The sequence below is a fragment of the Marmota flaviventris genome, chromosome 1, assembly GCF_047511675.1.
Source record: "Marmota flaviventris isolate mMarFla1 chromosome 1, mMarFla1.hap1, whole genome shotgun sequence".
Taxonomy (NCBI): domain Eukaryota; kingdom Metazoa; phylum Chordata; class Mammalia; order Rodentia; family Sciuridae; genus Marmota; species Marmota flaviventris.
The window spans coordinates 118,030,516-118,095,616 of record NC_092498.1 but is presented as its reverse complement, the minus strand read 5'-3'; the positions used below and the strand labels follow the sequence as shown (position 1 = coordinate 118,095,616).

The following is a 65,101-nucleotide window of genomic DNA, read 5'->3' as shown; positions in this document are numbered from 1 at the left end:
CTGAGTAACTGGAATTGCAGGTGCCACTGCACTTGGGACTCTCATTCATTTATTCAGCCCTCCCCCTTCCTGCTCACTCCAACCTAACCACATCATCTTATGAACCTCCTTCTTCAAGGAGAAGCTTTGTACCTGCTGCTCTGCTTCTTGTATACTGTTCTCCCAGTTCCCACAGAAAGGCTCCCTCACTTCCATCCACCTCCCACTCCCATCACTGTCCCAGTATTCTCTGTGTCTCACCCAGCTTTCTTTTCTTCATACTGACAAATGTTCTATGCTTATTCACGTTCTCCCTCTTCCAGTGGACCATAAGTTCATTTAGGGCCAGGACTTTCATACCTCTCTCTCTGTCCCTCTCCCTCACCCCCATCTCTTTAATGGTGCTAAAGATCAAACCCTAGGCCTCACATATGCTAGGCAAGTGCTCTACCATTGAGCTCCTCTCCCAGTGCTTTATCTCTTGTTCACTAGAGTAATGCCTGGCCCATAATATATACCTATATAAAGAACTCTAGAATTTAAAGGAAGTAAAAGAACTAATATATCCTCAAGACTTCAGAAACAGTCCATGACACACAAAGTAATTCCTATTTTTCAGAAAAGGAAAATGAAATTCTGAAAAGCAATTTTATATAAAAACACCCAGTATTGGGGCTGGGGCTGTAGCTCAGTGGTAAAGCACTTGCTTCACATGTGTGAGGTGCTGGGTTCAATCCTTATCACCACGTGAAAATAAAGATACTGTGTGTTCATCTACAACTAAATAAATGTTTAAAAAAAAAAACCCAACACCCAATTTTGAGGGGTACAGCCATAAAGCAGCATTCTAATATGCCATTGATTAGATTTGAGTTAACTTCCATACCATGGCCACAGGCTGTGGTGGGAAATAAGACAATTATGAATTTGCAAGTGCTTTGCAAACTACAAATGCTGTTATTCCTGTTTGCTATTTACTGGGCAACTCCATGTGCCAGATGCTTAGATTATATTGTCACACTGAGGTTTCAGAATGACTCCTCCAAAGGGGTATTTTTTCAGTAATTCATTTTACAAGTGAGAAAATGGCCTCAGAGAAGCCAGATATGATAGTGTGTGCTTGTAGTCCCAGCTACTTAGGAGACATGCAAGAGAATTGCTAGAGCCTAGGAATTTAAGGCCAGTCTGAGCAACAGTGAGATCCTCTATCCCCTCCCCACCCTTCACCCGCCCCCTCCAAAAAAAAAGAAGGAAGAGAAAAAAAAAATGGCCTCAGAGAGAAGTGATATGCTCAAGGACACAGCAGAAATTTGAATCCTGAGTGGGCTGATTTAAGATAATTAGAAGATGGGGCATCAAGATTTTAACTGAAATAAGGTGTAAATAGTCTCTCAAAGATAGACACCTGGTGTCTTTAACCTGCTTCTACCCACATTCCAAGTATTGTTAGGAAAATGTCTCCTTATGGGCTCAATAAAATATGTTTGAGGTGTGACCCTAAGACCAAAGTTATGAAGCCAAGGACTGTAGATTTTTTGCTGTGTTTGGGGTTTCACATCTGCTCCCAAGTATATTTGGTTCCTTTCTCTCCCTTTTCTGGAATAGGCCTATGCCCCCATGCAAGGCCTACTCTGCCTGTCCTGGAAACTGGGACCTAGAGCCCACCACTCCCTCTAGAACCTTTAGAAGATACATCCTTCCAGACTGAGGGTTTAAGATGAAAACAGCCTAGGCCCATTCCCATGTTTGCCATTGTCCTATTGAGTGTTGAAAGCACTTGAAAAATAGTGTATATCTTTTTTGTTTATGGAAAACCAGAAGCCCATGGAATGTGAAAACTGCACAGTAAAGACTTTAGGAATATCTGGGCCATGTGGTGTCAAGGAAACATCTGTCAAAATCAAGGTTTAAGACCTCTTGGAGTTTGCTTTGTGGCCTTTTGCTTCCTACCTTGGTCCCTGCCCCTCAGAGCTAACTTTTCTAATTTCTTCCCCTTTCTGGGCCTGTCTACCCCTCTGGTCTATAGGGGAGAGTCATATCATACCACAGTTGTAAGTTTTAAACCATAGAGTACTAGACTTAGGTGAGGAAATATCATTAACAATCTCTGGGGTCAGAAGTTGGCTACTTGCGGAGTGGGTAAGACCATATAGATATTATTGGTCTTTTACTGGGCATGGTGGCACATGCCTGTATCCCAGCCACTCCAGAGACTGAGGCAGGAGGATTGTGAATTCAAAGCCAGCCTCAATGGAATGTGACAGACATCATTATCCAAAGTACACGTATGAAGACATGAATTGGTGTGAACATACTTTATATACAACAAGAGATATGAAAAATTGTGCTCTATATGTGTAACAGGAATTGTAATGCATTCTGCTGTCATTTATTTTAAAACATCAATTGAAAAAAAAAAAAAAAAAGCCAGCCTCAGCAATTTAGGGAGGCCCTAAGCAACTCTGTAAGACCCTGTCTCTAAATAAAATACAAAAAGGGCTGAGGGTGTGGTTCAGTGGTTAAGTGCCCCTGGGTTCAATCCCTGGTACCAAAACAAAAAATTGGTGTGTCTCTCCCAATAAAAGCAGTAAGAGCTGGGTTCAAATCTTGTCTCTACCATAAATTAATCCTGAGACCTTAGGCGACTGACTACTTTTTTTGGTACTGGGGATTGAACCTGGTGCTTCACTGAACTGTATCTCCAGTCCTTTTTATTTTTTATTTTGAGACAGGGTCTCTAAGTGGCTGAGGCTGGCCTCCAATTTGCTGTTCTCCTGCTAGGATTTTAGGCATGTACCACAACACCTAGCTCAATGGACTACTTCTGAGAAATTTAGTTCCTTTTCTTGTGAAATGGGATTAATAATAGTATATATCTTTTTTTGTCTGATACTGGGGATTGAACCTAGAAGCACTTATTACTGAACTACATCCCCAGAGCTTTCTATTTTTTATTTTGAGACAGGATTTCTCTATGTTGCTGAGGGTCTTGCTAAGATGCTGAGCTGGCCTCAAACTTTTGATTCTCCTGCCTCAGCTTCCTGTGTCAGTGGGATTAAGGTATAGACCAACAATAGTATATATCTTATTGCTAAAAGATTACAAGAGATGGTGCAACCAATTTGGAAAACAGTTTTCCAGTTCCTCAATGGTTAAACAGAGTTAATGTTATAACCCAGAAATGCCTCTCTTAGGAATTTCCACCCAATAGAAATGAAAATGTATGTCCACAGAAAAGCTTGTACCTAAATGCTCAAAGCAGCATTATTTCTAGTAACCAAAAAATGGAAATATCTAAATGATCATCACTGAGGAATTGATAAACAAAATGTACTATATCCATACAATAATATTATTAGCCATAAAAAGGAATGAAATACTTCTGGGTATGGTGGCACTCACCTGTAATCCCAGAGACTAGGGATGCTGAGGCATCACGATTGCAAGTTCAAGGCCAACCTCAGCAATTTATTGAGGCCCTAAGCAATTTAGCAAGACCCTATCTCAAAACAAAAAAATAAAAATATGCTGGGTGCAGTGGTGCACACCTGTAATCCCAGCAGCTCAGTAGGCTGAGACAGGAGGACTGCAGGTTCAAAGCCAGCCTCAGCGACTGTGAGGTGCTAAGCAACTCAGTGAGACCCTGTCTCTAATAAAATACAAAATTGGGGTAGGGATATGGCTCAGTGGTTGAGTGCCCCTGAGTTCAATCCCTGGTACACCAAATAAATAAATAAATAGGCTGGGAATGTAGCTCAGTGGTAAAGCACCTTTGGGTTTTATTCCCAGTACCAAATAAATAAAATAAAAATAAATGAAGTACTGATAAGTGCTACATGTGAACAGACCTTGGAAACATTAAACAAAGAATCTAAACACAAAATCCACATATGAGCCAAGTGTGGTAGCATAGCACACGTCTGTAATCCCAGCAGCTCTGGAGACTGAGACAGGAGGATGGCAGGTTCGAAACCAGCCTCAGCAACCTAGTGAGACCCTGTCTCAAAATAAAAAAAGAGCTGGGAATGTGGTTCAGTGGTTAAGTATTCTTGGGTTTAATCCCTGGTACAAAAATCCACACAGGGTTGTTTATATGAAATGTTAAAAGAAGGCAAATATATAGAGAGAAAGTAGATTAATGGTTGCCAGGGACTGGGGAAGGAAGTTAATGGGTAGGAGTATGTTTTGGGGATGATAACATTTTTATGTTCTAAAAATAAAGTGATGGTTGCACAACTTTGTAAATATGTTAAAATCATAGAATTTTACGCTGTAAACAGGTGAATTTATGGTATGATAATTATATCTCAATAAAGGTGCTGAAAAAAAAAAAAGTTTATCAGAGCTGGGCATGGAAGTGCATGTCTGTTATCCCAATCCCTAGGGAAGCTGAGGCAGGAGGATACCAAGTTAGAGGTGAGTCTGAGCAACTTATACCCTGTCTCAAAAAGCGGGGGCGGGGAGCTCAGTAGTAAAGCATCTCTGGGATTAAACACCAGTCCCACCCACCAAAAAAATTAATGCGTAGCTCAATAAATGTGGCCTCCCCTCACTCCCCCCACATCCCACGGGGATTGACTGCCACCGATCTACATTCCTCCTTTTTATTTTTTTAAAATTTGAGACAAGAGTTCACTAAGTAAAAACAATCCCCACCCATGCTCCTAAAGTCTCTCAAGGAGCAGGCCCCAAGATGCAGATGCGGAATCCCTGGGGAAATACCTAGGCCTTCAGCCTGCAAGGTCTGGAGGGGACAGGCCCAGCGCGCGTCAACCGGAAAAGCCAGAGGAACTCCTCCAGGTGAGTTCTCATGATTGGCAGCCTGGCGGGGGAGAACTCCGGGTGACGGCTGCTCCGCCCCCTCACGTTGGGCCTGTTGGCGCCAGCCTGGGGGAGGTGGGCGGGGCCCGGGGTCCGCGGCGCCCATCGGGCCTGGGGGGAGCTCTCCGGAGGGCTTGTAGCCCCGCCCCGGGCCTTGCGGTGGCCAATGGACGCGGGGCGTGGGCGGGGCGTCGGCGGCGTCGGCAGAGGCCAGGCGGCTGAGGCGGCTGAGGTGGCCGCTGGGGCTCAGGCGGCGGGCGCGGCCGGGATGGCGAAGAGCAGCGGAGAGAATGGGCCGCGCGCGCCCGCGGCCGGTGGGAGCCTGTCCGGGACTCGGGAGAACCTGGCCCAGGGCCCCGACTCCGCAACAACTGATGAGCTCAGCTCTCTCGGCTCGGACTCGGAGGCCAACGGCTTCGCCGAGCGCCGCATCGACAAGTTCGGCTTCATCGTGGGCTCACAGGGCGCCGAGAGCGCGTGAGTAGCGCCGGGGGTCTGAGCCAAGGGTTGGGACTAGGCGCAGGACTCACGCGGGGATGGGCCTGGACGCGGGCAGAGCTGCCCTCACGACCGATCGACTTGCACCCTAGACAACCGACCCCTTTTTTCCCTGCCCCACCCCACTTCGTCCCTTCCCCCCAGACCCACCCCCTCGGCAATTCTACTTCCGACCTAGGAGCAAACAAGCCCACCTATCCTCCTCTTTCCCTATTCTTATCCCCTAGACAAACTGATCCGTCCCACAGGAAGGACCCACAGTGCCCTCCCAAATAAGGAACAACAACTAGCACCTGCTTTAAATCCACCTCTGCCACTATGACCTTAAAGCTGATTGACTTTGCCAACTCTGGGCAGGCTCACAGATTTGGGACCCCTCAAAACACAGATGTTCTCCATTTCTCCCCTCCCTCACAGAACCACAGAGCCCCTGTCTCACAGGTTGAAAAGGACCCATTGCCTTGCTCTTGTCCCATTCCAAGACAGACTGATCCTTACTTTAAGACACAGACTTCTGGATGGACTGACACTGGTCAGCTCCTTCACAGACAATCCCATCCTGAGACAGTTGGTTCTTTCCCCTCATGGAAGGTTCAGAGGGTGTTCCCCTACCCCATCAAAGGCAGCTTTCCCATTGTCACTGGCAACAGGTGGGCAGACACTCCTCCATTTTCCAGTACCTATAGGGTAGCAGAACCTTACCTTATTGGGCAGACACTCAACTACAGGAGCTAGCAGCAGGCAGACTCCATGGATGCTGTGGGAATGTACACACCCTCTCTGAGGGTAGGCAGGGAGAAAGCAAGGTACCTGCTCATGTTGTAGCACATCAAGGTGCCCCATCCTAGAACACTCAAAGCATCCAGCTGGCAGGCAGAGAAAGCTGAAGCAGTGTAGCACCATCTTCCCTCCAACCTGGGTAGGCTGGGCAGCCCCAAAGAACCAGTCTTCCCAGAGAGCATATGTGTATGATGGTGGTCTGTAGGGAAGATAGACTCCAGACCCCACTCTCATCCCACATGTTGTGTCATACAAGACTAGTGCCATGTACAGAACTGACAAGCCTCCTTCCTGATGTGCCTTCCATTCAACAGAGAGCCCTTTGGTCACCAGTGGAGACCCTACTCCAGCAATGACCCTATTCTAGAAGGTCTTCTTTCTTTCTCTGACCAGTTAGGACTGCCCAATGCTCCCTTCCTCTTATGACTTCTGTTAGTGCTTTGACTATCTAAGAACCCAACTCCACACAAGCAGCCCTGAAAAAGTCACTTCCGGGATTTTCTCCAGCCCCAAAGCCTCTTATTCACCAGGCCTCCTTCTCTCTAGGAGAAATCTAGGCCCCTCCCATAAGGGGAGTTTCCTCCTTCCCCTCTGGATCTGTCTCCTTCAGCTTCTCCCCAGTTGTTCAAAGCAGCTGGTTCAGTCCGGGACTCAGAGAGTGCCCCTCATTTCCATCTCTCACCCTGACTTGATGTTTTGTCCCAGTTTCCCAGGGATTCGCTGTGAGAACCTAAAGGGAACTTAGGTGTGAATTTGAATTGGGGTGCAGTCACCAGGGACCAGGGTACAGGGAAGGGTGGGATCTTGAGAACTAGGAAAGGAGTTTGCAGTTTCATTGTGATGTCTTGAAAGGAAGACCTAATATTTGTTGGTGAGTTATAGAACATGAGAATTCCTACTACATGCTTACCAGGCTGTTAACCAGATCTCAGAATGCAGAGTAGTGTAATGTAGTGGGAAAAGACTGGACTTAGGAATCTTATATGTTGGCTTTGAGACCTTGGGCAAGATCTGAGCATGTTTACTCATTGTAAAGGGCAGTCATAACATCTGCTTCCAACATTACTGAGGGAATTAAATGAGAATTTGATATACAAAGTTGCCTAGCACAGTGCCTGGCACAAGTGGTGGCCCAGAAAATGTTAATTTCCTTTCTTTTCCTTCTAAGGGTCTGAGAAATGAGGAGAAAAATGAGGGCGTACCTCTGGTATTTGTGGGCAGAGAGAGGCCCAGTGGGAGTACCTCCCTTTGGCTGTAGTCACCAACCAGGCAGCCAGACATCTGTATTCCCCACCCCACTAACCACAAACCCGGGATGTGGCTCTGCAAACGCCCTCTGCATCTCTGGTTCTGTAGGACTGGGGCTGAAGTGGGATCCCAGGTCTGCTCCTTTCTCTCTGCTTTGCTTGCTTGAGCTTTTGGGTCAATAAAATCTGTGTATCAGAAAGCTTGGGTGTTCCTTGTTTAGTTTGAATTGTGGTTCCAAAAAAGCCAAGAGTAATTCCCTGCCCAAGGCCAAAGAGGGGAAGTTATGGGAAGTTTCAGGGTGACTGCCTTGAACCCAGTCTTGTGGTTGAGGGCTAGGAGTTCATGTGCTGTCTCAGAGAAGTGAAACATTAGCACTGATGGCTATGGTGGAGATGGTGGAGACTCTGGCTTCAGAGTAAAGGTCCATTTCAGCCACCCTGGACCAAAGGTTGTCTCAAGAAAAGTCAAGTTTTGGTAATTGCCAGGGCCTGGAGGAACGGGGAAGAAAATAGATCAGTCTTCTTGCTCAAGTAGCTGTTAGGTACCAGACCTGAGTAGATCATAAAATCATAGACTGAGCTGGAAAGAATCTTTTTTTTTTTTTAAATATTTTTTAGTCATTGATAGACCTTTATTTTATTTTTTTATATGTGGTGCTGAGAATCGAACCCAGTGCCTCACACATGCCAGGCAAGTGTTCTACTGCTGAGCCCCAGCCCCAGCCCCTGAAAAGAATCTTAAGAAATCAATCAGCTTAACCTTTACCTAAACTTTACTTAGAAGAGAAAATTGAAGCCTAGAGAGGAGAATAACTTGTTTAAGATCACAAGCATATGCCAGACACAGTGGTGTACATCTGTAATTTCAGCAAGTAGGAGGCTGAGGCAAGAGGATCACAAGCTTGAATCCAGTCTTAGCAAGCTTTGAGGCCTGTCTCAAAAATTAAAAGGGCTGGTAATGTAGCTCAGTGGTTGAATACACCAAGTCCAACTTCCAGTACTGAAGAAGAATTAGAAAAATCACAAGTGTATTCGTGACACAACTGGGACTTAAACCTAGGGTTTCAGACTCCCAGGACAGGATACATTCCACAACCTTCACCAGATCAGATGAAGATACCTAGCACAAACCTGCCTGCCTTCTCCTTCCGTAGCTTAGTTCAGCACTTTTTACTATATCAGCACTGTATAAGGCTAACAGGAAGGGTAAAAGTGTGTTGTCATTACTAGTACATTAGCATGATAGGTTTGGACTAGGATCAGGCTTTTTCACCTTTTTCTCCCTCAGGCCTGCAGTAGAATAAATGCACAATATTTATTACTTATAGACATTCCAAGTCAGAAAGCTAAAGTGACCCTAGAGATGGCCATTGTCATATAGATAGGTAAACTGAAGTCTAAGAGAAGTGATTAGCCTCTACTCTTATCTGTCATATGAGCCTATTGTGCAGGGAAGGTTTAGTGAGACAGAGGGATTCCTGCCTGCTCTTGTGCAGTAGTCAGAGGCAAGAAGGCAGCCAGCCAGTGAGTGACCCTGTGGGTGGCATAGGCACAGACAGAGATGCTGGCAACATTAGTTCTTGTGGTTTGACTGGAGGCTGAGGTGGGCATTGAAGGCTGGGTGGGCCCAGGTAAGGGGAAAGAAGTGTTCTCAGCAGGGAAGGGTGGGAGGAGTGCTGTTACCCTTCCTATCATTTGGTGGGTAGGAAGAGCAAACTTGTTAAGTGTCCCTTCTGCAGCCTAGAGGAGGTGATCAGGAAGGGAAAGAAGTATACAAGTTGAATGCCAGGTCTTTTGGCCTGAAGGAGATGATGAAAGGTGGATCCCTTACTTTCTCTCTTTTTCTCATGTGGTTGTTAAGACTGGCCTCCTGAGGCTAGAGCTTCCCACCCAGACCATGCTCAGTCTGCAGGCCAGATGAGGTGAGGAGCTATGCTCTCTGACATCCCGTGGGCGTTGGCTTCCTGTTAGGGGAGCAAGGGATCTAAACTGGGCTCAGGGAGAAACATCTGGAACAGCAATGTTGCATTCTTCAATTCCTCTGTCCCCTGGGTCCTCTGCTTACAGCCAACTGTGGCAGCTCTATGACTTTGGAAATCAGAACTGGCTTAATTGGCATCCCTTATAGATTGTGCCAGTTTTGGTTGAGGTGAGGCCAGGGCCCTCTTGGCAAGCCAGAACTTGACTTCTTGCCCTCCCACTACCTTCTCTCGTTTTTAAGCTCAGAGAATCCACTTTTCTTGAGCTATTGCAGGTCCTGGGAGAGCATGGAGCTGGCAATAAGTGGTCGCTGGGTGGCCCATCTGGAAGGAGGCAGTTATACATGTGGGGCCCTGGTCTGTGACTCTAGACCACAGGCCCTCCCATTTTCTCTCCTCCTTCCCTTCTCTCAGCCTCAAAAGAAAATCCGGTTTGGTGGCCCTGTGGGTGTTCTAGGGCCTCAGACAAGACCTGACTTGGTAAAGGCGGGGGCAGGCACCAGCTGCTGCCCTGGGAAGGTGCCTGTGTGTCCGCCTGTTAGGAAACCTTAAGCTGTGGGAAAGAGATAAAGTGGTGGGACCTGCTTGATGTTTGGTCCTCCCAGCATCTGTCCTGAAACAGGACCTTCAGGGGACAGTGAGACCTGGTTTTGTTCCAAGCATCCAGTCTATTTACACTGAGCAGGGAGAAAGAAGATGTTCCCTCCTCACATGAGCTCTTGAGTCTGTCTGTCTGTCTGTCTGTGTGACCATGGATGTGTTGCTTCACTTCTGAGCCTCAGTTTCTCACCTGCAAAGTAGTTACAATAATACTGGCTTTGCAGGATTGTTGTGAAGTTTAAATGCACTAATGACAAAAGCCTGGCACAGAGTAGGTGATCAGTGAATGTTTTTCCCCCTCTTAAACCCTGGAGTAATTAATTAGTGGTCTGTCTTTCCATTTTCTACTTCCTATCTCTGGCCATGATGATGAATGAGGCCCGCCCTATGGACAGGGATAAACACTAACCCAGTTAACCCCTCACTTCCCAAAGAAGGGGTGATTAACCATTTCTATGGATGAGCACACTGAAGACCTGAAAAGAAAATGCCCAAAGTTTGCCAGCTGATAAATAGCAGAACTAGGACCAGAACTTGCTTCTTGACACTGAATCCAGTGACTAAATCTTGCTAACTTTGTAGCAGGCAGGGTGCCGGATCCTCATGATCCCTGAGGCCCCACACAAAGGGCAGGAGTTAGCAGAAACCTGGCTACCTCTCCATCCCAGTGTGGAGGGCAAGACAGGTTTTAGTACAGTGAAAGTTCATGGCTCTTCAAGCAGGAGAAAGGCCTGGAGAGAAGGATCCTTAGGGAATCCCTGGAAGTGTGGCTTAGCTCTTCCATAAACCAGAGTCTACATGGTATTGGTGTTGACTCCAGAGTGCTACAAAATGGCAATCTGATTTTGATATCCAATCTGTACCTTTTGGAAGAGGTATTTGTAGTGTTTGTAGGCAAGGCAGGAATTGTGTTCTTGTACCTGTGAGGAATCTGAAGCTGGGAGAACCCTTGCATTAGTTCACAGTGGAGACAGACCAAAGAGGGATCCCAGGTGTTTGACTCTCAGTCCAGTACTTCTCTAGCTATATGGCACTGCCCACTCTTACTGGCCTATTGAGTCTCCAAGCCCAGGATGCATTGTCTACCAGACTAGGACCCTCCACCATTCATCTGCAGTCATGTCCTAGTTGATCACTTTCTTTATGCTCCTGGCAACACACCTGATGTAGAGATGGTCTCCTTTAGCTGATTAATTTGCCCTTGGCAAATCTGCTACTATTCTGGTTCAAGGGACCTTCCCTGGCAGGGAGAAAACTGTCCTGGATGTCCCACTGGCAAACCAATATTCCTGATACTTAGCCTGCTTTTGAAGCCCCCTATCCAGGATTTGGGGGTAGCTGCCCACTTTTGCTTTCTATCTGATCTTCCCCTTCCCCATCTTTCTTACCTCGACCCCAGCCTATTCCATTCTATGCCCTGTCTAGCTTCTCAGAGGCTGTCGCAGCCTAGCTCTTTGCTCCTCTTTAGGTAGGAAAGTAGGTAACAGACACAACAGTCTGAGAAAGCAAGCCAAAGTTTACTTTTGCTGGCTTAGCCATTTCAGCAGTGAGCTTACTTACCAAACATTTTTTGAGCACCTACTTTGTCAGACCCTGTGACTAGAACAAGGAATACAGAACTGAACAAGATGTCTCTATCTTGTTGCCCTCAAGGAGTTCACAGATTGGTTGGAAAACAGAACCACAAACAAATTTTTACAATATTGAGTGATAGAGGCTGTAATTGAAGTGTGTGGTTGTTCTGGGAGTATATAAGAGGAAGCAGCCTGTTCCACCCACAGGAGCCTAGAAAGAAGTAGCATTTGATCCAAGACTCAGAAGGGACAAGCCAGGGCAGTCCATTGGGTGAGAGGGAACGCATGTGCAGCGTTCCCCCTCAAAAGTCAACAGTTTGAGAATTGTAGATACACCAAGAGCAGAGGTGATAAGAACAGGCAGGAGAACAGAAGTAAGGGCTAGGAAAGGAAGATGGGTTGACAAGGCTAGTCTTGGATGTCAGACTGAGGCCTCTTGTTTCAGAAAGGTTAGTCTAGGTCTGGTGTGGAAGATGGCAAAAATCTGCATCACAAGTAGTAAGACCTGTTGGGAGAATCCATGATAGGCCAAGAGCTCTAGTGAGACCTGGAAGAGGTCTGGAGCCATGAGGAGGAAGGGCTGGCAAATCATTAAGGCTTGGTGTTTAACTGGCTGCATGGACTGGAGAGGTGGGAAGTCCTTCCACAGAGCCCATCCTAGCATCTTCTGGCTACAGGGAGGCAAGGCGGGCTGCACCTTACTCTGCAGTGGGCAGTGGGCTGCTGCTGACTTCATTTTGGCATAGCACTGGACTCCCCAAGGTACCTGATCTGGCTGGCATGTCCAGGGCAAATCAAGGGACTCTTTGTCTCCCTTCAAGCAGGAGAGCAGGTTGGCTAACCTGGTTGGAGAGGGAGTTGGGTGAGTACTAACCTTTGTGGTCTCTGCCTGATAAACATATTGGATGGCAAGGAAAGCTCCAAGGAGTGCCAGGCTCCTCTCCAAGGAGAGAGGAATGAGGCCCAAGGACAGGGAAAACAACCTTAGGATGTGTGGCAGTTGGGAAGGGTAGGTTTGGGCCTTTGGACATAGCATAAACTGGTCAATGGGAGGCAGATGATAGCTGAGGCCTGGCTTGAACTCACCTAGTATCTTTTTTTTTTTTTTTTTTAATATTTTTCCCTTAGTTGTTGATAGATCTTTATTTTGTTTATTTATACATGGTGCTGAGAATTGAACCCAGTGCCTCACACATGCAAGGCAAGGGCGCCACTGCTGAGCCACAGTTCCAGGCCAAATCTAGTATCTTTATCTGTTCATGGAGCTGGTGCCTTGATTGAGATAGTGGAAACAAGTCCCACACCTTTGAGAAGGCAAACTCTTTATCATTTAGGGGTACCACCAGAGCTGATGGCCGTATAGCCTTTCTTCCCCTTCCTTGAGCCTTAAGACCTCAGACCAGTTCCAAGCTTATATCTTGGAGATGAGAGATTCTAGCTAGAAATGTCGATTCAGGCTGATGTGTGGGGAAATTCTGTGAATCAGGCATAGGGTTCCAGTCCCAGCTTTCCCACTGACTCTTGTGGTTTGTGACGTATGCTCATCTTCTCATCCAACCCCTTAGCCCTCACTTTGTGTACAGTCCTGTGCCAGGCTCAGGGTAGACATTGGTCCTGCCCTCACAGGACTTACAGCCTAGCAGGGAATTCAGACATTAAATCAGTAATTACAGGTGTGGCTGTGTACAGAGGACTGTGAGGATCAAACACAATAACTGGGTTAGGAACATAGTGTGAACAAAGACTGCTGTACAGGGATCAGGAGACCCAAGTCCTCGGCCTCGCTGACCCCCTAACTAGGTGTGTGACCTTGAGAAGCTTGCTTAATCTTTCTAAATCTCAGTTTCCTTCTCATATAAAATAAGGCCATTCTACTGGCTTGATGTTGAAGAACATTCTGAGACTGACCTCAGAGTATATGAAAAGTGCTTTGAAAGGTTCTTTATGTGGTAGTTTTTCTACTGCAAGGGGTCATTGTGGCACATCATATAGAAGCCAGTGCTTCCAGCATATTGTGTTCCCCTGTGAGTAGACCCCTCTTTTTTTTGCAGGACCAGTGGCCCTCACATTTTGGGAAGTAAAACCAGATTGAAGGATACTTTGATTTGCCTGGCTCTTTAATCCATAATGCACTTTCATTCTCCTATTACTTTGTAGTAACCCTTATAGGAGCAATGGGAAATTGGTAGACTAAGGGTTTTTTGTTTTGTTTTACCTTGTTAACAGGTAAGGAAACCAAGGCTGAAGAAGTAATGAAATGGACTTGGAATCTTGGATTCTTCCAGTTTTCCGTCTCACCAGAGCTGTGGCTGTATAGCCTTTCTTCCCCTTCCTTGAGCCTTAAGACCTCAGACCAGTTCCAAGCTTATATACTTCTTTTTTTTAAAACATTTTTTTATAGCTGTAGATGGACAGCATATCTTTATTTTATTTGTTTATTTTTATGTGGTGCTAAGGCTCGAACCCAGTATCTCATACATGCTAGCAAGTGCTCTGCCACTGAGCTACAGCCCCAGCCCTTGATACTTCTCTTAACAGGCTTCTTGGGTTGTTTCTGTCTTAGTTGTTATTAGAGATGGCACAACTCCTGACCCAGGTCTGCCCACACAGCCCCTCACATGTACTCTAAGGTGAGGTGCGAACAGCTGGGTCATAAGGGGCCCAGTGTGGGAGTGTAAGTGTAGGGAACTCTTGCTCTTCCTCAGTGTACTCTGGGCCCTGGATGCTCTGTGTTTAAAGCAATCCTTCCTGGCCGGCCACTTTAGGAGGATGCTACTTCTTTCCCTACCCTCTCTGTCTTCACTTTATAAGAAAGGGCAACCTAAACTGGCCTGGGAGAGCCTAAGTTCAAGACACCAGCAAATTCCGCTTCAAGTTCTGGCTATGACCCTTCCTAGGCATGTGACTGTTCTGAGTCTGTAAATGGGCCATTGATGGCATTGGTGGAGGGTAGGGGGCTTTAAGAGGATTAAGGGAGATAGTGTTGGAAAAACACCCAGCACATAGTCTGCCATAGTGTAAGTGCTCTGTGTCTGTGGTACATGGTGGCTTTCATACTTCAAGTGTGTATTACCCTCTGAGATTTCACTTCAGGCCTTTGGTGTAATTGTGAGGAAGCAAGGCAGCATGGGAGTGAAGATCTGGCTTCCCCCACATGCTCTGACCACCCATTCTTGGGGTTGAGGCAGGAGCCAGTCCCTCTGTTTGTAGTGAAGACTTGGGCTTGCCAGGGCAGGCTGGGAATTCCCCCATCAGTTCCTCATTGAGACATTTGAAGCAGGGCCCTCAGCCAACCCTGACTCTGAGGGCCTGCTCTTCCCTCTCCTTGACTTGTGATGAGAAAGCAGAAGTGAGACAGAGGTGGGCCTCCTGAGAGCTCCAACCCAGCATATGACCAAAGGACTGCCTGGAGCCTTTGCCCTCCTGGGTTGGGGCAGTCACCTGGGAAAGAGTCCAAGCTTGCTTCATAATTACCACTGCCATCCTCCTGCATGCCTTGTAGACCTTCCTGCTATACTTCTGTCCTGCCTCTGAGTGGCTCCCTCTGGCTTTCCAGCATTGTCCTGGCAATGCCATTTCACAGAGGAACCTGTATGGTGGATCAGGCTTTCAACTACCTCACTTCATTTAATTCTCTGATATGTAGTTGTCATCATAATCCCCATTTTACAGAAGCATAAACCAAGAGGCAATATGACTTGCTAAGCATCACCCAGCTTGTGGCTGTGAGTCCATTGAGCAACAAGCTCTTGGAACAAGGCTTGTGTGCACTGAGCTGAGCAGACAGCATCCAATACTGTAGTTGGGTGACATAGCAGGAGAAGAGGAAGGCCTGGATTCACTTCCCAGTGCCATCCCCTGCTTGCTGTGGACCTTAGATAGTTACTGGCTTACCTGAGTTTTCCCATCTATAAAAGGGGTTTGATAATTAGAGGACCTATCTCATGGGCTTGGTGCCAGGATTGAATGAAATCATGTAAGTTAAGTGCTAAGTAGTGTCTGGTGCATAGCAAGTGTCTGGTGTTGTAACAGACCTTCAGTTAAGTTAATTGACTATTAGAATTGTAATGTTGTAAAAGGCCATCATCAAGCAGATGTGTGCAGCTCTGTGCTGGCTTTAGAGGAAGATCCAGACCTGGTATCAGGCCAGAGAGGGAGTGCTGTTCATCAGGCTCTTACTGTGCTTGTACTACTGGTTTCCAGGTAGAGTGCATTGCTGAGGACCCTAAAATGAATAGGGCCTGAGCTCACAAAGTTAACAAATTGTCAACACACACTTATTGAGCACCAGCTAGTTACCTGTTCTAGCAGATAGCACTGTTCTTGACTTGAGACACACTGCAGAAAATGAGACTGACAAAGCCTCTGCCCTCCAGAATTCCCTGCTTTCTAGGAAGGCACCTCCTTACAGAATGCTTCCTTAGCAAACTGGACAGTTGGTAGGGAAGCTGTGCCTGCTCTACTGGACTGTCCACATTCCCCAAACAAGCCATTCCCTTTCCTATTAACTTGCACTTGCACGTACTGGGCCTACTGCCTGTTGTGTCCTTTTCCCTTTCTTGGCCTGGTCACTTCCTGTCACCCTTCAAACCCCAATTTAAAAGTCAACTCCCCTTTGAAGCATTTCCTAAACATTCCCACCCTCATCCTAGGGACTTCTTGCAGGCTCTTCGTCCCTTTCACTTGCTTCTGTTTTTTTTTTTTTACTGGTACCAGGGATTGATCTCAGGGGTACTTAATTACTGAGCTACATCCCCAGCCCTTTTTAAAATTTTGAGACAGGGCCTCACTAAGTCCTTAGGACCCCTCTAAGTTGCTGAGGTTGGCTTTGAACTTGTGATCCTCCTGCCTTAGCCTCCTGAGCCACTGGGATTACAGGCATATGCCATGGTGCCTGGCCTTTCATTTGCTTCTGGGCTAGCACTTCTGTGCAGACTAGTTATTTACCAATTCATCTAACTCCTTTGCCAGATTGACCTCCTCAAGGGCAGAGACTGCATTTTATTCATCTTTTAGAGATTCAAGGCTTAGAGCACAGCTCTAGAGAGATGTGTATGGAATGTAATGATTGTGCTGTCTCCAGAGCAATTAGGAGAGGCATTGTAGAGATGAGAGGCAGATCTGAATGGGGTCTACTAGGATGAGAGGAACCAAATTAAGAGGCTGGGGGCAGGGAGGCTGAAGAAGGGTGGCTCAAGAGGAGGGCTATGTAGACATGCAAGTAGAGGTGAAAGGAGTGATGTGCAGGAGGGCAGAGAGCCTGGGCCTGAAGCTTTTCTTGGTGAAGGAGGACAGTAGGCAGCCATGAAGAGGTTTAGGCAGAGGTTGGGCTTTGTGCAAGCAGTTGAGACAAGAATAATTTGATAAGATCTGTCAATAAGATCTAGCAGTTTGGAAGGGTGGGTGAAGGGGTCATGTGTGAGTCAGGGTAGCCCCCGGGTGCCTGCAATGAGATTGTGATCCAAGGGCCCAGTTACTGGCAAAGAATTTTATGTATGTATGTATGTATTTACTTACTTACTTATTTATTTTTGCAGTACTGGTGATTGATTTCAAGGGTACTTTATCACTGATATCCCTGGCTCTTCAAATTTTATTTTTGAGACAGGGTCTTGCTAAATTTCCCGGATTGGCTTCAAACTTGAAATCCTCCTGCCTCAGCTTCTTGATTACAGGCATGCACCCAACACTGGCAGGGAATTTAATGCACCACTCTGCTGGCAGAAGTTGAGGTTTGGGGAAGGGATATTTTCTGTGGAGAACAGTCTCTATAGCTTTCTGAGTGTGTCAATGAGGTCTGCTGTAGGGTTTCTGCTGTGGTCTGTTCCCTTCCCTATCTGAGCAAGGCAGAGGAGGAGGGATGCCTTGCTTTTTGGGGCCAACAAACCTGATGACTAAGGAGACCATTTTTTTTGTATCTCACACAGAGCAGGGTGGAGCTGAGCAGAGTGCTGAGGGCACTCTGCCCAGGGCACCAAGGCCAGTGAAGGGTGGAGAAAACCTGTTTACCACTGTGCACTGACCCAGAACCGGAAGGAGCAGAGCCAGGGAATGCCTCATGGGAAAGAGAGGCAGGCCCAGCACTCCTCTGCACTAGGAGCAAGGAAAGAAAAGCAGGTCAGACTCTCACCCAAACAAGGACCTGTTGATGGCCAGCCAGATCCAAGGCAGGTGGTCAGACAGCTACAGACCATCATACTTTCCACACTACTTACAATGTGGTCTTAGGCAAGTCATTTACCCTCTGGGCCACAGGTGCCCCGTCCCCCGCAGCTTTCTAGGGATTGTATAGACTTACTGGGTGATCTCCCAGGCCTGATTGTCAGCTATTTGCACACCAACAGCCTACCCTCTCCTGCAATCAGGTTTTCTATCATCACATCTTTTGGAATTGGGGTAAAAGCTGTTTATAATTTCAGTTGTTACCATCCATCTCTTGGGGTAATGAACTCTAGAGGCTGTTGTCCAGTGTGTAGATCAGTCTTTTTGCTTATCCTTGCTTCTATATCCAATTCTGGGTATGGAAGAAGACGCTCCTTTACCTTCATTGCCTCTGGGTCTGTGATTGGTTGTCTCTGCGCATCCACTTCCCACACTTTGGTGGGACTTCCTCTGGTAGTCTCTTCTTCATCCTGGAGACTCAAACATGAAAGTCTCCTGTTATATCCTTTACTCCTGCCCTTCTCAGTTCCGAGGGTAGAGAAGAAGAGGGAAGCTCTGTTGTGTGCAGGTCACTTAGTATCTATTGGATAGGTTAGTGCTCAGGTAGCAACCTCCACTTCCAGGCTATGTAACCATGGGCAGATTACTCAACCATGCTTAATGTTAGTCTATTGACTGGAGATAAAAAAAAAAAAAAAAAGCTACTTCCTCAGGGAGTTATGTGTCCATGTGGTGCTTGGCAGAGTTAGTACATGGCGAGTGCTCAAATTGTGTCAGTTCTTATTGCCTCATGCCATCTTTACCACTGCTCTCCAAGGAGATGGCATGGCCCATGTGTTATAAATGAGGAACTGAAAGCTCAAAGAATGGAGAAACCCTTCCCCATTTCACATAGCTATACAGTGGCAGAGCTGAGATGACAAGACGGGAATTGTTTTATTTATTTTTTGCATTACAATTCTTATTACATATATATACCACTTTTTTTCATATCTCTGTTTTTATATAAAGTATGTTGACATTCAATTTGTGTCTTCATACATGTACTTTGGATAATGATGTCTATCACATTCCATCATCCTTGCTAATCCCCTGCCTTCTCCCTTTCCCTCCCACCCTGAGAAGACAGGAATTATAGTTTGTATGTAAATTACACAATCTTTTGGAGCCTCAATTGCTTCCTAGGTAAAGTGGGGATAACCCTGCCCTGTCTACCTCCAAGACCTGTGTATGGGGACCAGTCAGATTAGAAAAGGGATGTGAAAGTTCTAGCTAAACTGCATCAGTTGCCTAATAGCTACCACTTACTGGCCACCCAGTAGGCGGGACCAATAATACATTTATTTCTCACTGAAGTTTTATGAATATGTGGAGTGCATTATGGTCCCATTAAAGATGAGGCTTAGGAGGTCAAGTGTTTGTCTGTAGTCTCCTGTTAGTAGATGGAAGAACTGGAATAGGTACCTCTGTCGGTTGACTTTAAAGTCCCTGCTCTGTTTATTCTCCTTCATGTCCCACTTTGTCTTCTTGATAAATGAGATGATAAGATCAACTGTGGTCTGTGACCTCAGGGTTTCTGCTTGGACTGTGTTTCTCTTCTTTTGGGCAGACTCAGGGAGTAAAATGAAGTTTGTTTCTTTTTCTTCTTTCCTTTTTTTTTTTTTTTTAAATACTGAGGATTGAACCCAGGGATGTTTTACCACAGATACACATCCCCAGCTCTTTTTATTTTTTAATTTTGAGATAGAGTCTCACTACATCTCACTAAGATGCTGAGGCTGACCTCAAACTTGCGATCGTCCCGTCCTCCTGCCTCAGCCTCCTGAGTTGCTGGGATTATAGTTCTGTGCTACCATGCCTGGCCAGGAGTGAGGTTTGGAGAAGGGGTTTAGATTAGTTCCTTGGGTTTACCTTTCATCCTAGGATAGAGGGGTCCTGGGCATGGGTACCACTTCTACTGAGTCTGCCAAGCCGGAGGTTGAGAAATGATGTCTAGAAGTACAAATGAAGAAAAAGCCCCAGTTTTGGGAATGAGTCTTGTGCTTCTGAGGTTTTGGAAGCCTTCAGCCTCTGGGTTTTGGGAGAAGGCTAGGGACTTGGAAGCCTGCAGAGAATGAGGTCTGTGAAGTGTTATGACACCTTGGGCTGTTGTATGGCACAGCATGGCTAAGCCTAGCTCAGTCTGGGAGCCTGATGGGATCTGTAGTCAGCTGCCACCTTTGTCTTCTCTGACTGAGCCTTTTCTACTCAGGAGACAGGGCTGCTGACAAATGGCAGATTGCCCAGGCTTACCTTCTCTGAGGTTGGGCTTGTAAAATGCCATCTGGCATATTGGCCTCACTGAGCATTGCTAGACATGGACAGACCACTCACTGGGGCAGTCAGAACTGAAGGAGGGGGTTAAACTGTCTCAAGGAGTAGGGAGCCAGATCCAGTCACACAGCAGCATCTGGAGAGGGCCTAATTGCCTCATAGCCTTCCCAGGGGAATTAGAGGCAACACACAAGTCACTGTGGCAGAGGAGAAGATCTTGTTCTTTCATTTATTAGCTTTGTGACTTTGCCCAAGTCATACAACCTCTCTGATTGAGTCAAGTCTCTCATTGGCCAAACAGAAATGGTCTGTGAGGACTTCTCTTTACATGGCATTAGAGGGATAAATAAAATTGCTGTATGCAGAAATGGTTTGTGGACCTGAATGCAGTACAGGTGGAAGTAATGATGTCATGGAGAAAACCACTTAGGCATCTGTTGAACACCTGTGAGGGGTGTGGTGGGAGTTATTGAAGAAGTTCAAGACCCAGTTGGGGAGAGGCAATGCTGAGCAATGGGCAAATTATAATGAACTGTTCATTTCAGACTTCATGTTTTAATTTATTCATGAACTGGTGCTAAAGTCAGTTTTACAGAATTGTGACCAGCATTTAATAAAAGAAGAAAAAAGAAGTAAAAGCAGAAAAGAATAATATAAAATTGAACTGAAAATATCAGTGTGCATTGGTACATGTAAAGGCAACTTGTTTCATGAAACATATTTAAGTTATATATGTGTGTATACACTCAGTATGAAATGTATTTCAGTTTAAAAAGTACGAGAAATGGTGTTCTAAGCCAGGATAAAGGTCTCCAGATTGGAGGGCAGTTAATGACATCTGGGCTGGCAGGTGTGCTGGCTGTGTAGGGGCTGGGGGTTTGGCTTGTAGGGGTGGAAGAGCATAACAAGGGTCAAAAGCATAGACTGTGGAGTCAGAGAGGCCTGGGTTTGGTTCCAGCTCTTCCCCTTACAGCTACATGGTCTTCAGCAAGGCACTTTGACCTTACTAAGTCTTGGATTCTACTGTGAAATGGGGAGAATATTAAGCTAAGGGTTAATATGAAATGTACATGTGATAAATGTACATAAAGCATTGAGAAAGAAATTAGTAAGTAGTAAATGGTGTATGAATGGTAACTACTATTGCTGATGTTTGTTGTAATTGGGTTTTTTAATGGTACATTGGCCCCTGAAGAAGTACTGTAACTTGGAGAGGGACGAAGAAGAAAGGAATGAGTAGGTGACAAGAGATAAGCATTGTGTGGCCTCAGGAGGGGATGTTGAGATTGTAGGTAGAAAATACCAGCACAATTTTGTCATAACACGGGGGAGAAAGTTTTAGTGTAGAAACTGTTCAACAATTGGGTGGCTTCCTCTGGAGATAATAAGGCCCTATCCCTGCCAGAATTCCAGTAGAGGCTGGGCCCAAGAGACTGTTTCAGTAGGCTCTTTGGTTGCAGAAACTTCCTCAGGCCACCAAGAGGGGTTTGCAGGAGGGTGAGTGAGGTCCTGATCTGAGGCATACCCCATGGACCACTTGGTTTCTTTCTTTTTTGTTTCCATTTTTTGTTTTATTTTTATGTACATCTTAACCACTTGGTTTCTTAATATGAAGTCAACTTTTCTCTCACCAGAAATTGGCTCATGCCCTCTGTCTGCTGTCAGGAGGATGCCACCTCAGGGCCTTTACACCATTAAGCTTTTTGCAGGGATCCCCCCCACCCCCAATCCCACCCAATTGACTCTAGGTTCTCCTCACAGCCCCTTTCTGGGCATTCTTTGAAAGTCAATTCATAATGCAGCCTGTCTAAGCACATAGGGAAAATGAGGCTCAGAGTAAGGAGGAGACTCGATTGTGTAAAAAGTATTCCTGTATCAGACAGCAGTTGTACCAGGTGCTTTCTGGAATCCTGACTTATTTGATAAAAGGATATGTGAACCTTCAGGTTTTTTTTTTTTTTTTTAATGGATAGTCTGCAACTACTCAGGAGCATATCCTGTACAGAAAGAGACATCTGCCTGCCATTAGAGAGTGTGCTGAGTGGCCAGGTGTGGTGGCACATGCTTATAATCCCAGCAACTAAGAAGGCTGAAACAGAAGGATCACAAGTTTAAGGCCAATCTGGCAACTTTTAAACTCTGTCTCAAAAACAAAATAAAAAGAGCTGGAGATATAGCCAATGGTAAAGTGCCTCTGGATTACATTCTTAGTACCACACACGGACACAAAAAGAGAGTGTGCTGAGTGCTGAATACACCCAGACCTCAAGTGTCTTCCTTCTCACGATTCCTAGGTAGATTAAACTCCTCTGTTGTAGAGGCCATTTAAATGACCATATTTCCTCAAATTTAAGGTTTTAAAAATTAAAACATCACCAGGCATGGCTGGGCATGGTTGTGCACGCCTGTAATTCCAGCAGCTCAGGAGGCTGAGGCAGGAGGATTGCAAGTTAAAAGCCAGCCTTAGCAACTTACTGAGGCCCTAAGCAATTTAGGGAGACCTTGTCTCAAAATTTAGAAAAATAAAAAGAGCTGAAAGTGTGGTTCAGTAGTTAAGTGTCACTGTGTTCAATCCTTAGTACCCGCCTCCCTGCCAAAAAAAGAAAAAATTAAAATATCTTTTGATTGATATGTTTATTTGTTTTGGTACTGGGGATTGAACCCAAGGCACTTTACCACTTTCCAGGGTCTTGCTAAGTTGTTGAGGCTGACCTCAAACTTATCATTCTCTGCCTTAGCCTCTCAAATCTCTGGGATTATAGGTGTGTGTCACTTTGCGCAGCTGACGTGTATATTTAAAGCAGTGGAAGTTTTTATTGTTTATCTCTGAGAAGGTCTTAACAAATGATCAGCTAAATCATGTATCTTAAAATCAGAGGTATCTTAGAATCCAGGAAATATGGTCATTTGTTTTGTACCCTTTTGAAATTCCGGTTTGAGGTTTGAAATTGAGGCTTTGAAACTGTCAGAGCTATTATCTGACATCAGTTAAAAGAACTCTTAGTATGTTTCTCTGTGTATCTATAGTTGAGAGAATGGATATCTTGGAGGCCTTGCAATAAGATTTTTGCCACCAAAGTCAGACTCCAGGAATAAGGTATCAAATGGGTATATATTTAATCATATGGGAATTCTTTGAAACTGATACTCTAGGATAAAAGTCTTGCCCTCTCTGAGCCTCAGTTTCCTCATCTGTGCAACAGGGATTCTGGATCTGATGTTATCTATATCCATAATGGCCAGAACTTCCTGTTGACTTTGTGAGTGCTTCTTCAGTTAACTTGCTGGCTTATCTCCTGACTTATTGCATAAGCAAGTGCATTATGGGTGGTGGAAGTCACCGTGGCCTGGGGTATGTAGGCCTTTGGTTTCTGCTCTCTGGGGTTTGGGGGTTGCTGAAGATGGGATGTCCTTTTGTAAAGTACCTGACCAAAAGATTTAAGAAAGGAAAGGAAAGGAAGAATGTCCTTGTGACCTATTTCTATCTCTAGGTAGTGAGCAGGGCAGCATTTCAAGCTGTGTCATTGTATCCAGGGTCCCTGTTTGTCCTAGGCTATAGTCCCTCAGTTGTTCAGCTCCAAGACTGCTCTCAGGCTCCAGCAGTTCCTCAGATGAAGTGCACTGAAGAGGAGGACTTGCCCTTTTGTGTCCCAGAGGCCTCGGCTCTGCCAGGGCCCCTCCCTCTGCTCTTCCAACCAGTAAAAGTCACAGCAGCACATTTCCTTCCGGTAGAGAGAGAAGCAGAGACTCTAAGCCTGGGCCAGGCCCTAGCCCCACCACATCCTGTTCCTGAGAGCTAATCTCCTTTGAGTGCCTCCTACCCTGTGCCCATTTCTGAATAGTCAGGCAAAACTGAGTGCCAGCCATCTCTGGGCTAGGATCTGTCTTCGAAATGAGTCTGTCTTAGAAATGAGTCCCACTTTTCCCACTGGTTTGCTGTTTGGGTTTGAGTAAGTTACCTTCCTGGGTATCTTACCTCTTTGAGCCTCTGTTTCTTATCTCATTAATATTTCATTTTCTTAACATAGTCAAGTACTTTCTTAATTGAAAAATGTTTTAAAAGTACAACAAAGAAATGTAAAATATCTGTAATCCACTACTTAAAAAAAAATAAGAAAACAGTGTGTATGTGTGAGTAAGAGATGCATACATATATTTTGTGTTCTTTGTTTGCTTTCCAACTATTAGTCTCAAGGCTAGATAGGAAATATATGTAGAATACATAGACTACAGATATTAGTTTCCTTTTCTTTGTCCCTCAGAGTTGTGTAAACTCTTTTTTTTGTGGGGGGGGTGAGTACTGGGGATCGAATTACTCAATTCAGGGGCACTCAATTACTGAGCCACATCCCAGTCCTATTGTATTTTATTTAGAGACAGGATCTCACTGAGTTACTTAGTGCCTCACTTTTGCTGAGACTGGCTTTGAACTCATGATTCTCCTATTTCAGCCTCCAGAGCCGCTGGGATTATATGTGTGTGCCACCTTGCCTGGCTTCTGTGAACTCTTGAGTTCCTAGGACTCACTCCTTGGAGGAAGCCAACTCAGTTGATGCACCTCTGGCTAAGCCAGGGATTTCCACCCAGCTTACCTTCATCTGCTTTGGTGCTGTTCTACCTGCCTGGGTGGATCTCAGTGCTCACTAGAGTGTCTCCACAGAGGTCAAGAGTTTGTTCTAGTCATGGGCACACATCTTCTTAGCCTACCCAAGGCCCTGGTCCTAGGTCAGTGCTGACACAGTTGTGATAGCTGCTCAGTTGATACGTGTTGTGCAAATATAAATGATGTTGTTTGAAAGGGCTTTGAAGTATAATATGAAGATTTTAATAGGAGAGACAACTTGGAGAGCATTCCTGCCAAGGGATTAGTAGTATGAGTAAAGGATAAGAGGCAAGGGTGTAAGTGGGGAAACTCTGAGTAACTGGTTCAGGTGAAGAGGTAAGCATATTTCTGTACTTGTTTGACTAGTTTTTGTGTCCAACTCTGCTCCTAGCACACAGGCCTTCTGAAGAGCCTTATTTATATTTACTGAGGCAGGCCCAAGACAGGAATGCTTGGCTTTGATATACAGATGTACATATTTAGCCTCTGCCTCAGAGAGGCTTGGTGACCCCTGGCCCTTTGATACATTTAGGGAGTAGGCATTTGAACCTGGTTTCTCTCTGGCCTCTGCCTTTCACAGAGCGGGGCACCATTCCCTCTCCTGTGCAATAGAGCATTCATGAGTTCACGGTCCTGAAGGGAAGTTCAGGAATGAAGGCCAGGGAGGATTCAGGTCTGGCCAGGCTGGTGTCTGGGGCTGAAGCCAGGGCCTTTGCTTCTCTTGGCACATCTGATGGGTGCTGCCCTCTGCTCCACAGACTGGAGGAAGTCCCCCTGGAGGTGCTGAGGCAGAGGGAGTCTAAGTGGCTGGACATGCTCAACAACTGGGACAAATGGATGGCCAAGAAGCACAAAAAGGTGAGGGGCCTGACCTCGGGCTTTGGGCTGGGAATTGGTAGTCTGAGGAGGAAAAGGAGGAAAAGGGAGGAATATCATCAGCTTAGGAAAGCAGGGGCTCTCCAACTATCAGGCTGCCTTCTTCCATCAGCCAAACAGGGAACATAAGCTGGCTGGCAAACAGAGGGAAGGCTGGGCCCTGGTAGATGATTTCAGAATCAAAGAACTTTGTCCTGGAGTTAAACTTCAAAGTTGCTTGTAGCCAATAGCACTTATGGACAGCTTTGCTCTAAGTGCAGTGAAAAGGCCTAACATGCTTAGCAAATCAGAATTTATAATCCTAATAACAGCTAACTTGTAGGGATTGTTGGCAAAGTGCTGAGCACTTGACCCTACAAATCCTTTCACTACCCCATCAGGTTGGTAATCGTGGCAGGATCTGCACTGATGGATGACCTACAGAATCCAGATTTGAACCAGGAAGTATAACTTTAGCACCTGCCATCTTAACCACTACAGGAAAGGCTTCTTCACACTTTACGTCAACTTGATGATTTCCCTTTTGTCTCCTGGACAAAGCAAAAAGAAAGTACTCAAAATTTACAAAATCTTATAAAAATGAAAACTACTAGGAGTCTTTTTCTAGTCAGGCTATCCTTAGGCACTCTCTCTCACTCTGTGGGAATACACTTGCATTCCACTCTGAAGTCTGTGTGTGTCAGTGTCCTCAGCAGGACCTAGTTATTCCCTGGCCTAAAGGAGACCTGCTGAGACACTTATGGCTACAGTTTCTCTACTTACAAGTTGCCAGTCCACAGTGATCCCTGTGTTGTCTGCTGACACACTGATCTAGTATCACTGGCTCAGTGGACTAGTGGAAAGCTCAGGACTAAGTCAGGGATAGGCTTGGGCCCAGTCTCATGCCTTTCCACTTTTCATGCCCATGCCTAGTTGTATAACTTTGGGTAAGTCCCTTCACTCTTTGAGCCTCAGTTTCCCTGGTCAAGTGAGAGAGAGAATTTTGTTGCGAGGGTCCTATAAGGTGGTGCTTCATAAGACTATAAAGCCCTGAACTGTGGTTTGAGAGGCTGTGTGGACCTGGGTTCTTTACTGCTAATCTACATGGGGCACTCATTTTTGACTTATAAGAACATCTTTCAAATGTCAGTTTCTCTAAAAAAAAATTTTTTTTTCCCAATACTGGAGATTGAACCCGAGACCTCATGCGTGTTCTACCTCTGGGCTCCATTCCCAACCTTATTTTTGAGACAGGGTCTTACTAAATTGTCAACCCCGGCCCTTAAACTTGTGATCCTTCTGCCTCAGGCCCCTAAATAGTTGGGATTACAGACATGCACCTTTTTGCCTAGCTATTAAGATATTTATATTTCCTCAACTGTTTCCTGCCTGACTTTATGATATGTTTTCCTTCCTCATCCTTCCTCAGGCCTTTCCCTGAGCTATAGCTTGTTCTCCAGCTGTCTGTTGTGGTAACAGACTGCTCTTGTGAGCAGCATGACTCCTCTTCCTCACTGCCTGCAGGAATCATGGCTCTGGCTTTCTCTCCCTGGCCTCCTTTGCAAACAGGAAGTCCTGAGGGAACCCTTAGGGAGTTTTCTCAGCAGGACCATTCAGCAGTCTTCCTTTTGCTCTTTGCTTCCCTGGCACTGTGTTTAGAGCCCCAGGGCTGCTCATGCCCAGCAGAAGATTCCGCAGGCCTGCTTTAACCCACCATACCTGGAGGCCATAACCCACTGCTCTGCTTCAGACCAGGACCACTACAGAGTACCCATCTTTCCTCTTTGGCTGTGGTTACCCTAGACAAGCCCCAGGAGCTCTTTCTGCCTGGCTGTGGAGGCTGTGGTCTCCTTTGGTCAAGAAGTCACAGCAAGGAAAAGACTATACCTTTTCTGGGAAGTGTGCTCAGATCCAACACTCCTCCTAAATGACTCCTGCCAGGAGAGGAGGGTGGCTTCCCTCAGCACCCTCAACTGTGTCCAGGACAGAAATCTAGACAGAAAGGGCTATTGCTAGAATACAGTCTTTCCCCATGGGTCCCTGACTTGGGTTTGCTTAAGCAGTGGCCCTGCCCTCCTAGAATTTAGCAGGCAAGGGTGTGGCCTTGCTCAGCTGTCATCAGAGCCCCTCTATCTCAAGGTGTTGCCTAAAAGACTGGTAATCCTTATGCTTTTTGGGAACACTTTCTTGTACTTGTTCCTAACACATCCCTACCATCCTCCCTGAGGCAGGCAGACAGAGTGGATGACCATTTCCTTATCTTTGTGCTGAGGAGAGTAAGAGGCTAGATGGAAAAGTCCTGAACACCATCTCCTTTATCCTAGGTTGCACTCTTGGTTTTCCAGCCTTAGCTCCCTACCCTGGGCCTGTCTAAAAGCAGAGCCTCTTGGGGAACCTCAGTGGACTGAAAATACTCCAAAGCTCCCTTGGAGTAGGGCACATGTAACAGGGATCTGTGATGATGGAGCTGCTTGCCTCAGGCTGGGCTTAATCAATTTGTGTGGAAGCTTGAGGGATCTGTGACTCTGGACTGAACAACAGCCAGTCAGTTGCCAAAGCCTGGCCAAAGTGACTTCCTTAAGGTGACCCTTGTCCCACAGCAGCAGGAAACTTCCCAGTCAGGGGCAGTTCCCCTCCACTCCCTTCCTCTCTCCCTTTTCCAGGCAATTCCAGCAGCTCAGTCTTGGCTCTTATGAGCAGTCTGATTCCTATTCCTCACTGCCTGCAGCCTGTCTCCTTCCTGGTTCTTGACTTTCTTTGACCCTTGGAAAGTTTTCTCTTGTTTGTGCTGATCATCAGGAAGGCCAGGTCTTATGTTCTCCCTCTTCTGAGAGTTTCTAGTGGGACTGTTTGAGGGGTTTTCCAGGTGAGGGAAAGTTAGGTGTGAGCTAAGGCCCCAGAGCTTCTGTGTTAAATATCCTTCTGTGATGTAGGGTCGAGAAGAAGCCATTACTTATTGAACACAGATTGTGCGTCAAGCCCCACACTGAGCACATTTGCCCCCTTCTAGTGGAATCCTTTCAGCAAGTCTGAAGTGGTAGGTGACATCATTCAGATCTTAAAGTTGGTAAGAAATGATTGGCCCAAGGCCAGTACAAGACTCAGACCTACATCAGCTACTCTCATGCCCTGTGTACTCAGCTCCTTTATCTCAGGCCAGACTGCTTAGTGTATGGGGCTGAGGGTGTACCCAGTCTCATGCCAACATCTCATAGTAAGGGCTGCAATCAGAATTTACTCCCAGCCAGCTGCCTCTCTCCTTGTCACTGTCAAGGTCCTCTCCGGAGCTCAGGGTCAAGGAGAGAAGAGAGGGAATTCCTGACCAAAACATTGAGAGAGCCTTCCTTTTGAGTTCTGCTGAGAGTTCTCCAGGCTGTCTGTGTCCTGCTGTACAGCTGCTTAAACCAACACCCTCCATGAAAGTGTTTGGACCACACCTTTGGGTGTATTCTGGTTCATCTTGTGAGCAGCCTTTCCTATGGCTGCAACTGTGCCTTGTGGTGCAACTGTGGTGCAGATCCCTCTCTGGTGACAAGCTATGGGATAACTCAACTTGTATGGTTCCATTTTGATTCAGAAGTACAGTAAGCCCTTAGTATTTGTAGGTTCACACCAGTAGATTCAGCCAACCACAAATGGAAAATATGGTTAGGGTTAAATGGTTATATCTACTGAATATGTAGACTTTATTTCCTGAACAATACAATATACTATTTACTTAGTATTTACATTGCACTAGGTATTATAAATGATCTAGAGATGATTTAAAGTATATGGGAGGATGTGCATAGTTTATATACTCCCTTTATATAGGGTACTTTATATATTCTCCTTTTTATATGGAGGACTTGAATACCAGAAGAATCTGGTGTCCATGGGGGTTCTGGAACCAGTTCCCTGTGGGAGATTGTAGTTATGGGCAACCAGAATTCTGTGACAGACTTCAGGAATACCTTTTTATTTGTTTGTTTGTTTGTTTTGTTTTGCAGTGCTGGGGATTGATCCCAGAGCCTCTGCATGCTAGGCAAGCGCTCTACAGGAGTCACATCCCCAGCCCAGGAATGAATGCCTGTTTTGTCACTGGACCAGGAGATGTGCACTCTGCTATCACCTGGTGGTAGCATGTCTAATTTCAATCCCTCTGTTCCCACTATAGAATCTGCATTATAGTAACAGTAGGAAAGTCCTCCCCTCTACCCCACCCTGCTTTTCTGCGCTTGCTGATATACTGAGTGAGGGTCCCACCAAGCCCTGAAAGACGAGCCTGGCTCAAGGAGCTGCCGGGTGGATGCATGGTCACAGCTATCTTTTTGATTTTCAGATCCGCCTGCGGTGTCAGAAAGGCATCCCACCTTCTCTGCGGGGCCGTGCTTGGCAATACCTGTCAGGAGGCAAGGTGAAACTGCAGCAGAATCCTGGAAAGTTTGACGTGAGTTTGCCTTCCTTCCTTCACCCCACCCTTCCTTCCATGTTTCTGGGCTGGGCGTCCTCCCGTGGCAGCAATTCCCCATACGCTAACCTGGACCTCAGCCGAGGGCCAGGGATGGGGGCAACTGACAGAACCTCCAGTCTTGTGCTTGACAACACAGGACTAGCAGACTGTTTTGGCCCAGTCTTGGGAAACCATGACTCCTGGAGGCTCTGTTCATCTGAGGGTGTAGCCTTGAATAGACCTTAATGGGATGGATAGATTTGCCAAACCCCCAACTCCAGCTCTTTGTCTTCACAATTACTCAGGTTTGTTTTGGGGCACTTATTGTGCTACCTCCCAGTTCTTAGTCATCAGGAGGGATAATCAGAGCATTTCCCTGTTTGGGGCCTGTGCTCTGGGCCTCTATGGGGCTTGCCTAGCAGGACCACAAGACCCTTGACACTGCCTGGCCTTTCATCCTCCTCTCTTCCTCCTACCTCCAAACCAAACCAGACATGCTGCCTGAAGGGGTCATCATTCCTGAAGGTAGCAATGCTAAACTCCCTTCAGGAGTGAGAGGCGACTCTGTGGCCAAAGACGGTGCCCACTGTATCCATGCCTCCCTCTGCCCTACCCCTCTCTTGCTGCTCCCAACTCAGTGACTGGCCAGAGTACACTACCCCTCCATTCACTGACCTGGGCAGTTCCTCCAACCTACTCCCCTGGGGAACTGGGAGGAGGCAGTTGGCTTCGCCAGAATTGCCCCAGCTTACCTGCCAGACCTCATCCCAGGCATCAGGGTTTCTCCCAGGCCACTGGGACTAATGACAGGCAGTGAGACAGAACTGTCAGCCACTAGTTCTTTGTTGACATCCTTCATGCTTTGGTGAACACTCCTGTCTGGCTAGACCTGCTCTCTGAAAAAGGAGGATAGGAGCACAGCAGGGCAGAGTTTCTGTTGTTGCCCTGAAAAGGCTGAGAGCTATTAACTGGCAGCACTTGGCCCCAGGGAAAGAGGTACTGGTGGGACATCTGCTGGGGGAAACTGTGAATCAAGGAAATTGGCTATTCCCATAGAGCACCAATACCAGGCCACACTGGAGTGGCCTTTCAACTCCAGAGTCTTCTTCCCAGTGGCTACGTCTCCATTGCAAGGGGCTACTTTCTGGGCAGGGTGGGGAACTCAGGGATGAGAGCCCTGCCCCAAGTCCATAGCTATGTCTGGCTGCCAGAGCACAGGCCCAAGAACCAAGAACATGGGGACTTGGCCAGCGTCCTGGTTGCACAGTTCAGCAGGTCCTCAGTGGGTGTAGTAGAGCAGAGTTCTGTACATATGTGTAGAGTGGTATGTCCAAAGAGGAACTGGCTACCTGCTGTGACATTTTCAAGGTTGCTTGTGCAAGGAAGTTGATTTGCTGAGAAAAGGCCTTTTTTTTTTTTTTTTTTTGAGGTGATTTTTAATTTGTTTTAATTAGTTATACATGAGAAGTAAAATGCATTTATGCACTTTGATATATCATACATAGATGAGATATAATTTTTCATTTTTCTGAGTGTACATATTGTAGAATCATATTGGTTATGCAGTCACATATATACATAAAGTAATAATGTCTGTTTCGTTCTACTATCTTTCCTATCCCCATATCCTCTCCCCTCCCTTCACTTCCCTCTACCTAATCTAAGGTAATGCTATTCTTCTCTGGTGCACCCCGCCCCACCTTATTGTGAATTAGCATCTGTATATTAGAGAAAACATTCAGCCTTTGGCTTTTGGGGATTGGCTTATTTCACTTAGCATGATATTCTCCAACTCGATCCATTTACTGGCAAATGCCATAATTTCATTCTTCTTTAAAGCTGAGTAATAGTCTATTGAATATATATATATATATATATATATATACCACATTTTCTTTATCCATTCATCTATTGAAGTACACCTAATTTGGTTCCATAGTTTAGCTATTATGAATTGAGCTGATATAAAAATTGACATGACATCTCATTTTAAGCAATCCTAAGTAATCCTGTGAGGCAAACATTATTACTACTATTCTTATTTTATAAATGAATATTGAACTTATCAATTAGTAGATGCCAACTATTTGGAGAAGATTTGGTTATGGAGAATATAGCCAATTAGATAATTGCCAAATATATGCTTTGTTTTCATACCTTTGTGGATGAAATATAGGAGACTCTGCTACTTTGATGCTGGGTTTGAATGTTTGACTTTAGTTATCCAGTGCAATACTGGCAGACAAGAAATGAACAGAGATTTGAAATGTGCTCGTGCAGTCTGACTTCTGCTATCACCATGAGCATAACATGCCCGTGAGGACCCACAGGTATCAGAAACATGGAAGACATGCAGACGAGACTGGACTGACTTGCAGCTTGGTGCCAACACCTGTTGAGCGTAGCCTACAGCTATAAAATGCTTTTAGTTTGACCAAACTCAGGTTTGTGAATAAGAAGAAATGATTGTTGTTTTAAACTGATGAGCTTGGGATGGCTTGTTAATGCAGCATTATTGTTGTAATAGCTAACTGGTGCAGAGAGGAAGAGAAAATGGAGCGTAAACTGCCCATAAAAAAGAATAAAATGAATTCAAATAAAAAAATTGACATGGATGCATTACTGTAGTATGCTGATTTTAAGTCGAGAAAAGACCTTTTTTAAAAAAAAATATTTTTTAGTTGTAGATGGACACAACCTTTATTTATTTTTGTGTGGTGCTGAGGATCAAACCCAATGCCTCATACATGCCAGGCAAGCACTCTACCACTGAGCCACAACCCCAACCCCGAGAAAAGGCCTTCTTGATGCTGTGAATCTGAGCAGTGGGTCCCTGAAGTAGACTTGGGAGCACAGAGATTGGTTTGCTAGCAGATTTTTGGTTTGCTAGGAAGGACTTTTCCTTTAAATGACCCAAAGGAAGCAGACAGGAATGGGAAGCTCTCTCCAATGCCTCACATGCATGAGCCATGGCAGGAGTCTAGGGAGGGGGCTGTGGTATTACTGGGTCCTCCAGTTAACACAGTGCTCTAGATAGCTGGTTCCATCTCAACAGTCAGGACAGATTCTATAGGACTTGGCTACTCCATTTTTTCCTGCACTTGCTATTTCTTGTGTCTTTCTTGGACAAGGAGGACTTTCCTGTTCTTTTTTTACCTGTTTTTCTTCTCCGGTTTCACCTCATGATGGTACCAGCACTGTGTAGGCTCAAGAAGGTCCCAGGCCCAGTGATGGAAATTCTGGCTTCTCTGTGGGTGGCCCCTGCCTGGCTTTGATTCCCAGCACACCCCTTCTCCCAAGAGTGATTGCAGCTATCTCTTTTACCTTTTCATCAGCCTGAGTGTGGTTAGGTAGGTACCTTGGGCTGCTGAGGTACCAGATGAACACATTCTAGGAACTAATTTTAGGGGTTTTTAGGTCCCTATACCTCATGGGAACCACCAGGAGAATTTGTGGGGATCTTCTCCCCTTCTGAAAAAAAAAGAAAAACTGAATTTTGCTAGGAATACACAGCACACACACAGGCCCTGTCTTGAGTGTTCGTGGGGCTCCAGAGGATAACACACCTTCCTTCACTGTGGAAACCCCAACCCCTTCCTCTCCCTCAGCCTTCTGGACTCTTTCACCTTTCCTTTCAGTCCTTACTCTATGGTCAAGTTTCAGGCATCCTAAATTCTTTAGTGTAATACTGGACACCCCTATTAAGGGCATGAAAGGGAGAGGGACTTGTATGAGGTCACCTGGTGGTGCCTTCTTAGGATATTTGCTGAAACCTCCTTTCCTTCCCAGCACCTTCCCTGATGCTGCAGCTTGTACTTGGCTCAGCTTCCCTGCTCAGCCCTTTTAGTTTCCTTCATATTTATTTTTCTTTCTTTTCTAAATATTGAAGCATAACTTTATATAGGGAAAAATGTACAGATCTTGAGTGTGCTGTTCAGTGAGCTTTGACAAATAATACTCATCCTTATAACTGACATGCAATTCAAAAAAAGGAGCATTAAATATTATTCCTGGGACCAGCCAATTCTGCCAGGAATGCTCCCCTCCACTCTCCCTAGCCCCTTATATGTGCCTTTGCCTTTGTTTCTAGGAGCTGGACATGTCTCCTGGGGACCCTAAATGGCTTGATGTGATTGAGCGTGACCTGCACAGACAGTTCCCTTTCCATGAGATGTTTGTGTCCCGTGGAGGTCATGGGTGAGCAGGACTATAGGCTGGAAGAGGGGCTCTAGGGCCTGTCCCTCAATGGGCAGAGTGGGTGCAATGAGATTGGAAGTATCCTTGGGGGCCCAGAAGCCAGGTATCCCAGTATCCCAAATTCTGTCAGTATTTCCCTTCTTTTTTTAGAGAGAGGATTTTTTAAAATATTTTTTTTTTTGAGTTTTCGATAGACACAACATCTTTATTTTATATTTATGTGGTGCTGAGGATCAAACTCAGCGCCCCGCTCATGCCAGGCGAGCGCACTACCGCTTGAGCCACATCCCCAGCCCAGTATTTCCCTTCTTTGATTTATGTTTGATAGAGTTCTTAGCATCTCCTCTGGGCAGCTTTCATCATTTATTCCCCAGACTGCTAGAGCTTGCCCACTCTGGCCTTCTGCAAACAGGTTTTTGTTGTAAAAAAGGGATAGTGAGGATTGGGTAGGAAGAGGGTATGCAGGAAGGGACTGACTGGGACAAAGCTGCCAGTGGAGCTGCCAGTGATGGACTCCAGCCTCCAGCCTGATACCTTACCCTGTACCTCTCTGGCAACCTGTCACAGTCCTTCCCCTTTCCTCACCTGTCATGGGGGAATCTCTTCCTACTTTCCTTCTTAGTCAGGTGAGAATCCATATGCTACAGTGGGAGGCCAGCCCCTTGGTGACCACAAGTAGGTCACCGCCCCTTTCCAGGAAAGTGCAAATTCTGAAGGAGGTCCAGTCCAGTGGTTACAGGTGGGGCAGTGGATGGTAGAATCAATCTGTCATGGCTGTCCTGCCTGACTTCTCCACAGCCAGCAGGACCTGTTCCGTGTGCTAAAGGCCTACACGCTGTACCGACCTGAGGAGGGCTACTGCCAAGCCCAGGCGCCTATTGCTGCTGTTCTACTCATGCACATGCCTGCTGAGGTACCATCAGGCCCTGGACACATGGGTGGGCAAAGGGACCAACCCCAGTAGCAAGGCCTGATGTTTTTCTCGCCCATAGCAAGCCTTCTGGTGTCTGGTACAGATCTGTGAGAAGTATCTGCCTGGCTACTACAGTGAGAAATTGGTGAGTACTTTGCTGGCCTGGGACCTGACCCCAGCTGGATGCCTTCTGTGGTCCCTCTAGGCTCTTCTTTCTACAGTCATTCCAGGCTGAAGTCCTAGAGTCTGGTCTCCCAGACCCTGGTGTCATAGGTGCTACACTTGCCTACATCTCTCCCTCCAACCACTTGGGCCATTTGGCCAGGACTGAAATTCCTCCAGAGCACAAAGTTCTTCCTGCCTCTGCTGTGGCGTAGGAGTAAACCTCTGCCTGAAGCTCCATTCCTCTCAAAACTCCTCCTTTCTCAGCTTTCAGCTTGTGTGGAGCTTTCCTTGGCCTGAGTAGGGAGAACCCTCTGTCAGGTACTTGTGTAGCATTCCTGTTCCTGCCATGTTCAGGGCACTCAGCACTGTTATCCCCTCTCCTAGTCCCTTTTCACTATAAGTTCCATGAGGGGGACCAGCTGTCTAGTTTGCTCACTGCAGCTTTGGTCATGGCCCCATGGCCTTGATGTCCCCCCAGGAGGCGATCCAGCTGGACGGCGAGATCCTCTTCTCATTGCTGCAGAAGGTGTCACCTGTGGCCCACAAGCACCTCAGCCGTCAGAAGATTGACCCGCTGCTCTACATGACAGAGTGGTTCATGTGCGCCTTTGCCCGCACCCTGCCCTGGAGCTCTGTGCTGCGTGTCTGGGACATGTTCTTCTGTGAGGGTAACCAGGCTGGCCTGGGGGGAATTTCAGAGTCCTGGTAGAGGCCTCCTTGCACTCACCATCTGCTTCCCATGCAGGAGTCAAGATCATCTTCCGGGTGGGGTTGGTGCTACTGAAGCACGCACTGGGCTCCCCAGAGAAGCTCAAAGCCTGCCAGGGCCAGTACGAGACCATCGAGCAACTGCGGAGCCTCAGTCCCAAGATCATGCAGGAAGCCTTCCTGGTTCAGGAGGTTCGGCCCACACCTGCCCCTTGTGGCGACTGGGAGGGAGGAGGATTTGGTAGGGTTCTGCTCACAAGGATGGGCTACCCATGCTGGGCCCACTGCTAAGCAGCCCTGAACAGGGCAGATGGACCTCACCTTCCTGTCTGGGTGGGGCACAGAGAGGCCTTGGTTTGTAGGACCTTCCTTATCCAAGTTACCGGGGAATGAAGAGGAGCTGCAACTTGTAACCTCTTCTTTCCTGGTCCCACATTCATGGCCTGGGCTTTATTTTCCTTTTTTTTTTTCTTTGTGGATACTACTCTCTCAGGCTACAGTGAAGTGATACATGAGTGGCCAGCTTCTATGGCTGGAGGCCAGGGGATACGGCTGATGCCATTGCGTGGGGAAGAAATAGAAAGCAACAGCCCATTTTTGTACTTGCTTTACCAACAGCTGCTGAAGACTGTGCCATTATCCCTATTTTACGTATGAGGAAATGGAGGCTCACAGAGGCAGGATCATAAAGTGACTCCCCCAGTCACCAACCAAAAAGTGGCATAGCTGGAATTAGCCCAGGAGGCCAGGGTGCCCTAGGCAGTTGGGGGGCAGGGCATGTGGGCCAAGAATGGGTGTTGTCCTGAGCCTTATTTCTCTTGCCCAGTAAGAAAGGCAAATTGACTTGTGTGTTGTGAGCAGCTTTTTCCTCAGAGGCAGTGGGTTTCATGTCCCTGGCACTCAGCTCTGGGACTTGTGACCACAGCTTGGGACCAGATTCTCATCTTTGCTGGGTTCAGCTGTTATCAGTGAGAGCTGGGAGATGCTGAAGGGAGAGCAGGGGTCCAGGCTGAAACAACTGGTGATGGTCCTTCTTCTTGGTGCTTACCTGCCCCTCACTGCCCCTGCAGGTGGTAGAGTTGCCTGTGACAGAGCGCCAGATTGAGCGTGAGCATCTCATCCAGCTGCGGCGCTGGCAGGAGACACGGGGTGAGCTGCAGTGTCGCTCCCCACCCAGGCTGCATGGTGCCAAGGCCATCCTAGATGCAGAGCCCGGCCCCCGGCCTGCCCTGCAACCTTCACCGTCCATCCGCCTACCCCCAGATGCACCCCTCCCTGGTCCCAAAGCCAAGCCCAAGCCTCCCAAGCAGGTCCAGAAGGAGCAGCGGAAGCAGACAAAAGCAAGTGGGCAACTGGACAAGTCCCTGTCCCCCAACCAAGCCGCGGTAGTGACCGCTGCAGGAGATGCATGTCTCTCACAGGAGGTGCCCTCAAAGGACCTGGCTTCTCAGGACCCAGCCCCCCAGGACTCAGCACCCCAGGACTTAGCCCACCACTGCTCCCAGGAGAGCCTGATATCCCAGGAGAGTGAAGATACCTACTTGTAACCCCGGCAGCTCAGGCCTCCAGGGTGGGGGTCTCCACACACCTACATGGTTTGAAGACTGATGCTCCAGGTCCTGCTCACCCAAGGGCCCCACTGCTTGGCCACTGGGCTGGGAGAGTCTGGCTGGACTAGCACAGATTCTGCCTGAGCCTCCTTATTTATTTTCTCTAGAGTGGAGCTCGGGCTGGCCCAGCCAGGGCAGACAGAAGCCAGGGCCAAGTGGGTGGGGCCTCATTCAGCACCCTTCCTGGATGCTCCCAGGATTAGGGTGCTGGCATGAGGAGAGAGGGTGGGGTGCCCTTTGTGTAAAATAGAAATGTGGTTTTGTACAGAAATAAACAGGCTTGTGTAGAGAGTTGGTGTGTAGCTAGGGACTGGGAAGGGGTGACACCCTGGTGCTTAGCATCTCTTCTCCACATCTCTTAACCCAAAACTATCTTCTTTGAGAAGTACCTTTGGCAGAGGAATTGCCAAGTCCAGGACCAGCCCCTCTTACTGGCCCCATCTTCCCTGACCCCATCCCTTTCCTCTGCCATGGATGAGGGACACCAGGGCTTGGAGCCCACCACTGGATCAGAGCAGGGTTATGATTTCCTGGACTTAGGTCCCTATTAATAATCATTGAAGGGTAAGGGCTTCCTGCAGAGGTGGCTTCAAGCTCTTTCCCCTCCAAGGCCTAGCCAGATGCCACTTCAGGTCCTGATTAGCTTCTGAGTGCTCATTGGAGATTGGAAGCTGGCACCAGGGGTGAGGAACCATGAATGTCCTCATGCTCAGCCCAGGCCTCTGTCAAGAGGCATACAGGTGAGGGGAGAAGTCTGGGTCCTTGATAAAATGCTGCCTTATGTTTACTGAGCACTTACCTTGTGGCAGGCAGGCTTGGTTGTGTGGTGTGCCTGAGAGGTAGGGAACTGGAGCCGAGTGGGAAAGGAACCTTGCCTTCCGACATGAAGAGCCACACTGGCACCTAGATCCCTTCACTCATCTCCCTCTCCTGACCAGTTTTCTAGTGATCCTACTGCTACTGAGAGGCCAGGCAGGCATTTGGTCACAACTGATGACTGGCAAGGCTGAGGACAGGGTGTCCCTGGGAAAGCCCCCCCCCCCCCCCCCTCGGCCCCTTCTGCTGAGGAAGCAGCTTTTCCAGTCAAACAATAGGAGCTGTTCCTGGCAGGAGACCAGGCTGGGCCAGGCCATAGTGGGTGGGGAGGGTGGAGAGAGGAGGAGAGCCTCCCTGTGAGCTTTTAGGCCTTGGTTGTGTATGGGACATCTTTTTCTGGTACAGCTGGGGATACTGAAGCCTAGGGAGGTGAACTACCAGTGGAGGCTCAAGGGAGACCACCCACTTCCTTCCCCTGCCCATTACCCTGTGTTTTCCCACCCTATCTTCACCTGCCCTGGGTGAGATGGGCTCAGTCTGAGAAACACTCCTCCTTCCTCCAGTTCTCCAGGGGACAGGCCAGGATATCATGGTTGCACAGAGTTTCCTGGAATACCTGCAAATCCAATAATGCAGGGAACAGGTTTAGCGTGATCCCTAGGTGCTTATGGTGGAGGTTCCAGAACAGGTAGAAAGCCTGCTCACTATTACTTTAACCCACTTGGTTCAAACCCTCTGTTTGAGGCCAGAGGATGCTTGAGCCAGAAAAAAAAAAAAAAGCCCCTTGGAGCATGCTCAGCTCTACTATGAAGCCACCTGAGCTTGCTGATGCCTGCTCGGCCTTGAGGTCGTCTTAAACCTTGCAGAGGTCTGATAAGAATCTGGGGTGCCAGCCAGTTCTGGGGGCGTCCTTGGGCCTGAAGCAAATTAAGATGTGCTTAGGCCAACTGGGTTCTGCTAATGCCTACAGGCTCCGGGAAGGCCTCTGCAGAGCTCAAAGCCCAGGCCTGAGGTCTAAGTATCCTGTGAGCCTTAACTGCATGGGTCTGTCCCTGCAGAGCCCTGGTCATCCCTAGCCCAGGCACTTCTGGGTATCATTTTTATTGAGGACCTCAAGCTGGGGCATCTTCAGTGCTCTACCCGACTGGCAGAGGTGGCTAGGTTTCGCCTTACCTCTGAGCTCCTGGTGGGGAGTCTTCTCTGGAACTGGGGGAGAAAAATGGGGCCACCAAGGCCTGGTGGCCCACTTGCAAAGTGGAGAGGGGAAATTATCAATACCAATCCTAGGCAGCGATTGCTTTGGGAACGGGGGACCTTTGTCACCACAACTTCAGTCAGCTTTGAAGGTTTTGCCTCACACGAAGCCAGAAAGAGGAAGGACAGAAATGCCCCACACCATCACACTCTTGGGAGTTAATTACATCGCGTTCCGGGAATTTGGGGGCAGCATTCTACTCCCAGTCAAGCTCCGGTTTGTCTCAAGGCCCCTCCTAGTCTTAAAGCCCTCAACCACAATGCCCACGTGTGGGCCCCAGAAGACAGAATCAAACCCTTGCCTCCTAAACAGCCGCCAGCTGGCGGAAAGGGCGGAGCCCAGGAGTGGGGGCGCGGTCAAGGCGGGGCCCAGGGAACGCAGCGGGTGGGATCAAGCTGTGATTCGGGAGCTAGGGCTAGAGGGGTGGAGCCATCCGGGGTGGGGCTAGGAGAGCTGGAAGAAGCTGGGTGAAGTACTGGTGTGGAAGGCGTGGCCACCTTGCATAGGCCGCGCATCTTGAAGGGCGTGACCATCAAGTAGCTGGGCGCCCAGCTGAGTGCCCTGTTGGGCGGGTCTGCAGTGTTGCGAGTGGCGTACATAGTCCCGCACAGCGGCTCCTTTAAGTCCGGGGCGCCACCCCTGCCGCCCCGCCTCCGGCCTCGGTTTAGCTGGTGGCGGGGCTGGGGCCGCGCAAGCCGAGATGGAGCTGCACATCCTAGAGCACCGGGTGCGGGTGCTGAGCCTCGCCCGCCAGGGTCTCTGGCTCTACACCCACCCTCTCATCAAGCTGCTCTTCCTGCCCCGCCGTAGCCGGTGCGCTCCCGGGTTCGGGGGCGCCGATGGGGGGGGGGCGGCTCTTCACTGTCTCTCCCGGCCAGGGTTGGAGGATTAGGATCGTCGCGAGGCGGGCGGGAGCGGGAAGGCAGGCGCTCCCCCTCCGGCCGCCATCCGGCCTGGGCCTACCCTCCCGGGGACCGCCGCCTATCCGGTCCCGGAGGCTGCATCCCAGGGCCAGTCAAGGCGCAAACAGCCTGGAGTGGGCAATGCTTAACTCCGAATGGTGTGAAGTGGGGGCATTCTTACCTGGCCACTACGGAGAGCTCCTTCCCGACGCCTCCCATCAGGTCAGAGGGGCCGGCCTGGGGGCCCAAGGTCTGATGCCCCTGGTGTTGTCTCGGGTGTGAGCCTCTCCTCCCTGGAGTAATGGAGGGGCGGGAGGCTACGGGGAGGGAGTTTTGGAGGTGGACAACAGCCCTTGCCTGGGGAGATGGGGCCCACACCCCTTTGCCCAGGGGAAATTGAGCCTGCGGATGAGGGCCGGGCAGGAAGGCGCCTGGCAGGGGGGTCCTTTGGGACGAATTGAGCTCAGTCCACCCCCACCGCCCCCTCCCCCTGAGTGCTCCACTCCAGGCTGAAGATCCTCCCTGCTCCCGACCAGGTGTAAATTCTTCAGCCTGACGGAGACCCCCGAGGATTACACGCTCATGGTGGACGAGGAGGGCTTTAAAGGTGGGGTCTAGTCTCATGCTTCCCTCTATGCAGGATTCCTAACGGATGCTGGGATCCAGATCCCAAGAACTTGGGCCTTGAAAGGCAGATGGATCTGGGTTCGAATTCTACTCCACCACTCACTGGCTCTCTTGATGAAATCACTTTCCCTGAGATATTTCCTCTTTTGTAAAATGGGTATAGTTACGGTAGTGATCTAGCAGGGTCCCAGGAGGGTATCATAAAAGTGAAACTGTCAGGGAGGGGTCGCTTAGTAGCCTTAGGCCAGTAAGGAGGGGGGCAGGTATCTTAGCTACAGGTCGGGACTTGAATGTGTGGGGTGGGGGAAGGAGGTTCCTGCTGCTGTTTTAACCCCTGGGCATTGTTTTCTGTTGGACTTTTATCCCGGGTACACGTCAGCTCCTCCCCTGCTGGTTTAGGAACTCCTGGAGTCTGAGGGTTGAGAAGGGAATGCAGGAGCAGGCAGCCAGGGCAGGGTCCTGGGGGCCTCCTGGCTGTGCCTCTGGGAACAGCAGCCAACCGGGGCCCTGGCCCTTGTTCAGAACTGGCCTCCAGCCTGGTCCCTCCCTGGGCCCTGGAGCTGCTGTCTCTCCCCACTTCTGCAAGAGTTAGCCCATCCTTACAGGCCGGGATCAGACTAACCAACTGGAGGTTGTCCTATCTCCTTGCTGCTCCACTTCAGGCCTTGGGTTCCAAGTTGCTACTTAATTTCAGGGAAGTCTGGATCTGCAAACGAGGAAAAGCCCTTCCACCCACAGGCTAACCCAATCTGCTTGCGCCCCCCAGTGGTGCTTTGTGATATAAAGCCTCTGTTAATGCTCAAAACATTACTTTCATCCCATTTTACAGATAAGGAAACAGATCATTTGCCCCATAACAAGTAATTAGCAGAGCTGGGATTTGAAACCAGTTGAGTCTGGAGTTCAGATATTTAATGGGAAGGTTCAACACCCCCCCCCCCCCCCGCCTTCACCAACACACACACAGTACCCAAAGCACTTCTCAGTCTGCATACCTATGGGTATTACTCTGCAGCACTAGGGGGAGACAGCTCTCATCTCCAGACCTGCCCATATATTGCTGACCCTCCAAGGCACAGACAGGGAAATTAAGTCTCAGAAAGGGGTAGGGCTAGCCCTGAAGGCCCTTACTAGGCATTTGCCTCCTACTACAGAGCTGCCCCCATCGGAATTTCTGCAAGTGGCTGAAGCCACCTGGCTGGTGATGAATGTGTCGTCGCACAGTGGTGCAGCAGTGCAGGCTGCTGGGGTCACTAAAATTGCTCGCTCAGTCATCACGCCACTGGCCGAGCACCATGTATCTGTGCTGATGCTATCCACTTACCAGACAGACTTCATCCTGGTAAGTTTCCCATAGGTATAGGCACAAGGCAGCATGGGCCTGGGTGCCTGGGGGACCCATGTGATGTGCCATATGCCTATGGCCCAGGTGCGGGAGCAGGACCTGTCTGTGGTGATCCACACTCTGGCCCAGGAGTTCGACATTTACCGTGAAGTGGGTGGGGAGCCTGTGCCTGTTGCCAGGGATGATTCCAGCAACGGCTTTCCTCGTGCCCAGCATGGTGAGGTCTGCCTCTTGACACCTAAACATTCCAGTGGGGCTCTTCCCTTATGTTGGTGGGTCTGGGGGCATGGGAAAACCAGCAGACACTAACTGCCTCTTGAGCTGGGAGGAGGAGTGGGAGGTCCCAGGCTGGTTCCTGGAGTTTGAGGTAAGCCGGCCTGGGTTATTCCCAGACTGACCACCAGGGGTCGCCCCAGCCCATGAATGCCTTTTCATCTGGCGCCCTGTCCACCTCAAGCAGGGCCCAGCCCCACAGTGCATCCCATTCAGACTCCACAGAACCGCTTCTGTGTTCTCACGCTGGACCCTGAGACACTGCCAGCCATCGCCACCACCCTCATTGATGTCCTCTTCTACTCTCACAGGTGGGTTGTGTGTACATTTGGTCTTTGTCCTCACACCACTGTTTCCTTCACTCTGACTCACCTTTGTCCTATCTGCTTCGTCTGCACCTTGTTCCCTCTGCTGTGTCTCAGGGTTCCTGGCAGCCCATGGTTTCCACATGCCCTTTACTGATATTCAGGGAAGGTCTTAACCTCAAAGTTAGAGCCTTCTCCTGTGGTCAGCAGAGCCACTCCCAATCATTCCCTGGTCAGATCCTCTACCTCTGGGGTCTTTCATCTTCAGCATGAACAAGGCTTATTGTCCTACCCCATCCCCACCAGCACCTCCCAGTAGAGATTGACTGTAAGTAGATAGAGTGGGCTGGGTGTTTGGCAGAAACCCTGACTCTGCTGTCCCTCCCTAGTGCCCCCAAGGAAGTGGCCCTGGGCAGTCCTGAGCCCAGTTCCATCCAATTCTTCGCCTTCTCCCTCATTGAGGGCTACATCTCTATCGTCATGGATGCTGAGACACAAAAAAAGTATGATTCCTGATTCTAGGTGGGCAACAGACCCTATGCTAGCCTGGGGAGGGAGAAGGCAGGGCACCAGACTTTTGAGGTCTGCATGTACACCTGCCCTAGGGACTCACAGTGGGATAGGGACAGATGGGGGTGCCTTGCCTATCACCCACATGCCTCCCCAGATTCCCCAGTGACCTCCTGCTGACCAGTTCCTCAGGCGAGCTGTGGAGGATGGTGCGCATTGGTGGACAGCCCCTAGGCTTCGGTGAGGCCACTCCCTGTGTTGGGGGGTAGGGAAGGCCTATGGTGTAACCACAGTGGCCAGTGTAAGCCTTGTGTGTCCCTCCTTATCCCTTAGATGAATGTGGGATTGTGGCCCAGATTGCGGGTCCCCTGGCTGCCGCTGACATCTCTGCATACTACATCAGCACTTTCAATTTTGACCATGCCCTGGTGAGTACCATGAGTTGGGGCAGGGGATCCTAGAGGGAAACTGAGGCCCAGAATGGAGGGGCCATAAGGTAATCCCAGCTGGGCTAGGCAGGACATCTGGACATTCCTGATTGGATTCAGTCCTGGCCCTCCTTCCTGATCATTTGTCCCCAGGTGCCTGAGGATGGTATCAACAGTGTCATCGCAGTCCTCCAGCGAAGGCCAGAGAGCCTGGCCTCCTAAGGCCTGTAGGGATCAGTGCAGAATCCCAGATCTTCTGGCTTCTGGGTTTCCAGAGACTTCTCTAAGCTATTTCCTCAAGCTCTGGGATGATTTCCCCTGTTCCTGGCAGGGGAACCTTCATTCCACTCTCTGTATGTAAGCTGTGTGCTGGCACCGGCTCTCGTGGACACGTGTGCACGCACAGGTGGAATGGGCAGGTGCTAGCCCGACCGTGTGTCTACCCATGCGGGGAACATGGTGCTCTGGGGCTTAAGCCCCCAACCCATCATTCCCTGTTGTGGCCTCGGCATTTGCACAGTCCCTGCCTGAGGCCTGAGCCATCTCCCTCACCTCCCCTGAGGGCCAGCTGCCCCCACTGGGCAGGGTCCCATGTCTGGCTGGATTGCCTCCAGTTAGGCAAAATCTTGACAGTGCCTCCCCCTCCTGGGGCTTCCAAGAAAAGTGTTTTTTTACTTCTGTTTCACTCTCTTCTTTCTCTCTTTTTAAAAAAATCATCTGTTAATAAAGGACTTTATATTGACTAGACTGGGCTGTGGTCCATGGGGCTTATCTAGGGCTTACTCTCAGCCAGGGCAGTCCCCAGGCCTTGTTCTCTCCCTGTGTAGCTGTTGAGAACTGGGCTCACCTCACCTCGCTTGCTGCTCATGATAGTTCCCTGAGCAGTACGTGAAACATCACCACGTTCCAGATGAGGAACTGAAGCTTTGAGAAGTTCACAAGTGATAGGACTCAGCGAAGGTCACTTGACTCCCACCCAAGGCTGCCTGCCTTGGAAGTCTGGGCTCTTTTTTCATTCCTTGCTGCTTCTATTCCCACAGAGTTCCTGGCCTCATGTCCATCAGGGGGGTCTGAACGTGGGCAGAGACTTCTGGATCCTTCTGTCTGGGCATCCCCCAAACCATCTGGGTACAAGTGGGCTGGTATGAAACCCATAGAGGAGGGCCCCAAAGCCCCTTTCTTCCAGATTGTGGCTTGCTTGCTTTTGGGCCTCACCTGAGTTCTGATGGTCCCTCTTGTTGGTGGAGAGGTCAGTTAGTTCTCGCCACCAGGGCTTTTTTAGAGCAGTGGAGGCAGGGTCCCTGCATGCTGGGAGGTCCCTGCTGAGGCTGGGAGTACGGAACAGGTGAGCCACCTGGAGCCTGCTCGGTCATCAAGGGCTGCACGCCTGAGCACATCTGGGCCTGGATTTCCTGCCGTAGGGCCCGCCTTCCCACTCTGCAAGGCCAGGACTCTGCTGTAGTCCACTTGGGCCCCCCCCCCACCATGCACCCAAGAGGTTATCAGGTGCCTTCAGCCTAGACCCGCCCATGTTAGGAAGGGAAGAAGGGTGTGACTTCTCTGTATTTGGAGGTCGTGGTGGCTCCCCAGAAAAGCCAGAACAGGGACAAGTCCTCTGGCAGTATGCCCGTCCTCCCTCTGGGAACCCCAAGGCTTGGGACTCAGGGTGCAGATCAGGCTAGCCGAGAGCACAGTCCCGGCCCGGTGAGTGAGTGGTGGGGACCTGGCCAGCCCCTTCCCTAAGCCTCAGTTTTTCATCCCCTGCCTCCCGATGCATGGAAATGTGGGGAGCTGCTCCTTCAGGAAACCTGGGAAGGGAGGATTTCTTTTCTTTTTTTTTTTTAAGTTTCTCTGTGGTAGGGGTAGGATGGAAGTCTTGCTTCTTTCCTCTGGAGAGCTGGTATAGACACTGGCTTGGGAGGTGTCCTGGACTGGAGGCAGAGCCTTCAGAATCAAGATTCTTGGGGCTACTTGTATGCCTACAGAGTTCCTGGCCTAAAGTCCAGTGTCGGGGTCTGACCATCTGTCTATCTGCCTGTGAGTCACTGTCTGGTTGGGTGTTTCTCACTGTGGCTCTCCAAGGACATCAAGGTCTTGACAAGTCCCTTTAACTAGGTCCCAACATGGCCTTGACTAGTTTGGGAGACTGACATGGACCCAGGCCTAGTTGTCAGCATATCCACCTGTGTCTCTGCTATATATCTGAGTGTGTCCATGAGGAGGGTTTTTAGTTCTGAGGGTAGTAGAGTCCTTGGGGGGTCACAGGACTGGACCTCAGCCTCTAGCAAGTCACAGATAGAGATCTGCTCTGGGAATGTTGAGATTCTGACCCATCTGGGGTCAGGCACAAGGTACCCTAGGAACAGGGGAATGCCTTTCAGGGAGGTGACCCTGGACCTCACACCAGGCTGAGCCTTGAGTTCTCCAATATTGAGGCGAGGGATCATGCAGCCACCTCCCTGTCTTACCCAGGCCCCCAGGGTGTCCTATGGTAAAGGAAGCTAGTGTGGTCAGCCTGGGCCTGGGATTGGGCTCAACTTGGATCATTCATAACCAGAATTGGGGATACTTGCTGGGTCATAGCCCACATCCTTGACTTCCCAGCCCTGTGAACCCCCCATCTACCTGTCCACATCATAGACAGTGAAACTTAGTGCTCATGACCTGCCCACTGTCCCTCAGGTGGAAGTTGTTCTCAGGCTTCTGGTGGCCATCCCAGGGTCCAGCTTTTGCTGGGAGGATGTGGGCCTGGGTGGGGGAGGACAGAGATGAGGAAACCTCCGGCGGGGAGAGGCAGTGGCCCATTTCTACCCTTTCTGATCTTCCTGCCCATACAGAGGAAGTGACCTCTCAAGCCTTCCTCAAAAATACGGGAGAGGAAATTTGGGGTTTAAAGACCTCATCTACATCCCTGCCAGGAAGAGCCACCTGGTCTTGTGCAGGCCAAGTTAGTCCACATATGGCTTCTTGGTCCTCTGTAGAGATGGAATAAGAAACTTTGATGTCCTTCTTGCCCCTTGGGAAGGGCCTGAGCTGGAGGTAGATGGAAGGGGCTGGAGGGGAGGTGGTGAGGGTCTGCAGCTGGTTGACTGTATGGGGATGAGTAGGACTCCTCTGTCATTTTCCTTGGGGTCCTTACCTGTGTGTGTATAGGGGAGGTGCACTATTAATTTATGTATATATTCAATATAGGTTTTCGTCATCTCCATTTTACACAGGTGGAAATGAAGCACAGAGAGGTAAAGTGACTTTCCCCAAATCACAGCTGGTCATGGCAGAACCAGAATTCCAAAAGAAGGTTAAATGTGCCCGCAGGAGCCTGGGGAGTTTCCCTGGGGGAAAAGGCACTTTAGCTGAACCCTGAGGAATGGGGAAGGTTTTGCAAGATCCTTGCAATCCCTGCTGTCTGCGTTGGTGGCCTGGTGTCTGCTGCTGGTGGCAACGGATGCGTGGGCAGGCACGCGAGGCCTGGCCCTGGCTCCTCCCTGACCCTGGGCTAGGCAGGGTGGGTGTGTTGGGCAATGGCTGCGGTTTGAGTCTCACTTTCCCAAGCAGCCCCTGGTGCTGGGGCTCTAGAACCAACATTGCCTCTTGTGGGGGTACCCGGGGTTCCTTCCCAGGAGGTTAATGTAGGCCATGGATGTGGGTACTACGTGGGCATGCACGTGTGGTGCACGGGTATGCATGTGCTGCCTGGGTTTATGCTCTGTGTGTGAGCACAGATGAGTCCATTTGGGAAGGAAAGTGTGAGGATATGTGTGTATATGTGTGTAAAGTAGCCTACACCTGGGTTGAAGGGACAGTGTGTCCTGGCATGGCCGTTATTTGGACCTCTGGGGTGAGCATCTGGATGTCCATGTCTGTTTATGTGGGGATGTCAGCTGTGGGCCTGGCTCCGTCCCTGCCTATGCACCTGTGTGTGTGTGTGTGTGTGTGTGTGTGTGTATGACATGTGAGCATGGAAGTTCTGTGTTACTGTGTGTTTTTGCATGTTGTGAGCAGGTGTGTTGCACATGTTGACATCTTTCATGTTCACGTGTTCACATATGTGCCCAAATGTATCCCACATCTCCTGCCTCTGCCTGATCGGTAGATGGGTTTGCTGCTCCACCTGCCACCTTCCCAGTGCTGGCTCCAGTGGCCAGCTGTCAGAAGGACAACTCTCCTGTGCTCACTAGAACAATGCTGTGCCTCTGACCTACCCCATATCCTCCGCCTTCTGCCCTCCTCCCTTCAGCCTCAGCCTCTCTAGTTTCCCATCTACCTCTCCACACACTCTTCTGCCTCCCGTCCTGCCTGCAGCCCCTGCCTTCCTCCCCAGGTCCCTGCCCTAACCCCGTGAGACCCATCCCTGTCTCTCAGGCCCCATGCTCCTCCCATACTGGGGACCCCACCCTTTCTAGGGCCCCAATTCAGTCAGTTGTCCTCATCTTTGTTGCTGCCCCTGGCTTCCTGCTGGCCTCAGTCTCCCTTTCATTTGGCTGCACAGGCATGTGCATGTCCCTTCCCTCTACCATCACAGCCCCTGCTCAGGAAGTCGCCTTCAAGACCTCCCGGCTTGGCCTGCCGATTTCCCCAACCCTGCTCCTCCAGTGCCTCACCCTACACTTGATCCCCCTCAAAGCTGAGAGGCTTCAGGGCACTGTGGTGCACATCTGTAAACCCAGCAGCTTGAGAGGCTGAGGCAGGAGGATTGCAAGTTCAAAGCCAACGTCAGCAATTTAGTGAGGCCCTGTGCAACTTGGTTGGACCCTGTCTCACAATAAAATATAAAAAGGGCTGGAGATGTGGCTCAGTGGTGAAGCATCCCTGGGTTCAATTCTTGGTACAAAACAAAACAAAACAAAAAAAAAAACTGAGACTCCTCTCCAGGCTACCATCAGGCCCTCCCCTTCACTGGCCTCTGAAATTTAAGTTAGCCTTTTCTAAATCTACAGATGAGAGCCCTTGGGCCAGAGGTAGCCCAGCAAGAAGGGCCTTGGGGTGCCGTGTGTGTGTGTGTGTGTGTCAGAGAGGGAGAGAGAGAGAGAGAGAGAGAATAGAGTTAGGAATGGAACTCAGGGCCTTGCTAGGCAAGTGCTTTACCATTGAGCTACACCGCAGCCCTTTTTATTTTAATTTGAAACAGGGTCTCAACTAAGTTGCCCCACCTGGCCTCAAACTTATAATCTTCCTGCCTCTGCTTCCCAATTCCCTGGAATTATAGGCATGCACCACAGCACCTGGTATTAACTTTTTTGAGGTTCATCCACATTGTAGCATGTCAGTACATCATTCCTTTTCATGGACAAATAAGATTCCATTTGTATGGCTTGACTACATTTTGCTTATTTGTTATGTTTTAATTTTTTTTTAATCCAAGAATTGAACCCAAGGGCACTGAACCACTGAGCCACATACCCAGTCCTTTTTATATTTTATTTTGAGACAGGGTCTCCCTAAATTGTAAATTGCTGAGGCTTCCTTTGAACTTGCAATCCTCCTGCTTTAGCTTCCAAGCCACTAGGATTTCAGGCATGTGCCACCATGCCCAGCTTCATTGTCTTTTGAAGGACATTTTGGTTGTTTCAACCTTTCTGCTTCTAAGCTCTGCCTTCTAGACTGGGGAGGTGCCCAGCATTTGAGTAATGCCATATTGTTCTATCTTCCTTCCAGGATCATTTAATGGACGGGGTGAACTGTCCCCAGCTGATCATACCCCATCACCCATTGAATGGCCACTAGTAGGTCATTGGATACAGCAAGCCTTGATGACCTTGTCTCCCCTCCCCCCATAGGGTTTTTTTCTTTTCATTGTCTCAAGAGTTCTTAGTCAGGTGTGGTGGCTAAGATATGCTAAGATTATAGGCAGCATATGCCTATAATCCCAGTGAATTAGGAGGCTAAAGCAGGAGGATCACAAGTTCAAGGCCAGCCTCAGCAATTAACCAACACCCTAAGCCACTTAGTGAGACCCTGTCTCAAAAAATGAAAAGGTCTAGGGATGTAATGTGGCTCAGCGGTTAAGCACCCTTGGGTTTAATCTCTAGTACCAAAAGTACCCCAAACAAACCAGAGGGTTTCCCCAGTGTCTCCCCAAGAACAAGGGGGAAGAAAGGTGACGCCACAGCACCTGTTCTAAGCCTTTTTCTCTGGTCAGTGATTGGCAGTCCGGTGAGTGAGTCCCACCTGTGTGTCCCAGCCCTTGGGATCTGGCCTTTTCCCACTGCCTTTCTCCAATTGCCTTCTCTGTGGAGCAAAGTTGTGACTTTTCTGCACTTAATGTGCCTGTGCAGCTGGAACCAAAAGGAGGCTCTGAGCCCATCCCACTTCCTCCTGCCTTGCCCTCCCCCACCCTGTGGCCATCCTCAATTTTGTGCAGGAAAAAGGACTCCCAGCTTCAAATGCCAGAAAACCAGCTCGGCCAGCAAAAAAGAGATCTGCTTCCTGTTGACATGCCCTGGGATTGTCCTGCTTTGACAGGAGCCAGGGCTCAGGCTCTGCCTCCTTGTCTGTGCTGGCTCCATTCATTCCCTCTCAGCAGGAAGGTTGGCTTTCCATAGCTCCATAGTGGCTGAAAGGTGACATTTGGGTCAAAACCCCCAGCCATATGACAAGTGTGCTTCCTATGTCCAATGTCAAGCCCAAGGAAGGGTTCTGATTGGTCCTGCTAAGGACGCACAGGGGCAGTGTAGACCTCTGTGATACTGCGAAGGCCAGCTGGGCCCAAGCCCCCTCCTGTGGACCGGGGTATGATGAGTGTCTGATGAATGGGTCTTCCCAGCTCTTGCACGTGCTGGGTATTGGTTCATGTGTGAAGCGGGAGAAATGCTTTGACTTTTTCTTTTTTGGTTTGTTTTCCAGGAAAGTGTTGCAATCTGCAGTGGGTGAAAAGGCACGTTTTGAATTCGTTTTTTTTTTTTTTTTTTTTTTTAAGTTATCATAAAGGAAAAAGTCAGCGTCTTTACCCAGAAATGGGATCACATGCTTTGTGTATGGGGAATGGCAGAAATCAGATTTCCTTGGGAAAGGGAACAGGGAGAGCACATGAAGGATCTCCACCTGGCAGCAAGTGGCCCTGCAATTCTAGAAACCTGGCTGCAGGTGCACCAGATGTGGGACAGGGATATATCTGGGTCCTACAGATTGGGAGCCACAGATCACCTTTCCTGAAGCTTCTTCAGATGGCCACATCTGGATAGCCATGCATTCATCCCTTCACCAAGAATTTCTTGAGCACCTACTGCATTCTGGGGCCCTTTCTGTACTCCCAAAAGGCAATGGAGAGTCACAACCACAGTGCCTACCTCTTAGAATTTACAGTCTCACTGTGAAGAAAATTCATAGTTGTAAATATATACACCATGAGTGCTACACATGGTACTCTGGGAGGGTCACAGGGATAGAGGAAGGTGGGGGAGGTTCCCTAAAGAGGCAAAACTTGAGTTGGACTTAAATGTTTATGTGGCAATTCAGTAGGCAGAGTGTTTAGGAAATGGAAACAGCATGTACAAAGGCCCTGAGGTCCACTGAGGGACCAAGAAGGGTCATAGAAGATGGCAGGAGAGAGAGGTTCAAGCGAGACTGGGGAGGTGGACAGAGCCTGGTGACATGGTAATGACTTTGGCAACAGGAAACCAGGGAAGTGTTTGCAGCAAGGGGATGCAAAAAGTCTGTATTGTATAAGTCCCTCCCTGAGGACCACAAGGGTAGGAAAGCCCAGTGTGTATGAATGACCCATTCCCTCTGTCCAGCACCGTGAGCACTGGCTCCCCTTCTACCTCCTAAGATGGTCATGAGGATTCAACAACGTATCCCAACATGTCCAGAAATACACATGCCTTGGTGTCTGGGGCATCCAAACATTGTAGGCAAGAATGATGTTTCAGAATAAGTGTTTTATGTTATCCTGGTGAGAAAGGTCAGGGCATAGTTGGACTCCGTCATCCTCTTTAACATTTAGGGTCATTTTTATTTAACATGACAGTTAAGACTTAGTGCTGGTAAGGGACTCTGTGGGCTTGTGGGCCCTCTCTGGTCATTTTTCCTGTCCCTTCACCTCCCAAGACCTGAGAGGGCAGCAGGGGCATCTCAGACTTGCCCTGAGAATTGATGGCAGGGCAGCGCCTCGTCTCCTGCCACACAGTGAATGTGCTTATGGTCATCCCACTTCCTCTCAGCCAGGGGGTTCCCTGTGGTGGGGCCTGGTCTGAGGAGTCATGAACATGACCAGTAAGAGGTCTTTTCTCCCCCGCCTCCTTTCTCCCTTTGTCTGTCTGGGTCTCTGTCTCTGTTGTACTTCCCTGAAGAGGTGTTCCTGCCCCAGGAAGTGGGCGGGTCAGTTATCCAACTTTGGGGAGCCACTGGGCACAGGGGGCACATGATTTCCTGTACCTGTGGACTGTCTAGGTCCCAGAAGAACTTGGTGGCAGGTTGTGAGCTAAGGGATGCCCCAGGCTCAGGGTGACCTTGCTGACCTCCCAGTTGGTCCTTGTTCACTCTGGGGTTTATGTAACACTGCCTTTCCTAATCACCCTCAAAGTCACCCTGTGACATAAGCAAATGTACGCTTTTGTCTGCCCCAAAGTGTTCCAGACACCTGCTATGGGTCAGGGTCATCTTACTGAATGACACTGGACACTGACTACCCTAGTAGCCTTTGCTAGGAGGTTTTAAAATTTTCAGACGCAATTCATATATCATCAAATTTATGTAATTCAGTGTTTTTTAGTAGATTTAAGGTTGTGTAATCATCACCACTATCTAATTCTAGAATATTTTTTTTTTACCACTTTCTCCAAAAAACCACATGTCCTGTAGCTGTCATTTCCCATCCCTGGAGTCCCCACTCCCTAATCTACTTTTTGTCTCTGGATTTGCCTGTTCAGGACATTGTGTATAAATGGCACCTTACAATATGTGGCCTTTTCTGTCTGACTTCTTTCATTTAGTAATGTATTTTCAAGGTTTATCTGTGTTACAGTAAGGTTAGTGTTTCATTTCAGTTTGTGAACATCCCATTATATCATTGAGCAGGCTACATTGTGTTTATCCATTTTCTATTGACAGGTATTTGGGTTGTTTGTGCTATTTGGTGATTGAAAATAATTGCTTCTGCCAATTATTTTGTGTGTGGATATATGTTTTCTGTTTTCATTATTTATTTTAGATGTATGTTTTCAGTTTTCTTGGGTACAGATCTAAGTGGAATTGTTCCATCATATGATCTCTCTGTATTTAACCATTTGAGGAAATGCCAAACTTACATTCTCACCAGTAGTGTACAAGGCTTCCAATTTCTCCCTATTCTTGCCAACACTTGTTATTGTCTGTCTTTGATTACGACCACCCTAGTGGGAGTGATATGATCTCTCAATATGGTTTGGATTTGTATTTTCCTGATGGCTAATGATTGAGCATCTTTCTTGTGCTTCTTGGCCATTTGAATATTATTTTTTGTTTGTTTGTTTATTTTTGGTACTGGGATTTGAACCTGAAGTACTTAACCTCTGAGCCACATCCCTAGCCCTTTTTTATTTTTTATTTTGAGACAGGGTCTCTTTTTCTTTTGAGACAAGGCTCTATGTTGCTTAGGGCCTTGGTAAATTGATGAGGTTGGCCTCAAATTTGTAATCTTCCTGTCGCAGCTTCCCAACTTGCTGGGATTACAGGCATGTGCCACCATGCCCAGTCTGAGTATCCTTGTTTTGAGAAATGTTTATTCAACTCTCCCCCCCCCTTTTTTTTTTGCAGCACCCAGGGGTGCTGTGCCACTGAGCCACATCCTCAGTTTATTTTATTTTGAGATAGATGTCAGTTAAGTTGCCCAGACTGGCCTCGAACTTGTGATCCTTTTGCCTCAGCCTCCCTGTAGCAGGAACTACAGGTGTGCATTACTGGGCCCAGCTTTCTTTGCTTACTATTATATTATTACTATTATTATTATTATTATTGGGATATTATTGGGATTGAAGCCAGGAGTATTCTACCACTGAGTTACCTCCTCAGTCCTTTTTTTTTTTTTTTTTTTTTGAAATAGGGCTTCACTAAGTTGCTGAGGCTAGCCTTGAACTTGCCTTCCTCCTACCTCAGCCTGATGAGTCTCTGGGATTTCAGGCATGTGCCATTGCACCTGGCTCCTTTGCTCATTTTTAAATTGGATTGTTTTATGTCACTATGTTTATTAAGGGGAAACTGAAGCTGAAAAAGAGAACATGACTGGACCAGGAACACTGGGCTCTGGAGCAGATTGAGGCTGGAACTTGAGTTGTTCTCCACCTCTGATTTGGCAGGTGGGGGGGCCACCTTCTTTCTACCCAGTGGAGCACCCCACCTCCCATCCCCAGTTTTGATCTGCTTCCCCCAGGCCTTGGCAGGTCCGATTCTTGCATTTGAAGGGGCAGGGCCCCCACAGCCTGAGGGTGAGCCGGAAAGGCTGGGAAACAGCCATTCTGAGGAACCAAGCCTGTCCTCTCTTCCTCTCCAAATCACGCGGACCTGCCTGACGTGGCCCAGGAAGAGGGGACAGCCCTGGGCCCTGTGGTTGGGGATCCTATTTATACTGGCTGGGCCATGTTGCAAGCTTTTCCTGCTGGCGAGAGGGACGTCACTGGGCACTGACCTCACCAGAAACGCTGACGCACCTTCCCTCATGCTTCACTTGAATGGTCCTGAGGCCAGGCTTCCCTACCTCCTGGCCATTCCCTGTCCTCCTATATCACCTAGCGCTGGACCCTCAGCCAGTGTCCCCACTCCCTGAAGCCTTCCCACAGTGCCTCCTCTTGCAAGATGTTACGGGCTGAATCATTGCTTGCCTGAATTCATGTGTCTAAAATCCTCATTCACATGATCTCAGAATGTGACTATATTTAGACATAGAGCCTTTGAAGGGGTAATTGAGGTAAAATGAGGCCATTGGTGGGCTCTACACTGATATGACTGGTGTTCTTATAAAAGAGGAGATTAGGACACCAATAACACAGACCAATAGGTGACCAGGTAAGAAGACAAGAAGACAGAGCCAGGTACGGTGGCACACACGTATAATCCCAGCAATTTGGGAGGCCGAGGCAGGAGGATTGTAAGTTCGAGGTCAGCCTCAGCAATTTAGACCCTGTCTCAAAAAAGTAAAAAGGGCTGGGGATGTGGACAAGTGTTAAATCACCTCTGAGTTCAATCCCAGTACAGAAAAGAGAGAGAGAGAGAGAGAGAGAGAGAGAGAGAGAGAGAGAGAGAGAGAGAGAAAGAGAAGATGACCATCTATAAGCCAAGGAGAGAGACCCAAGAAGGAACAACCTACTGACACGTTGAGTTCAGATTTCTAGCCTCCAGAGCTGAGCTGTGAGCTAATAAATTTCTGTTGTCTAAGCCACCTTGCCTGTAACAGAGTTGGCTCTCTGTATAGGGAGGTTCCACATCATTAGATTCAACCACCTGCAGATGGCAATGTGGTTAGGCCTCTGATGGTTTTGTCTGTGCTGAACATGTATATTTTTCTTCCTGTCATTATTCCCTGAATAATATAGTCTAAGAACTGTTTACTAAGCATTTGCTTTGTGGTATTAAAAGTCATCTAGAGATGACTTAAAGTATAGGGGAGCCACACATGGTGGCTGCACACTTCCAGTTCCAGTGAGTCGGGAGGCTGAGGCAGAAGGATTGCAAGTTCGGGGCCAGCCTTAGCAACTTATTGAGGCTCTCAGCAATGTAGCAAGATCCTATATCGAGATTGAAAAAAATAAAATAGAAAGGACTGAGGATATAGCTGGACTGGCAGAGTGCCCCTGGGTTCAATCCCCAGTGCCCCCAACACACACACCCACAAAAATACATGGAAAGATGTGTCTTAAATTCTCTGCAGATACTATACCATATAAGGGACTTGAACAAACTCAGATGTGACAGAACCAGTCCCTGTGGAAGCCCTGGGATGTCTGTATTTCTATTATGGTAGCCCCAGCAAACTAATATATAAGCTGTCCTTGCCTTTGGTGACCTTGGTCCCTGTGGCCTGTGGCCTGGGCACAACACTTTGTCTAGCCCCATGCTAAGAATGTTGTCCTTTGAATTAGGCCTGGTTTGAATGCCCTCTTAACTGTTTGCAGGGTGGCCTTGGGCATCCTCAGAAGTCTTGGAACTGGTGAGGGAACATGACCTCCTTGAACTGTGGGCAGAATAGAATAAAGCAGAGGTGTGACTCCCCAGGTGTGGCGGGCGATCAGCAGTTGCTGAGAGGGGCATGAAGCTCTGTGGCCCCATCTGGCTCTCCTGCCCTGATTAGGCCCCTGGACTTCTGGGAGCTTCTGTCTCCTCATCAAAGCGAGCTAGGGAATCTTCCTCTAGAGACTGCGGCAAGATGAGATCAGGGATGTGAAATGGAGAAGGATCCTGACTTGGCCAGGGCCCCAGGCATTGTGGGGGTGGATGAGAAGGGGAATTTAGTGGAAGCGGAATTCTCAGGATGAGAATCCAGAACTGGCCCCTGGGGGTGGTGACGGTGGGGTATTGGGCCTTGTGCAGGGAGCGGATGGGGGTGTAGAGCAGCCTCTTGGGCATGGAGACTGCCTGATTTTGCCTACTGTTGAATCCTCGGCGCCTGGGGATGGCTGGCACAGAGCAGGGCCAAGTCTGTTGAATACAGGGGTGGCAGGGGCCTGTCTACAGAGGTGGAGAACAGGCGGAGCGGCCTCCATCTGGCGTCACTGGCTTTCCGTGAAGGGCTCTTCAGGAGTGATGCACCCGCTGCCTGCAGCCGAGACCTCTCTGCCAGGCCCCAGGGGCCCACCCTGGCTCTTCAGCCTTATGAGATCTGCCTCTCAACTGACCCCTTTCCAGGCCTGTTACTTGTGTGGGGCTGCCAGGCATGACCTGCAGGCCCCTGGCTAATCCCTGAACCACCTTGTCCACCCTTTCCCTGGACCTCAGTTTGCCCCACAGTAAAGTAGCAGGTCGACTAGAGGGGCATTGTCTCTAGGGCGCCTTTCTTGTCATGTTCAGATGCCTTCAAGAAGAAGAGGACCAACCCATGATCGCTATCTTTCAGAGAAAGTGAAACCTGGTCTCCAACTGTCACCACGGCAGCTCCACTACCCCTCCCTGGCTTCCCCTCTGAGCTCACAGCTTCCCCATCTCCTCCACTCCCCCATCCTGCCCGCCCCCCCCCCAATAGCTAGTACTTGGAATTAGAGTTTCATCTTTTCTTTTTCCTTCAAAAGGTTTTGCCTTTTATGTCCATGATGGCAGCAGCCCTGTGAGGTGGGCTGGGAAATTTGCTTTTGACTTCCTCAGGTTGGGTTTCTGGGACCCAGACAGGTTAAGTGACTTATGTCAGGCCACATAGCAGCTCAGAAAGCTTGAAACCTGATGTTCTTTTTCTCTTGCTCCAAGTGTCCAGTTTCCCCTAAAGGACCCTGTCTGCAGAGCAGGATCTGCCTGTGGGTGGGAGATCTAGGATGTGAGGCTGGTAGCAGGTGCCTGCTGAGGGATTGAAGACAGGGAGTGCTGGGCTGGGGGATGCTAGTCCTGGGGCTGGAACCACAATCTCGGGGCTGCCAGCCTGGGTCTGGCTCTGTGCCCAGAGCCCAGTGGTTTCCGCTCACAGATGTCCCAACAGCCCCAGCGAGAGGGCGGGAAGGGCACTCAACAGGGAAGATGTCTTGCTCCCCTCAGCCCCAGACCTCAGTGTCCTGCAGAGCTGGTGCCTCCTGGGAAGAGGGACCAGGGCCTCTGCAGGTCTGGCTTGCAGCTTCTCCCTCTTACCCTGGGCCCAGGCTCCTGAAGATGGCAGGGACCCTCTTGCTTCCCACTCTCCCCAAGAAGGCCGAGGCTGTAGTTTGCATCATCCTTGGGCGTGGGGCTGACCTCGAAGAACGAATTCGAAGAAAACAGGAGGAGGAGCGGGCATGCCACAGCACCCATCGCCCATTGGCCGCTGTGGAAACTTTGGTTTTTGGGGTCATGTTCCCAGAAGGCCTGCCCTCCCCCCACCCCCTCCCCACCCACCTCACGAGGTGTTGGCCAATCGCCCCGGCGGGCATAAAGTGGCTGGCAGCCCGCAGGGCTCCCAGCAGGGAGGTGTTACCCCCGGTAGGCGCGGGCCACAGCACGGGCACCCAGCATGCGGGCACAACTCACAAGGAGGACGCTGCTCAGTAAGTACTTCCTTCCTCTGTACCAGCACCTGCTTGCTGTGCCCAGGGTGCTGGCGGGTAGCGGGGCACCCTCTGCCCTCTGAGAGCTGGGGTGGGCAGTCACCAGGCAGAAGGATGCTGAGGAGAGGAAAGAGCCATGAGGTCAGGTAAAGGAAGGGATCCACTGAGAACCCAGGATACCCACAGGTGGAGGGGGTACCCCTGGAGGGTTTCTAGGGGAAGGTGAAATAGACAACTCTGGGAACAAGGCCTGAGGGAAGAGGATGGATTGGGAAGAGACCAGGGAACCAGAAGGAAAGAGGAAGATGTTCCGGGAAGGGAAGGAAGTTACTAGCCAGGCAGAGAAGTGGGGCAATATGTGTTCCGATGGGGCCTCCTTCTTGCCCTGCTTTGATTCTCCAGGTCTGGGATGAATTCTCAGGTCAGCCAGTCCCGGGGGCCTCGGAGCCCAGACAATCACACAGCACACAAGCCACACCCACAGGACAGCAGGCACAGGGAGTCCTGTGACATCACCAGAGCCTTATCCAGGAAGCCTCACCTGCAAGCAGGGCTCCAGTGAAGAGGGCAGGTGCTCCTTGAGCCTCACATGGCCCCTGCCACACACCCTGCAGACACCTAGTCTCATGTGCGTACCGTCATCCGCACACCACGGACCTTCTGTCTGGCTGTGGATACCTGGGGAGCTGGCGAGGGCACTCTGTGGATGGCACACTCAGGGGCCCAGCCTCTCAGGCCTCCCCAGCAGCCAGTCCTCCCCAAGGGACTGAACAGTTTGTAGGAAGGGAAGGATGGTGTCACTGTCTTCCGGGCCATTGCGCCATAGGCCCCTTCCGACCACGTGGCTGCTGGTGCTGTGGGGGTGGGGGCAGAGAGCCATAACTGCACCAGCCCCTTGCAGCCTTCTGACAGGCTTGCAGCATCCCTGGTGGGCCAGGCTGAAGTGGCCATTTATAGAGAGAGGAGGAAGATATGGGAGGTTGGGGAAAGCTCTGGCCTTGTGTGTCCTGGACAAGCCCATCTCTTGTGACTTGGTTTACCTGTCAGTAAAATGGGCACATGCACTGAATGAGCTCCCATCTCCTTTCCTGGTTGACCATTCAGATGGAGAGGTCACTTCTTCTAGTTCTGATTACAGGGCACCTGGCTGCTCCAGGGCTGCCACCCCAAAAACTTCTCAATAGAGGACTAAAGCCTGCTGCAGGGAGTCCAGGGTAGCTGACAAGTCTGGGTCCTGGAGAGGGGCCAGTCCTTAGCCCCAAGATCTTGCAGAGAGCTAGTTCCAACTTGGTCATCTGCTCTTAGTTCCTGAGGTTAGGATATTTTTTTTAATTTTTAAATTTTATTTATTCTAATTTGTTATATATGACAGCATAATTCAGTTCAATTCATATTACACAAATGAAGTTAGGATCTTGATGTAGGCAGGACTGAGCTCCAGCAAGGATGGGTGCTGCAACTTCTGCTCAAACACCTACTTGGTAAATGGCAGCCGCTATCCTGGCCTTTCCCACCCTGTTTCGGATCTAGTGACTCACTGGGAAGGTGGTGGTGGCCCCACAGTGCCACCTGTCTGCACTGGGATGGGAGAATACACCCTCTGGGGCTCTCTTGAGTCCCTCTCTGAGGCTTTCACCTGTGGCTTCCTCTCAAGTCAGGTGACCCGCATCCTTCTTCATCTCAGGTCTGGTCCTTGGACTTCTGCTCCTGAGCACTGCAGCAGCCATGCGTGGCTGCTCGGGTCCTTACCAGCAGCTCCTCAGCCAGCTCCAGAGGCAAGCGAACCTCACAGAGGACACCAGCTCACTTCTGGAACCCTATGTGAGCACCTCACCCCTTGTGGCTTCTGAGCCTCAGAGAATTGTGGGGTTTAGTCAGGGAGTGAGCATAACCCCGACTCAATACGGGGGTGGGTGGGGAAACTGAGTCCTAGTGTTATTCCAGCCCTAACCCTGAGAAGCTGAAGTGCCCTAGCTCCCAACTCCTTGTTCCACTGCCTGTTCAGAGTGTTCACTGCACACCTGGCAGGTGCCTGGTTCCAGGCACCTAGATGTAGCAGTGAGCAAAACAGATCCTGCCCTTCTGAAGCCCCCCTTTCCCACTGACATGCCCTCATCCAATCACCCCCACCAACCCCAAACAGCCCTCTGACCCTGTCCTGGGTGATCTCAGAATCTATTGTCCTCCACGGGCCTCAGTTTTTGCATCTGTCCAATGGGAAAATCAGATAGAGGAGAATCAGTTTTAGCATTTAAAAGCCAGTCAGGGTGGACTCTTCTATGTGTGTGGTTGGGCTGGGGACGGGGACTCCAGCATGCACTCTCTGACTCTCCTGTTCCCCCCAGATCCAACACCAAAACCTGGACACACCTATCCTGAGAGGATCCTGCACAGAGCATCCTGGGGCCTTTCCCAGCAAGGATGCACTTCGGGGACTGAGCAAGCGAAGCTTCCTGTGGACTGTCAATGCCACCCTGGGCCGAGTCCTGAAAGGACTAGTTACTTTACAAAAGCAACTCTTAAAACCCCAGGACTTAGAAGAACTGGAGACGGCCAAGAGGAACATACAAGGCATCAGGAACAACATCCACTGTATGTCCTGGTTGCTTAATGGCTCCTCTGATACTGTTGAGCCCGTGCCGACAGGCCCAGGGCCTTGGCTGCAGCTCACTTCTGCCCTGGATGTCTTTCAAGCCAAGCTGGAGGGCTGCAGGTTCCTGCGTGGCTACCATCGCTTCATGGGCTCAGTGGGGTGGGTATTCAGGGAGTGGGGGGAGAGCCCGAGCAGGAGCCGGAGACACAGCCCACGCCGGGCTCTGCACAAGGGGGTCCTCAAGACTAAGATCTTCAGGAGGGGCAAGAGGCCTGTGCCCCGGGGGCATCTGCCCTGGTAGCGTAAGGGGCGCACCTTGCAGATGAAGAACACAGGGGTTCCCTTTGGAAGTGAGGTGTCATGGCATGACACCAAACTTGCTCTGCTCCATCCCCCACGACACAGAAGTGCACTTTAAGGAGAGGAGCTGGCTGGGCTCCTCCTGCCTCCTCTGGGTTGAGGAGATAGAGTCAGGCTGTTGCACCCCCAGCCCCAAGTTTCCCAGTCCTGGTGGGGTGGCCAGGTCAGGCCACGTGGGACCGACTTTCCATTGATTCAGGGGTCTGATGACACAAGCTGACTCATGGCTGGGCTGACTACCCCCCTCCCCCCAGATCCCCAGAGGCCAGCCAGCCCTTCCCTCTCATGACTTGCAGGGCTGTTGACCCCAGACTTCCTCCTTTTCATGGTGGCAGGATTCTGAGAGGGAGGTCAGGGCTTGAACTGACCTCTGATGCCTCATCAATGCTCAGGCCAGACACCTGGACATCTGGGTGACCTCACTTTAGGCAGCTGTTACTGGGGTGGGGTGTCCTGGAGGTCTAGGGAAAGGGTGCTGAGGTCCCAGCCCAGCCACTAACTCACTGTGTGACCTTGGGTGGGTCATTTTACCTCTTAGGACCTTAGTTTTTTCTTTGGGGAGCCAGGGGACTATATAAAACCCCCTCTGCCTGTCAGTTGCTGGGATTTCGTGACACAGGGTGGACATCAAATTCTTTGTAAATTGGGACATGTGGTGCAAATGGCCATGGGGTGAGGGCATGCTGAGTTCTCTCCCAGTGCCTGGAAGCACCCAGTCTTGGGTCCTGGCTGCTGGCTGCTCCCCCTGGTGGTGGGTCACGGAATTTTCTCATATTGAAACCATTACCCTCCTGGAGGGGGTCCCAGAAACTGCTGGGCAGATTCCTTGGAGCAACATGTCTAATTTATTGATTTTTATCAGTTTTTAATCAGTTTCATATTTATAAAGTGTATTTATGATGTGTATTTAATGTTAATATTGTGCTAACATATATTTAAAACTTGCTGGTTTCTAAAGCTCCTGTCTCTGTGTCTCTCCATGCCCCGAGAAGGTCTATGCTTGTCCAAGAAGGGAAGTCACATGCCCCAGCCACCCAGGGGCTCTGACCAGGGAAAAACTTCATGTTTTTTCTTCTTGTTATTTTTAATAGCTAAATGAGTCTCCTTTGAGATTCCGGGGATGAGGGGTGCCAGGGAGGGGAGCAAGAGAGGGGGGAGGGAGTTTGGAGTGTGTAAACTGCTGTAAGCTACTGTGGGTGTGGGACTGGGGTATGGGTGGTAATGTGTGTTGTGTGCATATTTTTCTTGCCTCAAATTTTTTTTTTTTGTACTGGGGTTTGCATCCAGGGTGCTTAACCACCGAGCCACATCCCCAGCCTGTTTTTTATATTTTATCATGAGACAGGATCTCATTAAGTTGCTTAGAACCTCACTAAGTTGCTGATGCTGGCTTTGAACTCGTGATTCTCCTGCCTTAGCCTCCTGAGCCACAATTATAAGCATTTGCCAACGTGCCTCATCTTAAAGCCTGGATGTTGATGTCCAGGATACTTGTGTGTATATATGGATCCGTGGGTGTATTTCTGTATGCGTCCAAGCATGTGCAAGCATAGATGTGTACCCATGTGTCCTTACATATGCGTATACTCATGGATTCCCCTGAAGGGACATAGATACATCTGGTCCCTGGAACACAGTAGGTGCCCTAAGCATTTGTGAAGTTAATCAGTGTGTAAGTTCACTGCCCTGCTACTACCACCCTGCCCAGCAAATGCTGCAGATACTCACAAAGGAATGGCAGCGTGGACAGAGCAATAAACTGGGAGGGGGTGAGGGGGTGGAACCATAGCATGAGTCAGACAGACCTGACTGAGTTCAAAGTCTCTTCTTAGCCTCCTCCTGTCTGTCTGGGTGACCCTGGACAAATTAATGGGTCTCAGAATCCCTATTTCCTCATCTGTGAAATGGGCGAGATCATAACAGATCTTGTTTCAGACAATTTGTGACTTGGAGTGTGTTTAAAATTGCTTCCCGAAGGGCCCCAAGGAACTAGATTTCTATCTGATCCCTGGGAAATGACTCCCTCCTGATGCTCAGGGTCCCTCTTCTGGAGAGGTACCTGTAGGCCAAGAACATGCCGAGGCAGTAGCTACAAGAGAAGGGTCAACAGAAAAAGATGAACTTGCATGCCTTAGGCATGTAATAATGTTTTTGTGTTCTTGTGTGTGTGTGTTTTAAAAAACTGGGGGTTCAAACCCCAGCATTGCTAAAAAAAAAAAAAAAAAGATGAACTTGACCTGCATCAGTCCCAACCACCCACACTTCCTAGAATAAGGGGCCAAGAGGGGAACAGAACTTGCCATCAGTGGTGGGAGAGAACCTGGCCGGGACTTTGCAATCTATATGATCTACTTTGCAATCGAGAAGACTGACACCCAGAGAGTCAGAGAGTATGAGTGGCCTGCTCCTGTTCTCAGTGCAAATTAACTGGGAGTAGACACAGTTTGAATTCAGGCCCTCTGGACTCCAGGGCGGGAGTATATTCCTGGTATCCCTTCACTCGCCGCCTCTGCAACTTGGCTTTCAATTGCATGAATCCCTGAAGACACTGAGTTCCGGGGCAAGGGGCAGACAGAGAAGAGACAAACAAAAGAACCAACAGGAGCATCGGATATTTGCATATGAGCTCAGCAAAAATAGAGTGAGGTGATGTAATATAGAGAATCGGGCGATGTGGGTGGTCAGAGCGGTGTCTGGAGAGATGACGTCCATGCTGTGGTCTGAATGACGTGCAGAAGGGGTGATGGGAACAGCTGGGGCAAAGGCTTTCAGCATTCAAGGATCAAAGTAGAATAAGTGAGGGCATATGATTTATCAAAAGACGCAGAGTAGGGCAGCATCTTGCCCAATGTCACAAAGTATTAGTGCAGGACTAGAGCTGGAATTCCTGTCTTTTGATTCCCTCTGAGTCACCCAACCCAATATATTCCAGGAGATTTACCAAGTGCCTATAAGAGCCCACTGCTGCCTCACACTGAGCTCGCTGTCCCCCACAGGACTCTTGCTACATCGGCTACCTTTTGGCTCCTGAATTGCCTGGGCCTTCCCTCCTACCATAAGGGCTCCATCTATGCTGTTCCCTCTCTAGAGAATGCTGTTCCATTTCTTTTTTGTCATGTTAACTCCCTTCTTCGTCAGCTGTCAGCTCACAGTTGCATTCTCAGCAATTCCTCCTCACCTGTCTGTGATCTGGATTTAATAACTTGCTTACCTGTTCTCTCAAAACTGTCCCATCTGGGGATGCTCCCTCTATGGTGTTTGCATTCTTGACCCCCTCCCCTGGTGCTGCTCAGGGCAGAGCCACCATCTGTTTTGCTCCTTGGGGCCCTTCGGGAAGCAATTTTAAACACACACCAAGTCACAAGGCACCCAGTATGGTGCCTGCACACAGTAGGAGCTCAATGAGGAACAGCACAGGTGGGCCCCAGCCTCCCAGGCCAAAGAAGAAGAGGCAACTGGGTCAATGGGGGAGTTGGGAGTGAACACACCAGGAAGCCATCCTGATGCTCTGCTGCCAACAGCAGGCAGCTGGCTGTCACTCACATCTACCCTGCCTCAGCATCAGGGAAGGGGGCTTTCCTTGCTTGGGCTGCTGGGAAGCTGTGGGTGGGAGGTGACAGGCACTGAAAGCCAGGCACACTCAGCTTCCTGAAGCGGAAGGGGAGCTGGTGCTGTGGCTGGCACTGAGGTTGCCCACGGAGAATGCAGAGGTTGATCTGCGGAAGAGGAGCTAGGAAGTCTGGTGTGCCTATGCCTGCCTCTCACCTCCACCCTCTAAGGAGGGGCATTTGAACCAGCTTTGAATTGAAGTGGCATTCACCCCCCAGGAAGCAGATGAGGGTAGTCCAGACTCTGGGGAAGGGTCTCAGGTACTCCATCTAAGGGGATTGTCACCTCCATATTGCATCCTGTGAGTTACAATTGAAGGTAACCCTAAACCACCATCTCCAGGTTGATCACCTCCCAAGGTGTGATCTATCTCCTCCCAGTTCTGGGGAGACCTGCAGGTCTCAAAACCAAACTTGCCATCCTCCATCAAGCCACGCTCCTGCTTTCTGACCCCCACAACAGGGTCCCAAATCCCCACCCATTCCTTTGCTGTCCTGAGGTCTCTCCTCTCCC

The 65,101-nt window shown here is 49.2% G+C and overlaps 3 protein-coding genes and 1 long non-coding RNA gene across 12 annotated transcripts; 3 read left to right on the top strand and 1 right to left on the bottom strand.

Annotated features, from left to right (window-relative positions):
• The first annotated feature begins 5,005 nt into the window (after positions 1-5,005).
• Tbc1d10a (TBC1 domain family member 10A) lies at positions 5,006-37,727 on the top strand. 2 transcript variants are annotated; one of them, XM_027953405.2, is made up of 9 exons: positions 5,006-5,277; positions 25,315-25,414; positions 29,733-29,840; positions 33,934-34,040; positions 34,839-34,953; positions 35,033-35,098; positions 35,597-35,786; positions 35,864-36,018; positions 36,897-37,727. In XM_027953405.2, the coding sequence occupies exons 1-9, from the start codon at positions 5,069-5,071 to the stop codon at positions 37,371-37,373; spliced, it is 1,527 nt and encodes a 508-aa protein (XP_027809206.1). In that variant the 5' UTR covers positions 5,006-5,068; the 3' UTR covers positions 37,374-37,727. The 2 variants fall into 2 exon arrangements, with proteins under 2 accessions (XP_027809206.1, XP_027809208.1); XM_027953407.2 differs by lacking the exon at positions 5,006-5,277 and adding an exon at positions 23,000-23,050.
• A 2,374-nt stretch (positions 37,728-40,101) lies between these two features.
• Castor1 (cytosolic arginine sensor for mTORC1 subunit 1) lies at positions 40,102-44,644 on the top strand. 6 transcript variants are annotated; one of them, XM_071615178.1, is made up of 9 exons: positions 40,102-40,320; positions 40,946-41,016; positions 42,191-42,378; positions 42,466-42,603; positions 42,842-42,965; positions 43,349-43,481; positions 43,627-43,709; positions 43,803-43,897; positions 44,051-44,644. In XM_071615178.1, exons 1-9 carry the CDS (start codon positions 40,208-40,210, stop codon positions 44,117-44,119), a joined length of 1,014 nt encoding a protein of 337 aa, XP_071471279.1. In that variant the 5' UTR covers positions 40,102-40,207; the 3' UTR covers positions 44,120-44,644. The 6 variants fall into 6 exon arrangements, with proteins under 6 accessions (XP_071471279.1, XP_071471270.1, XP_027809231.1 ...); XM_071615169.1 differs by having other exon boundaries at positions 42,839-42,965; XM_027953427.2 differs by having other exon boundaries at positions 40,104-40,320; positions 42,466-42,598; positions 42,839-42,965; positions 43,349-43,462.
• A 12,430-nt stretch (positions 44,645-57,074) lies between these two features.
• LOC114106523 (uncharacterized) lies at positions 57,075-58,777 on the bottom strand. Of its 2 annotated transcripts, none has more exons than XR_003585207.3 (3): positions 58,568-58,777; positions 58,010-58,143; positions 57,075-57,815 (listed from the first exon to the last, which is right to left on the bottom strand). It is a non-coding gene; the product is annotated as an uncharacterized lncRNA (long non-coding RNA). The 2 variants fall into 2 exon arrangements; XR_003585208.3 differs by having other exon boundaries at positions 57,075-57,806.
• Osm (oncostatin M) lies at positions 57,903-61,936 on the top strand. 2 transcript variants are annotated; one of them, XM_027953462.3, is made up of 3 exons: positions 57,903-58,026; positions 59,711-59,847; positions 60,372-61,936. In XM_027953462.3, the coding sequence occupies exons 1-3, from the start codon at positions 57,993-57,995 to the stop codon at positions 60,918-60,920; spliced, it is 720 nt and encodes a 239-aa protein (XP_027809263.2). In that variant the 5' UTR covers positions 57,903-57,992; the 3' UTR covers positions 60,921-61,936. The 2 variants fall into 2 exon arrangements, with proteins under 2 accessions (XP_027809263.2, XP_027809264.2); XM_027953463.2 differs by lacking the exon at positions 57,903-58,026 and adding an exon at positions 58,161-58,172.
• Positions 61,937-65,101: the final 3,165 nt, after the last annotated feature.

Bases quoted from the DNA above. Each gene is read 5' to 3' on its own strand.
- Tbc1d10a (XM_027953405.2), top strand. From the start codon at position 5,069: ATGGCGAAGAGCAGCGGAGAGAATGGGCCGCGCGCGCCCGCGGCCGGT. The intron at 25,415-29,732 runs GTGAGGGGCCTG...TTTGATTTTCAG, and splicing joins TGGCCAAGAAGCACAAAAAG to ATCCGCCTGCGGTGTCAGAA. The intron at 29,841-33,933 runs GTGAGTTTGCCT...CTTTGTTTCTAG, and splicing joins AGAATCCTGGAAAGTTTGAC to GAGCTGGACATGTCTCCTGG.
- Castor1 (XM_071615169.1), top strand. From the start codon at position 40,208: ATGGAGCTGCACATCCTAGAGCACCGGGTGCGGGTGCTGAGCCTCGCC. The intron at 41,017-42,190 runs GTGGGGTCTAGT...CTCCTACTACAG, and splicing joins GGACGAGGAGGGCTTTAAAG to AGCTGCCCCCATCGGAATTT. The intron at 43,710-43,802 runs GTGAGGCCACTC...CTTATCCCTTAG, and splicing joins TGGACAGCCCCTAGGCTTCG to ATGAATGTGGGATTGTGGCC.
- Osm (XM_027953462.3), top strand. From the start codon at position 57,993: ATGCGGGCACAACTCACAAGGAGGACGCTGCTCA. The intron at 58,027-59,710 runs GTAAGTACTTCC...TCTTCATCTCAG, and splicing joins CACAAGGAGGACGCTGCTCA to GTCTGGTCCTTGGACTTCTG. The intron at 59,848-60,371 runs GTGAGCACCTCA...TGTTCCCCCCAG, and splicing joins GCTCACTTCTGGAACCCTAT to ATCCAACACCAAAACCTGGA.